Source organism: Microtus oregoni, unplaced genomic scaffold (genome assembly GCF_018167655.1).
Source record: "Microtus oregoni isolate MIOR12 unplaced genomic scaffold, Mior012 000003F_ref0000135, whole genome shotgun sequence".
Taxonomy (NCBI): Eukaryota; Metazoa; Chordata; class Mammalia; order Rodentia; family Cricetidae; genus Microtus; species Microtus oregoni.
Genome location: NW_024543062.1, coordinates 57,783,852 through 57,855,940, shown reverse-complemented (window position 1 = coordinate 57,855,940; position 72,089 = coordinate 57,783,852). Strand labels below are relative to the sequence as shown.

At 42.7% G+C, this 72,089-nt stretch overlaps 2 protein-coding genes across 4 annotated transcripts in view; both read right to left on the bottom strand.

The window, feature by feature from the left end:
* The window catches only part of Ccnt2 (cyclin T2), a 31,972-nt gene extending 11,400 nt beyond the window's left edge, over positions 1 to 20,572 (bottom strand). For 2 of the 3 annotated variants that reach the window (XM_041648195.1, XM_041648196.1), the window contains exons 1-5: positions 20,377 to 20,572; positions 19,583 to 19,664; positions 4,572 to 4,700; positions 2,546 to 2,606; positions 817 to 879 (exon numbers count right to left, since the gene is read on the bottom strand). In XM_041648195.1, coding sequence (XP_041504129.1) covers positions 817 to 879; positions 2,546 to 2,606; positions 4,572 to 4,700; positions 19,583 to 19,664; positions 20,377 to 20,534 — 493 coding nt within the window. In that variant the 5' untranslated portion in view covers positions 20,535 to 20,572. Of the gene's footprint in view, positions 1 to 816; positions 880 to 2,545; positions 2,607 to 4,571; positions 4,701 to 19,582; positions 19,665 to 19,923; positions 20,287 to 20,376 lie in introns of those variants that run through there. The other variant, XM_041648197.1, reaches the window with a different exon arrangement.
* Positions 20,573 to 30,984: 10,412 nt separating this feature from the next.
* Positions 30,985 to 66,860, bottom strand: Acmsd (aminocarboxymuconate semialdehyde decarboxylase). Its single transcript, XM_041648201.1, has 10 exons — positions 66,567 to 66,860; positions 59,260 to 59,304; positions 57,918 to 58,014; positions 55,385 to 55,434; positions 53,527 to 53,763; positions 49,069 to 49,162; positions 45,857 to 45,952; positions 44,315 to 44,487; positions 32,875 to 32,973; positions 30,985 to 32,490 (listed from the first exon to the last, which is right to left on the bottom strand). Exons 1-10 carry the CDS (start codon positions 66,621 to 66,623, stop codon positions 32,350 to 32,352), a joined length of 1,089 nt encoding a protein of 362 aa, XP_041504135.1. The 5' UTR covers positions 66,624 to 66,860; the 3' UTR covers positions 30,985 to 32,349.
* Positions 66,861 to 72,089: the final 5,229 nt, after the last annotated feature.

Below are 72,089 nucleotides of genomic sequence, written 5' to 3'. Positions count from 1 at the left end.
ATCTTAGAACTCTACTTTGTTAGCAAGGGTGTTGGTTATGGAGACCCTAGGCTTATTTTCCAGTGTTGCTGGTAGCAAAACAAAGTGCTATCTAGATATAAAATGAATTCAATTTTATGAATTGAAATTCAATTTATGAATTAAAATGAATGAGAATATTACAATGTACACACACACACACACACACACACACACACACTCTCTCTCCAAAACAACAACAAAAATCCCAAGGTGTTCAAAAGTCTTAGCCATTTTGTTTAAAAATCCTGCAAGATACCAAAAACACAGGATCTTATCTTCAAAAGGAGGAAAAAACACAGGACTGCTCCCCAGAGGCTGTGATGTACCCACAAACAATCCAGAACCAGACAAGCAACATAGGCAACCTGTGGGAAGTTCTAGGGCCCAACAAACACAAAGGGCTCCTGTTTACCTAAGGCTTAATAGAAACATATGATGTGCTTTGTTAGTTTTCCCTATTATCACACAAAAGCAACTAAATGCACTTGGAGAAACACAAACAGAAGCTGATGAATACTATTTCAAAATTACACCCCCCACAATTGTTGAGACACCGTTTCTCTACGTAGCCCTGGCTACCCTGGAACTCACTTTGTGGACCAGGCAGGCCTTGAACTGACAGAGATCTGCCTACCTCTGCCTCCCAGGTGCTGGAATTAAAGGTGTGTGTCACCACTCCCCAGCTTACATTTTCCCTTCTTAATAAAATCCAACGAAAGGCTAGAAGAGCACATAGCGTCCATAGCAACCCTGGAGGACAGAACACTCATCCCGGATGGCCGAGGGACCACTCACCTCTTACTAACTGGGTGCATTTCACTACATCTGTGTGTGGGTGTTCAATGGTGATCTCAAAACCTGAAATGAAAAGCACTTTTTTTCCCAACTACTTACCACTACAATACTTGCCTGAGCAATGCAGCTCCCCATAAGATGTCTAGTATACTCTTCAGTATTAAAGAGAAATCCAAAGCCAACATTAAAGCTTCTCATTGCTGACATGTCCATTACCCTCCAGAATAAATGATAACTAGTGTCTCATGTCTCAATAGGAAAACAGACAATTATTTAAAAAATATCATGGCCATCTTGATTTAAAATTCAGAGTTTTAATTCACCTGAGTTCAAATCATCAAATAATTATTATTATAGCAGCAGATTACACATTTTCTCCTTTTAACATTAAGAATCTTTGTTTCAGAAGGATGTGGGAAAAAATTTCTCATAAACACATCCGCTGCCAACAGCAGCATCAAAGAACTTTACATACAGCAGCTCTATTCATTTTACTGTTAAACCAAAGGAGCACAGCTATATCTCCTAATAAGAATCATGCGGACAGTGAGCTACACAGGCAGGCCGTTTCTAAAAACAGCTTCAGAAACTCAAGGAAAAGGGTTGGAAAGTTTTCAATGAATATCCAATCAGCTCTTCCATGTGGCAAGATATTTGCTTTTACTACTTAGTATCTTTAGAATGCTTAGTCTAAAATCTAACAAATGAGTAATCAATGTTTAAAGGTATATTTTATTTACATCTTTCTTGTAATTAACTAGCAAAATAACATTTCAAAGAGATGTTTTTAATGCACACTTAAATAGCATGCATCCATTCTGAGTTTACGAATGCGTCCTAAGGCATGAACATCGTGCAGTGACTACTTTTGTTAGTGGTGCTGGGGATGGAACACAGCCCATGAACACGGAAGTTGAGAGTTCTTCTACCTGACTCCTACTTTCAGCTCCTATGTAATGCTTTCATACCATAAAAATACATCTATGTTTTATAATGTCATATTAATATCAAATGTTTGTAATACATAATTTTGTAATTAAGACGTTATGTCAAATAACTGGATTCTAACTTCCACTTTTGTATCTTTTGATAAAACTTAATTCATGTGCTTTAAATAAGTTACTTTTATAATAAAAATCTGTCAGCACATGTAGCTATGCTTCTATTTGTATTTTTCAGACAGGGTTACTATGTAGTACTAGAAGCCCTCAAACTCACAGAGAGTCGCTTGCCCTGCCTCCTGAGGGCTGAGATATGTACTGAGGTATGTACTTACATTTCTATTTAACATTTGAAAATGGAATAGCAGTGAAATAAAAACAAAAAATTTGCTATAATAGAGCAAATCTTATTCCATATATGAGAATGGGAATGTAAAAGGTAAGAAAACTGCCAAGGTTACAATGGTTGTCAGAAACTTAGATTTAAATTCGGATCTCCCCAGAGCTTGTATTTATCTGACCTCAGCCTGTTATCTAACATTCCTTTTCCCTTCTTTTCTTTTTTCTTTGGTTTTTCTTCATAGCCCTGGCTGTCCTGGAACTAGCTCTGCAGACCAGTCTGGTCTTGAAATCACAGAGCCTGCCTACAAGTGATGGGATTAAAGGTGTACACCACCACCACGTGGCCCAAAACTAGTTTTAAACAACTTTCTTCAATAAGAAGCTATTCTAAAAATTTTTTGGTTAAAATATTACATTAGTGAACACAAAATGATATGAGCACATACCCAGTGTTTGTAGCATTATGGTTTCAAGTAAAACCAGTTCTTGAGTCTGTTGAAGATAAGCCTGTCAGACAAAAATGGTATGAGAGGTTTAGAATAAATACAACACCACTAGAGTCCTAGACTGTTAGACCTCATGAGGATTATAGTTCAGTAGTTGCTTACAAATACAAGGCAGTAGATGGAGCATGTTTGCTCTTGGGACAAGTCTAATACAGATAGTAAACAAAGCCAAAGGAACAATAAAACAGAGTGCCACGAAGCAGGGTAGGTTAACTGAATAAAGACCCACAATCTGCAGCCTAAGTTCACAGGTACTGTTGCCTCTAGACACCAAGGACAGGAGCATCAAGCCAAGGAAGAGCATTTAACTCAAACCTGACTGAAGAGAAAACTTACCAACCACATCTGTGAGTTAGTTTTAGAATTAACTTCCCTAGAAAACGCAAATCTTTTTTTTTTTTTTTTGGTTTTTCGAGGCAGGGTTTCTCTGTGACTTTGGAGCCTGTCCTGGAACTAGCTCTTGTAGACCAGGCTGGTCTCGAACTCACAGAGATCCGCCTGCCTCTGCCTCCCGAGTGCTGGGATTAAAGGCGTGCGCCACCACCGCCCGGCTGAAAACGCAAATCTTAAGTCCTGGATCAATGTCATCCATTCACCATAGAGACACAAATTATCACAGAATTTTTCCTTAAAGTCCAAGAACCAATCTCCCTTTCTCAAAGCTCTTGGAAGAAAGAATATAGAAATTTTCCTGCTACCCCAGTCTTAGGACCCTAACAATTGACCCAGATGAGAAGGAAGTCAATAGATCATATTTGAGATGGGCATGGTGGCTACTCTCTTGGGGGCTGAGGCAGAATAACTCAGTTTGAGGCTAGCCTAGACTAACTATATACAGAGCTAGACCCAGGTAGATCTCTTCTAAATGCATGCACACACACATGAATGCTCATTTTTCTGAGACCACACTAACCCCAGACAGTGAAATCACCTTTAATGTCACTAAGCTGATTTTTAAAACATTAGCATGTACATACTTGAATGAGTTTATTCTAACAGCAACTATGAGAACTACTGTCAAACAATTACAATTGCTTATTATCCAATGTATGCAGTGGTTATTTTGTTCATTTAAAGGTCAGCATTAACTTATCAATCTTCTATCAGAGTCTAAACTTAGGACTTTAAACTTGTCCTAAATCAAATGGAACAAAACTTGGTAGCCACTAAGTGGGTGAAGAATCCGATTGAATGACTTACCTACCCATAATGCTAGAAAAATTGCAAAGGCCCACACTTGCAGGTCTCATTTTAGGATGTCACAGAACTAGAGAAGGGTAACCAAACTAGAATAAACCAGAGTCTTACTTCCTGTTTCACTGGAGAGTTACTCAATTTCTGGTCTTGGACACACCTACCAAGAGGCCACAAAGGACCTATCCTTTCCACTGCAGGTATGCTGAGAGGATAAGTCACTGTGGAGGTTTGATTAGGAATGGCCCCCAAAGACTAATGTGTTTGAGTGCTTGGTCCACATGGAGAGGCACTATTAGGAGGTGTGGTCTTGGAGGTGCAAGTGTGTCACTGTGGGGGTGGGCTTTGAGGTCTCATATATGCTCAAGCTATCCCCAAGTGCACCACAGTTTTTATTTCTGCTGCTGTGGATCAAGATGCAGGACTCTTGGCTTCTCCTCTAGCACCGTGTCTGCCTGCATGTCGCTGTGCCCTGCCATGATGATAACGGACTAAACCTTTGAAACTGTAAGCCAGTCCCAATTAAATATTTTCCTTTATAAGAGTTGCCATGGTCATGGTGTTTCCTCATAGCAATAGAGACTCCAAGACAGTCTCTCTGAATTCGCAAACACTTCAAAATAACTGTGAATCAAGTAGCATGATTCAAAGCAATATAATTCAGGATGACATACAAATTCATGAAGCATAAAAAAAGCATTTGTCAGATAGTTCCTAGATTCAAAGTTATAAAGAAAATGAAAACAACAGAACAACCCCCATTTTTACATACATCACATTTTGTATCCAGCAGTGGTTCTAGGGGGTGAAGACAAGCGTGTGCTACTTTGATAACATGTTCAAGCTTTCGAGCCTGTTCTTCCACTTTTGCAGCCAAAAACAATGCAGTAGGTGATATTATCTGCAGAAGAGATTTTTATAATTGATCATTTAGGGAATAGTCTCTACTTCCTGGGGCTGAGCAGGCAAAGAAAGGAATATATTATTATAGCATGAAGTATACATTGGCATCGATTTATAAGTAAGACTGAAGTAAAGCTTTCCCATTCTTTGGTGCTGGGGACGAAACCAGAGATCTGCACGTTTAAACACATGCTTTACCATCGAATTGTGTGTCTCCAGCACTGATCTAGTTAGTTCTCATTCTTCTCTCCTCTCCCCAGACCAGTGCAGCAATAGGACACACTGTGCATCAATGTGTGTGGCACTGGGATTCTCATGATTTAGCGACACAGGACCATTAGTACAAGTTTTAAGTCATTAGTCACTACATTTTTTTGCAAATAAGATTTTGACCTTGGTTAAGTAAAAAAACAAGCAAACAAACATTAATATTAGTATGTATACAGTGGAAGTAAAGGAAAAAATAATACAAAGTGATACCACAGCTTTAGAAGAGTTGAGACAAAAGGCCAAGCACACTGTACTGCCTCTTCTTTCGGCTCACTACTTCTGAGTGCTTCCTAAGTCCAGTACCAGCTTCCTGTGTGGCTAGGAGTCATGCTATCTTATTTATGGGGCACAACACAAAGAATTCTAAAAATGAACAGGCTACATAGAATCTTCATTACTTCACTACACTAATAAAAGCAGCTAAAAAACTGAACCAAAACCAAAACCAAACAAAACAAGAGAAACATAATAAAGACAGAGATCAGAACCTTTGCCAAGAGGAGATCTGGAAAGTTCCTACCCCATAAAGTATAGTAAGGCAAGTTCTTGGGGTATAAGTACAGATAGCACTAATTACACTGGCATTGATGATAGAGACACACAAATTTCAACAACTACCTACTCCTTAAATTATTATAAACCAAACAATTACTGACTTAGAAACCAAACAAACTAAAAATTCTTTTTTTTTTTTTTTAAAGATTCTACACAAAGGAGCTGGAGACATCTCAGCAGTTTAGAGCACTTGACTCAGGTTCGATTCCCAGCACCCATACCATGCTCACAACCATCTGTAACTACAGTTCTAGGGGTTCCAATGCCGCCTTCTACACTCCAACGGCATGGTACACAGGCATACACGCAGGCAAAGCACACACATACACAAAGCTTAAAAAATTATACACAAAAATTCCCCAGAGTAAGGTAACTTTTAGATGCTAAGACGCAGGTACCTATTGTTCAAAAGGCAAACAAACATCTGTCTAGTATAAAGGGATCATTCACAACACAACAATGATGGGAGGTGGGGAAAGATGAAAAACTTATCACTAACTGATCTGTGCCTTCAGTGTAGGGGAAGGAACACCCTTTTCTGAAAACGTTTGTGACTGATAAGAAATCCATATTGGACTGTGGATCTGAAGGGGACTTTTCCAGCTTAACTGTATTAGCACTAGAGTAAATAGAGTAGAAATGATTTTGAGAAACTCTTTTTCTGTAGAACTTGAGACAGTCTCACAATGTAATCTTGGCTGGTCTCTCAAGGGATCCTCTGCCTCTGACTTCTGAGCAAAGGGATTAAAGGGGTATGCTACCACATTGAACTTTGGTTTCTACTACAATTTGTGTGTTCAATAACTCTCAAAGCTCCTCAATAAAACAAAGGTAAGTGCTTCCCCACAGTCTTGCATTCTTAATCTTGCATATAATCTAGAAGGGGAACAGCTAGGTAATGTAGCCTTCAAATGCTAATAATAACAAGAAGAGGAAAGCAATAGAGATCCAAATAAAAAAAAAAAACCAAGGCAGATTTAAATCTCCTTCCCAACTACAGAAGTTCTCCTATTTGCTTAAACACAATTCCCAATCGTTGTATCTCCCCATTCTCTTCACACTAGCAAGAAAAACAACACACACACACACACACACACACACACACACACAAATAAAAAAAAAAAGAAAACAAAGATAGCTGGATGGTGGTAGCTCACACCTTGAATCCCAGTACTAGGGAGGCCAGCCTCGTCTACAGATTGAATGCCAGGACAACTCAGACTACACTCAGAAAATCTGTTTCGGGGAAAAAAAAAATAAATATAGAACCCACATCACTCTCAAACTCTGCAACTTTTCTCCTTAGAAGATAAGACAGCCTCAAATGCATTCCAAAGCGCTACACTGCTTTTTAAAACATGAAGCATACAAGGAGTCAGGCAGGAATCTTTGGTTTGGACACCAATACTTTCTCATGGAAGTCTTTTTGGCCCCCATAAACACCGTAAGTCTTGTCTTCTTCTGCAGTACAATACTAAACCCAACACTCCTCCCAGTTCCTGGAAAACCCACTAACTCCATCCTACACCTCTACAGCTCACAGACATCTTACCCCACCAGGGCTGCACAACAAAATCAAACACCTTTTTAGACAGATAACTGGTAACAGGACCTGAGGCTTTAATTTTAAGGTTGACTAAGGGAGGTGATCATACCAGGTACTACTGCTTTCCATATGGAAGACTGACTTCTGGGCAGCTTAGAAGAATTTCTGAGGTTGTGGGCAACAGAAGCATTAATAGCAGCCCCTGTAGTGTTCAAGGCTGAGCAAACTTTTGAAAGCTGCCAACATTCTCTGGCAATGTTAACATGGTTTAAAGCCAAAGAATTAATAACATTATTAAGAAGTACAGATAGTTTGGTTTCGGTGACCAAACAGGAACTGATTCAGTTCACTGGAGAGAGGCACTTACACTTTAGTGTTCTAATATCCAGTTCAAGAAACTCTCAAATTACTCCAGCTAAAGAAAAGTGCAAGGAAGTTGATTATTTATACATTGTTTGTTCATTTGAGACAGGGTCTCACTACGTAGCTGTCCTGGAACTCACTGTGTAGACCAGGCTGGCCTCAAACTCATAGATCTGCCTGCCTCTGCCTCCTGAAGGGTGGAACTAGAGTGCACTGTACCATCATGTCCAGCCCCCCTCCCCCTTTCAAACCAGGACAAATTTTCACAGAAAATGTATCATATAAATACTGGAGATGAGAGGAGAGGTGATTAAGTCAGCTGTAGCCAAGTAGCCAGACTGTCTCACTGCAATCCTCACTGTTATCTGAGTAGCACAGGAAAATTATTCTGTGGCTCAGGAACTAGAACCAGTTTATATTGCTGTGGTGAGAATACAACTAATATATGCAAGGCACTTTGGGTAGTAAGTACTCCATAGGAACATGACTGAGATTTTACTATGTGAGATCAAAAAACTGTGCACTGTTAGTGCTGATTTTAAATTGAAAAGAAGCTTATGTTTAAAATGCCCTTCTTTCTTGCTTCAAGTTAAACTCAATTTTTCAAAGGGTTTGCTGAAGACCTAAGTCTATTTAAGCACTGAGATACTGACACTTCAATGATTCATATTCACACTCCTCGCTCCCTTTGGCCTGTTCCTTTATGTGTTTTTATTCCTACATCTTCGTCTGAGTCTTCCTCCATCTGCTCTTCTCCTGCTCTTTCCCCTCTCTGCCATTAACACCCTCTCACTGTTGACAAGATTCTTCACTCCAATGCTAGCTTCAAGTTTGATGGTTGGAGGCAAAGTCAATTGAATTAACAGAAGGTTGGGTTAATTACTAAGTTGTAGGAAGTTTCAAAGGACTCCATTTGGTCCTCGCTGATTTATAAGTCTTGATGAGTATGAATGCCACAACTAAATGGACGGATTGAGAAAAGTCCCATAGAGCCTAGGTTGCCAAATTTGCAAATAAACTAGCAGCAGGCTCACCCTAATCGGTTGTGCTATATTCTAAAGCTCCCAGAGTAAGGAGGACACTCCTCCCTTGTTCTTTTAATTCACTCCCCTGTATATTATCTGATCTCTGCCACCCTTACTGAAATTAGAAAAGCTGTTTTTTTAGTGCCTTTAAAGAAGGTTGCATTAATAAATACTCACTTGGCTCTAATCACAGCTAAAAACTGGAAAAGCACTTGGCAGAGACTATAAATACTTCAGGAAAAGGAGTAAACACATACAGAAAGGCCTCAGATTAAGGGTAGAAGTAGAACTTCAATACTAGGAAAGGCAAGGGAAAACTCACAAACAGAAATATTGGAACTAGCCAAAATGCCCATTTTTTACCATAGGAAAGATTTCTAAGTCTGAACCAATTGAACCAATACTGTTTGCAGTATGTTAGAAAGTGCTCACGACCTTATTTCTCCTGTAAGAGGCCCTGGCAACAGAATCAGAAAGCATCGTGACTTGGTCTAGCTTCTGTTGTTTCCTCATTCATATAATTATACACAAGATACTGTCACAAAAAAATTCACATTGATTTAAAATAAGCTTCAGTTTGGAACAAATCATTACATTTAAAAGGTAGTTGGTTTAATAGGCTAAAAATTACTATTCAATATTGTTGAAAAGCAGCACAGAAAATAAGGACTGATGTTTATAGACTGAGTACTATAAACAATATATTTAATATGCTTCACAATCTGTCATCTGAAAAGTTGTGTAGTGGGGAGTATTTCAACACTATAAATCTATTTCTAAGAAAAATGAAAAACATTAGCTTATACTTTGAAGGCTAGGTGGAATTTCATAGCTGTCTCCTGTAACAGATACAGATCCCACCAGCCTACAGTTGATGAGCAAAACCACATAGGACTGGAGATGGCTCAGCAGTGTAAGAACACTGACCACAGGTTTGATTCCCAGCACCCATATAGTATCTCACAGTCTGTCACTTTAGTTGCAGGAGACCTGATGCCCTCTTCTGGCCTCCAAGTACACAGGTAGTACATGTAATATATGAAGATAAAACACCCATATACATAAAAAAAACCAAATCTTAGACAACAATAAAGAGCTTTCCAAACCTAAATGACAAACTGATCTTAAAATTCATATGGAAATAAAGTATCAGGAGAAACAATCTTAGAAACAAAACCAAGCCAAACAAATACAAACCCAACTTGGGAGACTCACACTCTAAGTGTATGGCTGGGGTGGGAGCAGAGATTCTGATAAAGTCTCACTAGTGCTACCAAAAGTGGACACTTCACCTGGCTTGTGTAGAATATCTAAAAGTCTATGAGATAATAAAGGCAAACATAACACATTGAACTGGGATAACTGTATAGTAACACGTAAAAAAAAAAAAGAAAAACATTTACTTTACATCATATACAATAATGAACTGAAAAAGTGTCAAAAGCCTAAGAGCTCAATCTGTAACAGAAATAAAAGCCAGATATGCAGTCCATGTCTATACTCCAATCACTTGGGAGGCAAAAGCAGGAAGATCAAAGGTTCAAGGTTATTCTCAGCTACATAATAAATTCAAAGCGATTCTGGGACACATGAGACCCTACAGCAAATAAATATTCTGTTTAATTGAGCAAAATAAAATTTATTTTCATATTATTTATTTATTCAGTTATTTTCCATACTGAAATTAAATCTAGCCCCCCACTTTTTACTTTTTTTGTTTGCCTTTTGAGGCAGGGTCTCATTGTAGCCAGAGCTGGCCTCCAACTTTTAGATCAAGAATTTGAACTGCATATGTGCCTGCTTCCACCTCCCAAGTGCTGAAATTCCAGGCCTGTATCCACATATTTTTTTAAGGAATGTCCTTATCAACTGTTACAACGTAGATAAAACACTGGACTAATATAAGTAAGATGGGCCTGAGCAAGAGCGAGCATTGCAAACTCCCACTTACACACACTCTGCAGACAGGGCAAGAGCAAGGAAAGTGGGCAACAAATGGCTACCAAGGAGAGGACACAAAATAAATTCTTAAAAATTAAAAACAAAACCAAAGATCAAAACCACAAATATTAGTGATCCTAAAGGGGTTTTCCCATATGACACCAATATTACATGAACACAAGCACAGAAAAAACTAAAAATAAATGAACTGGATGCTTATGTTACAAATAATATTGTCAAGAAAGTGAAAAATCACAATAAATATAGAATATTTATATAAATAATACATATACACATAAAGCCCCAGGCCCCTGAAATGTGGAGCTACTAGAACTCTCAAACAAAATTTGAGAAGGTAAAATGGTGTGACTACTTTAGACAACAGTTTGGAAGGTTCCTTGAAATGTGCTTCAAGAAGCTATCGAAGACACTGAAGTCCAGAATTAACACACTGCTCTTCATAAAGCTGACAAGTGAAACAAAGCAAATGTCCACTACCTGACAGGAGTGCCAGAGCAGGCACATGACAGATCAAACAGTCAGCAGTGAGAGGAAACAAGTTCCAATGATGCCACACCACAGGCAGCTCTTCGAAAATAAAATTAATTTTAGCACTAACTAGATCTGCATAGAGGGAAGGGGCTGGTGAATACTTGCTATGGGGCAGTTTCTTTTGAATAGGAAGAAAATACTGTAAATTGGTATTGTGTCCTCCAAGTTGTTTTTTCATGCACAACTCATTTATCAGTTTTCACTATCTTCAGATTTAAGCAGAAAATAATAATCTTTCCCATTTAGAAAACTTCCATTTTAAAATTAGTTTTAGTGCACAGATGTTCCTACACTACAGCTGAGCTCCAACAGTTTGGGTTGATACACCAGTATCTACAGGCTAAAACAGACTTATTAAACAGAAAAACTCACCCACAAATAACAAGACACTTGGAAACCACTTAAAAATAAAATTAATTCAGATAAGATGATCTTAGCTCAATATCCTAAGATCAATATAAAACTTGTTAAATCTGATAGTTTATATTTCTGTCCTATTTTAGGCCTCTAAAATGAGGCATTTTACAGTGATACAGTATCTCAATTCAGATGTTACTATTTCAACAAGATAAAATATAGGCCTATTAAAACAAAAGTAGGAATTATTTCATACTGCTTGAGTTCTGTAATTAATCCATTACAAACCAGTTTCCTAGTGCAATCACCACATTTTATGTGTCACATAGCCACCTTCGGTTAGTGCCTATCTGACCTCCCAGTTTCAATCCAGAAAGATAAAGCAAACATTCACCAGTATTAACCAGTTCAAATTACTTGTTCCTAGTCACTTCACATCAGACTTCTAACCTTTAGGTAATTTTCTTCTCTCCTACTGGGATACTTCCTTAAGGGACACCACTATTTACACCGTCTATATTTACAAGAAAAATGGCAAAACCCATTTTTGCTTGTCACATTGTTATGATCTCAATCTGTAGAACATTGGTCCTGCTGTTTTGTAAATGAATGCCCAAGCAACCAGCTTTACATCTTTATTATTAGCATACTTTGTACAGTAACCTCATAGTTAAAACATTAACAATGCCTTTGACAGTGCTTTCAGTGGGAAATTTCAGGGTTACAAAGATGCCTCCAAAAGCAGATACCTAAGATATGGAGTTCACATCTGAGTTAGTCTTGTTTTTGTCACTGTAGCAGAGTGACTTCCAGACAAGAAATTTAACCTTCATGATTCCTATCTTCCTTATTTGCATGAAAAAAAGAAAGAGGACACCAACAACAAATAAGTGTTTAGGGGACACACACACACACACACACACACACACACACACACAATCTAAGGATTAAGAGAAGTCCCTCTTCAGAATAGTATGGGAAAAACCTTCTATATAAGGCCAGTCTGGTTTGGGTTCCAGGACAACCAAGGCTACACAGAGAAACCCTGTCTCAACAAAGAAAAAAAAAACCCCTTTCATGAAATCATTAAATAAACCAGAAGATAATGAGAGCAAAATTAAATTGATATTTGACTAACAAATTTACAATAAACAAAATTAAAAGACAAGTACAAATACCTTTCTAACAAGAAATGTGGAGCATGCTCAAATAAGCTTTGTAACACAGTAGTTCATGAAGGCAGTGTCTATTGTTAGACTAACTTTAAAGTTAAAATTTTAGAAATACCAAACTGTCCCTAGAGTCCTTAATTTAAAAAACAGAAATCATGTACATATTATGGTCCTTGGAGAATAGCACATGTAATGATTTATTATAAGAAATGACATGAACCTGCAATTAATTTAGTGGAGTTAACAGAGCTTTCATTGACATTCACTTTGCCCCTTTCCACTCAATTTTTTAAGTTAATCCGGAATTGTTCAATTTCAGGACTAGTGAAATCGCCCCTGCCCCTCCCCCCAGAGGAGGTGGCTCAGCTGCAGCCCTTTGTGTTTATAAACTGTTGAAGAGCATTCCCAGCTTCTGTGCACTAGACACCAGTAATAACCCCACACCCACTCACCCCAGCAACAACAAACATCTCCTGGAGGACAAAACTGATACACAATGCCTCCTGATGCCATCTTACAAAATAATACCTCCTACCTTGGGAGGCAGCTCAGTTAGATTAACACATGTCTAGTATGTTTGAGGCCCTGAGTTGAATTCTTACTGTGGGGGCCAGCCATGATAATCTAAATCTGGGCAAGTCACTCAAAGCAAGTTCTTTACTTCCAACTATTATCACCTGGGACTCTGGCCTTCAATAACTTTAAATAAAGGCCTGAGTCTCAGTAGTTTACCCTGAAGCAATACCTGGTAGCAGGAAAACACCACAAACTGAGATTACCCGACCCCCACCCAAGAGCAGACCATTCAAAGGAAATGCCTGACATTCCAACCGCTGTAGATGGGAGCACCTGCCAGGGCACTTCACCAGGACACCCCTACACAAATGTCAGCCAATCAGGGGTCCTGAACCTCAGACCTCACTCCCACCTTTACTACTAAAGAAACCCAATTCTAATTGAGTTCGGGGCTCTCTGGATATTCCAATACGTTGGACGTGCAGAGAGACCGAGTTTGCAAACTTGATTAAAATAAAAGCTCATTGCTTTTACATATGGGACTCGGTCTCCTTTGTTGGCTTTTGTGGGGACCCACGGATTTGGGTATAACATTACAACTGCAAAAGGTAACAACTATACAGCACATCTTCTAGGAATTAAAATCCAAGTCTGTGTGTTCCATCTTAACGCTGTGTGCTAGAGCTAAGAACTACGGGGAAAAGAGAAACTTCTGTGATGCCACACACACACACAGTCATATATGCAAAAATATTTCAGAAAGGAGGCCCCCAAATGGTTAGAAGCTAATACTATAAGGCAGAGGAAGATTTATTATGTCCCTGTTCTACTGTTTCATTTACTACACATCTATAACTTTTAATAACGAAATACTTAAAACCAGCAGCTCTCAACCTGTGGGCAAAAACCCCTTTGGGGGGTTGTTGAATGACCCTTTTTCACAGGGGTCACTTAAGACCATCAGAAAACACAGATATTTACATTTCAATTCATAAAAGTTGCAAAGTTACAGTTATGAGGTAGCAATAAAAGTAATTAATTTTAAGGTTGGGGGCCACCACAACATGATGAATTGTATTCAACGGTTGCAGCATTAGGAAGGTTGAGAAGCACTGCTTTAAATGCATCTATGTGGGGAGTGTATTTATATAAAGAAAATGAAGGTGACACATTTACTAGACCTGTGAACCAAGACCAAGTCTCTCTGACAGTCTAATTCAGAGAACCTCTTCTGAGGGCTCCTCTAGGCACCAGTGATGTAACAGTGAGTAAAGTCCCCAAACAAAACACCCCACCCTTACAGCCAACAGGCATGTTCTACAGAGAAATACAAGAAAGGAGCAGTGCTCCTTGATAAAGAACAGCCTCCTCTAAGGGGTACCCACATCCATTGCTGGTGGGAATGCAAACTTGTGCAACCACTTTGGAAAGCAGTGTGGCGGTTTCTCAGGAAATTCGGGATCAACCTATCCCAGAACCCAGCAATACCACTCTTGGGAATATACCCAAGAGATGCCCTATCACATAACAAAAGCATTTGTTCAACTATGTTCATAGCAGCATTATTTGTAATAGCCAGAACCTGGAAACAACCTAGATGTCCTTCAATGGAAGAATGGATGAAGAAAGTATGGAATATATACATATTAAGAGTACTCAGCGGTAAAAAACAATGACTTCTTGAATTTTGCATGTAAATGGATAAAAATAGAAAACACTATCCTGAGTGAGGTAACCGAGACCCAAAGAGATGAACATGGGATGTACTCACTCATAATTGGTTTCTAGCCATAAATAAAGGTCATTGAGTCTATAATTTGTGATCCTAAAGAAGCTAAATAAGAAGGAAAACCCAAAGAAAAACATATAGTTATCCTCCTGGATATGGGAAGTAGACAAGATTGCCGGGCAAAAAATTGGGATCTTGGGGGTGGGGTGGGATGGGGGTAAGGGGAGATGGGGAGAGAAAAGTGAGAAGGGGAGGATGGGGGGAACTTGGGGAAATGGGATGGTTGGGATAAAGGAAGGGTGGATATGGGAGCAGGGAAGCACATATCTTAATTAAGGGAGCCATCTTAGGGTTGGCAAGAGACTTGAACCTAGAGGGACTCCCAGGGCAATGTCCCCAGTTAGTTCCTTGGGCAGCTGAGGATAGGGAACCTGAAATGACCCTTTCCTATAGCCATACTGATATCTTGCATATCACCATAGAACCTTCATCTGGCGATGGATGGAGATAGAGACAGAGACCCACACTGGAGCACCGGACTAAGCTCCCAAGGTCCCAATGAGGAGCAGAAGGAGGGAGAACATAAGCAAGGAAGTCAGGACCGTGAGGGGTGCACCCACCCACTGAGACAGTGGGGCTGATCTATTGGGAACTCACCAAGGCCAGCTGGACTGGGACTGAAAAAGCATGGGATAAAACCAGACTCTCTGAACATGGCGGACAATGAGGGCTGATGAGAAGCCAAGGACAATGGCACTGGGTTTTGATCCTACTTCATGTTCTGGCTTTGTGGAAGCCTAGCCAGTTTGGATGCTCACCTTCCTAGACCTGGATGGGGGGGGGGGGGACCTTGGACTTTCCACAGGGCAGGGAACCCTGACTGCTCTTTGGACTGGAGAGGGAGGGGGAGAGAAGTGGAGGGAGGGGGAGAAGAGTGGGAGGAAAATGGGAGGCTCGGAGGAGGGGGAAATTTTTTTAAAAAAAATTTCATTGGTAGGAAAAAAAAAAGAACAGCCTCCTCCAAATCAACCAGGAGGTAAAGGAATTCAGTAAGACTGCCTTTGTGATTCCAGTGACACTCACTAATTTAAAATGAAGCCACTTAGAAGCATAACTATTATTGTAAACAAGAAAGCAAAAATAAAATTTTAGCATAACAGGAGGCTGAGGTAGAAGGTCTGTGACTTGGGGACCATCCCAGGCAACATAGTCACTCCAAGACCAGTGTGAGTATAGGGTCACCCGGCCCCATTTAGCACAAGCAGATTTAGCATAAGCAGATGCAGACTTGTCTTGTGCAGCTGGAGATCAAGTGAACATGTATAAATAAAACTAAACTATGAACCTGATGTATTCTCGTAAGTCAATACAATCATTCCAGAAGATTACTAGCCACCTAACTCACCCTTGGGTCCTTCAACAGGACTCAATGCCTTGAAGTCTGCATATTATAGGTGGTTCTAACTGCAAGAGCTCTAGAAAGGTAAAGAAACATACTATGGGCTGGAGAGATGACTCAGAAGCTAATAGCACTAGTTGCTCTTCCAGAGAAACCAGGTTCAATTCCCAACATCCACAGGGCGGCTCACAATTGTCTATAGCTCCATTTCTAAGTAATCAGACACTCTCACAGAGAATACACATAAAAAATAAAAATAAATCATTAAAAAAAGAAGCATACCAATTGCAAAGGTGCTAGACAACAAATGGAGATACTTCAAAAAGGCATAATCTTTATAACCTGATGCTAAGGGAACTCATGGACTTGGCCAGAAACAAAGGCATCTTTAATTTGCTCAACTAACCAGGTGTGGTGGCCACTTCAGAAGCCCAGCACTTGAGAGGCTGGTGCAAGAGAAACCCTGTAATGAGCAAAACTAACTAAAGAATAGACTGTTTCTAAGAGAAGTTGGTCAGTCTTTAAGATGGATAAAGCAAGGCTGTGACCTCAGGTTATACTTCAGAGAAACATCTGGGCTAGGTGCTGTTACACTTTACTAAACTGATCTTTAAAAAAAAAAAAATGAGGCTGGAGGGATGGCTTAGTGGTTATGATCACTTGCTCTTCTCTAGAGGACCCAGGTTCAATCCACAGTATCCACACGGTGGCTCACAACCACTCACAATCCAGTTCCAGAGAATCCAATGCCCTCTTCTGGACTCCACAAATAAAAGGCATGCATGTGGTACAGACACATATACAGCCAAAACACCCATACATATAAAATAAAAAGTTCTTTAAAATATTCTTTTATATATTTATTCTATTTGTGTGTGTGGAGGGAGTAAGAGCTTTCTAGTATGTGGGTCCCATAGATCAAATTCGGTCATCAGGCTCATCAGCAAGTGCCTTTCCTGCCGAGCCACCTCACCAGACCACTACATTTCTCTTGAGCTCGATCCAAGGAGGATTATTCTTTATTTACCAGTCCTAAAGGTAGGTTTATTCTTAAGCTGTATTCAGTCACTTATTCTTCTCCTCTTTTTTTTTTGTTTGCTTTTTCAAAACAGGGTTTCTCTGTAGCTTTGGAGCCTGTCCTGGAACTCACTCTGCAAACCAGGATGGCCTCAAATTCACAGATATCCGCCTGCCTCTGCCTCCCAATTCTTAAATAATTAATTTAATTATTAACAAATGCTTCTTCACTTTCAGACCTGTCAATTTCAGACACTAAAATGAAGCACTGAACATCGAAAGATATCTTAGTATCACCGACACATGACAGTTTAAGACCAGCTTGCCCAAGCACCTGAGTTTCTTATCCCACTGGGTTAAAAATGATACTTTGTGTTTTTCCTTAATATGACACTTGATTATAACCTTCTAAGAAAAAGGTTCTCAAGAATGTAGGAGAATAGTAATTTAAACAAGGCTGACCTTCAATCTGAGCTCATCACTAAAGGACCAGGTGCGGGGAGGACTACTGAGGCTATGATGCAAGGGCACAATAACAATAAATATTAAAACCACCTTTGATGCTGCAAAAACAGAAGCAAGAAAGAAGTCTAACAAAGAGAGACAATGCTGATTCTCCAAACAGATGGCATTTCAATTATCCTGCTAAGGAAGACTCAGTATAAAGTGCTCAAGTATGCCTTAATATGCGTAAGAGAATAAGAACAGTAATAAAAATATTGAATGGCTTTGTCAGTAAAAATGCTTGTGAAAGCAAGAATGCAGATGACCTGGACTTAATTAAAACAATCTGAGGACACAGATTCTACCTTTGGGAAAGATGTTTGTTTAAAGCACTCCAACCATGCCACTGAAACAGAGGGAGGGCTCATAAAGCAGAGCCTTGTGGTAAAATCTTTTACTGAAAATAGAAAAGTAAAGTCACTCACCAAAAAGAATTTCCACAATTTGACTCGTAGTTTCTACCATCATTATCTAGGACTACTTTTAAAAAGCCAAATTCACTGCTACTTTTCGAGAGATTGAAATAAAAACTTGATTGTCTTAGTCTAAGCATCATTACTAATAGATTCTCCTCTACAACACCATTGTTCAACTAAGAATGATACAAAATAATCTCAGGAAAGAGCAAGACTCAAGCATATTAAAAGGGCAAGGATGAGACTACGAGAGACCCAAATGTACTAAAAATATGCACCATCTAAAAAAACTATTTGCAAATTTGATAAACCGAGTTAGATTTCAGATAACTTAAAGGAGGAATTATCTAAATCTTGAAATTTCTGCCACTTCAAAGTTAACAATGCAATAAAGTTTAGCAACTGAGACCCTAATGACTATCCCGCAACCAACAGAAGCCCTTATGCGGCTCATTTTCTTATATGTACCTTTCAGAAAAACACTATCAGAACTTCAATAAACGGAGAAATTAAAGTGTGTGTGTGGGGTTATACATTCCTAACACCCACGGAAATGGGGACTAAAAAAACCGCATAGCATGTTACTTTGAAAAGAGCAAACATCAGTTCATAACTTTGATAGCAAGTCAGGCCTGTAATTCCAGCATTCAGGGGAGCTGAGGCAGGAGGATTCTGAGTTTGAGGCCAGTTTGCATTACACAGTGATATGCTCCCAAAGTAAACAAACATCAATTAATTAAAATAGCCACCTGGTTATAAGCATATATGCACATTATATTCAAGACCAGTACAAGAGCTATATCCCACAGGTCTACTGCACTCAAAACTGAAGGACTCCTCTCAACAGTCTGCCCTTTCAAAGTAGCACTTCAAAGCAACGTTTACACAAGCCTCAATTCACAACGCTGGAAACAACAACTCCTGTGCAATTAAGAAGCAGCCTCCCCAAGGACAAGAAAGGCCCAGACTATTCTGTACGTGTTTACTGAAATTATTCTAATAGAAATCACTCACTCTGCAAAGTTTGACAGAATAACACACTGCTGCATTTTTGAGTAAGAAATGTTTGTTATCCACTCCCCACTCCCAGCAGCTTGGTACTACACAGGCAGAAGCAGGGTCTACTTGTGTTCAAGGCCAGCCAGGTCTACATAATGAATTTCAGGACATTGAGAGCTACCCAGTAAGACCCTAGAAAACCAAAAGCCAAACAACAACAACAAAAAACCAAAAACAAACGAGCAAAGCCAAGTTATTGTTTGTTGTTAGGGGTTTTTTTTTTCCTGTCTCAGAAGGTCTGGTAGAGGTTAACACCGAGCCTTACAGTTTAATCAATAAAATTCACAAACACACACACACACACACACCTTGGCATTTGAGACAAAATGTCTATTACATAACTCACATTTACAGTAAATTCAAAACACTAAATCCACAGTAAGACCAATGATCAATTTTTTTTCTACATTATTTATTCACTTTAACATTCGGCGATTAAGACAATAAAACAGTACTTACATTTCTGTTGAATTTGGTGAAAGAATGATGCATATAAAACCTGTGCATATAAACAATCGCAGTGTTTATTGTAAGCTGAGATCTGGGATGCAACATTTAGGACATAATCTGAGAAAAATATTTCTAAAACCTTAATCAATTTGGATGGAAAATCCCCTTGTAATTCCTTTCGAAACAGTTACTCAAAATCCAACCCCCAACCTGTAAGTACATAAAAAGTCTGATGAAGAGAGACCAGGTTTGATGCCAAATTACTACGCAAAGAGCGCCCGGGAATTACTTGCAATGGCTACAGCTTTGTATAGTAGAAATAAAATAGTCGAAAGGCGCGCGCCACACACCCAAAGAATATGAAAGATCTCCATGCGTTCTCACAGCGCAGGAGAGCAACCCGGGAGCCGGCAAGGAAGCCTTGGAAAAAGCTTTCTGTGAAACATCTGGGGCCGTCCTACGTCTCAAAGCCTTTTCCGACTTTCAAAGAGGTGGAAGGGGCCGCCCCTTGGCTTCGCTCATCGCGGATGCCCCTCGCCGGGCGGCAGTGCCTATCCCCACCGCATCACGCGCTTCCCGGCACAGGTTACACAACGCGGACTCCGGACCTGCCTTCCCCGACTCATCCCCCCTTTCTCGGGCTCGCTACCGCAGCCCTGGGCCACGTTTTCTGTGCCTCTCTCTTTCCCGAGGCCAGAAGCAGGCAGAGGCGGCGGCGCCATGTTCGCGGGACACTAGGCCCGGTCACCGGCGAGCGCGACCGGGGCGTGAGGGACGCAGGGCCGCAACCAGGAAAAGGATACACATTGAGACGTTGTCCCATGTCTTGGATGAGGTTGGCCGCCTGCTGGCGGTGCGACAGCTCTTCATCCGCTTCCACTCCGCAGCGGCGGCTCGGCGTGTTCTCCAGCTGTTCTCGAGTAAAGAACCAGCGAGAAGAAGCTCCACGGCCCGACGCCATGACACTTCCTCCTCCGCCCGCACCCTTAGCCCGCCCCCTCCCCGCCCGCCTCGGGGACTCCGCGCCAAGGCCTCGAGGCCTCGAGGCCCCGCCCCAATGCGCTTGCCGTAGACTGTGCCACGCCCCTTCCGGCCCTGCCGCTGCCCGTGCGCATGCGCCGGGTCCTCCCTGCCGGCTCGCACTGGTCTTTTGCTTTTTCTTTCCGGTGTCCCGCCTCTCTCCGGCCCGCGGGACCATAATGCTCCGCGCCTCCTGTCATTGGGAAGGCGCCGAAAGCAGGGGGTCACTCGCAAAGAAAAGGTCGACGCGGTGCATGCTGGGCCTGGGAAGGGAGTAAGGCGAAGGGGCGGGGCGAACGGGGAGAGGTCACGAGGCTGCGCAGTAGGGTTTGGGCGTTTACGGTCTGAGTTTGCGGGTTCATTGGAGCTGGTGAGGGTTCACGCCGCAGCCTCCATTGTCCCTATAAGTTTCTGGGTGTTATTTTCTTGGGTGTGTTGACTCCTGTGTCCACGAGGACCGTTCTGGAGAGTAGTTAACTAGAAAAGACTGGGGAAAAAAGAACGCTTTTTTTTTCAACAATGGTCGGCCCCTAGGTGTCTTTTGTTTTGTTTTTTTAATCGCTGATAGATGTTGGAGATATACGGCTTCAAACGTTACTTTAAATAAATCTAAAATAAACCCAAGGAACGGATTTATTTCATTTACTATTTTAAAACAGCCAGTGCGCCTGCTTGGCCTTGAATTCGCGGGTAGCCAAGGATGACCTTGAACTTCCAATCCCCCCCCCCCCTTGCTGCACCCTCAGAAGTGCTGAGATTGCTGACCGAGGGCACGTGTGCATTTAATAATTGGAGGACGTGACTGTCTGGCCTTCCATCCAGATTGGGTGTATTGTTTTAAACCTCTGTGTGGTTTCTGCGACTTGGGGTTTGGGGAAGATTGGGGGAGAACAGAATGTCATAACCCGAGTTGTCCAGGAACTGACAGAGGTTAGAGGATGACTTTGAACTCCAGATCCCCCTACTCTCACCTCTGGACGGCAGGGATTATAGGCCGGTGCCTGAAGGAAAACATTCTTTGGAATTATATAATGTAAGATCTCTTATAACTGAGGAGTTAATCCGTCTTTTTGCAAGAAAATGCCACTCACTTGGTTATGTGTTATCCGCCTTTGAGTTAGTGCCTATTGTGTACGATCAGGTTACACTGAAGTTTTCTATTTGCAGAAGACTGCAGTGGAGTAGTGCAAACTGGCTTCTAAAGAAGCAAGTGAGGACGAAGCAGTATTGACGGTTGGCAGAGGCAGGTGGATCTCGGTGAGTTTGCCAACCTGATCTGCAGAGGGCACTTGCTGCCAAGCCTGACGACCTTTGTTCGGTCACCAGTGTCCGCAGGGAAGAAGGAAAGAACCAAGTCCGGCAGGTTGTCCTCTGACCTTCCCATGTGTTCAGTCAATGGCACACGCTCATGCGCAATAGATAAATGTAAAGAAAATGATCCTATCTAAACAATCCCCCCAAAATAAAGTAAATAAAAGGGCTAGTGTGTTTGTAATTAAGACTTGAGGCTTTTGTCTGACAGTATTTTGGAGTTTCGGCCCTAAGCTTACTGCCCAACCCATCATATTATGCTAATGTGTTGATTATTGTAGGTGGTTATTGTCAACAGCTACCTAAATACCCTATAGTACAGATATAATACTGCTTAGAAGTGATAAGTGCTTCACTGTGATCTACTGACCCAGCTAAATTTTTGGCTTCATTGGCTTCTGCTCTTGCTTGTGCACACTCTCCAGCCACAGTCTCTTTCTGGCCCCAGCACCTTTGTACTATTGCCAGGCAGGAAGACTTTTCATGGCTAACCAATCTGTCATTTAAGTCTAAATGTACTTTTTTGAGGGCTTTCTTTTCTCCACAACTGAATATTTTACTTTCCGTCTGTCTCCCAGTCACCGTCACATTTTCCTCAATGTCTTTAAGGCATTGTGCAATAAAGAGAATTTTCCTCTGTCCTCCTGGTCCTCCTCTTTCTTATCCTCTTTTCTCTCCCCCCCTTAATGCTTCTCACTTTTCAAATTGTAGAAAAGAAATTTCATCCTTTTTGTTTACGTCTATACACCTGCACCCCAATCCAGTACCTAGAATATTCTTGCATCCCTGGCACATAGAAAAATGTTCTTGTGAAGATGAATATGAGCATCTACAATGTTACTGGAAGTTTGGGGGTGCTACATGTTACCTGGGAAATTGCGGTCTCAGATTTCTTAGTATGCTAGTAAAAAATTTAAAAGATTCAGAGGAAAGTTTAAGGACAACTTTATTAGGTTTAAAAAGAAAAAAAAATCCAAGGACCATCAAGCTATAAATCTTGGCATCTACCTGGAGGAGGAGGATGAGGAGAAAAAAAAAGCCTTGCTGTTTGTAAGCTATATGGCTGAAAGGAGAAAAATGAGTGATGGAGGAGGGTCTTCTGTCTATGTGTTAATTTCGTTGGTTAATAAAGAAACTGCCTTGGCCTTTGATAGGACAGCAACTTAGATGGGCAGAGTAGACAGAACAGAGTGCTGGGAAGAAGGGAAGTAAGGCAGATGCCCTGATTCTTCGACCTAAGACGGATGTAGGGTAGAATCTTTTCCGGTAAGCCACCACTTCGTGGTGCTACTCACATTATTAGAAATGGGTTAATCAGGATGTGAGAATTAGCTGATAAGAGGCTAGAGCTAATGGGCCAAGCAGTGTTTAAAAGAATACAATTTGTGTGCTGTTATTTCGGGTAAAGTGAGCCAGGAGCCAGGCCACAGCCCACTGCTCTATCTCTACAAATGAGAAAGAATGAGAAATTCTAGTATGTGTATGTTTGCAAGCATGTATATGCTTTGCCAAATATCAGAAGCAAAAGGAAGAAAAGGGAAAAGTAAATGCTTTTTTTTGAGTAAGAACTTAGAAAAGCTGATAGACTTAATAAGGCTGCATGGCTGTGGTCCTTAAGGGCAGAGATTCTGGGTAGAAAAAGTACACAATCTCATTAAAGGTCTAATTATCTCTCCCATCCCTTCAGCATACCCTAAGGCAGCGCTTCTCAACCTGTGGGTTACAACCCATTTGAAAGTCTAATGACTCTCAGGGATCATCTATGACCATCTGAAAACACAGATATTTACACTAAAATTTATAACTAGCAAAATTACAGTTATGAAGTGGCAGTAAACAACTCAAGGAACTGTATTAGGGGGTCACAGCCTTAGAAAGGTTGAGAACCATTGCCTTAAGATGAGTCCACCTTTCAGAGGGGTAGTTCCTTAGCCAGGCAATTGACCAGCCTAGTTGGAATCTTAGGTCTCTAGGCCAGGAATTCCATGCCATTTCCCTTGCTGTGCCTTTAACATTACTGAATAACATTATTGAATAAAGTAATCAGGTCACTTGTGATAATGAAACAGTCATATCCTGTGGGTGGTTAGTTGGTCTTGACTGTCAGTTCGGATGGATTAAAAAGTGACTAGCAGATTAGTACGGCACACATTTGGGTGTGTCTGTGAGGGTCTTTCCAGAGAGAAATTACCTGGAGAAATCTGTCTATCTTTTGCTTTCATTGGTTAATTAATAAAGAGACTGCTTGGCCTGATAGGTTAAAACATAGGTAGGCGAGGAAGACAGAACAGAATTCTAGGAGAAACAAGCAGATTCAGGCAGACGCCATAGCACTCCTCTCTGAGATGGACACAGGTTAAGAGCTTTCCCGGTAAGCCACCACCTCGTGGTGCTACAGGGGAAAGACCCCTCCTGAGTGCAAGCGGGACTACTACCTCATACAATAAAGGGCAAGAAAGAAACCCCCCTTCTCACAGGCATCCTTTCTGCTTTCTGGTCACCAAATCATGGACTACTGTATTCCACCCCATTGTACTGAAAGATCCCCAGTGTGGGGAGACTCTCACTCAAGTCTCGGGATAACACGACCCCCCCCCCCCCAGTAACTCATGAGAGACCATCCTTGCTGCAATCACACGAGGTTTAATTGATGAGATGGGAACCAGTGCACTGGGGCCGAGACTCATAACTCATGCAGAGGAAGAGTTCGGCCCTGAGTGACTGAGAGAAGGGGTTTTTATAGGAAGAAACCACAGCCCAGTAATCCGAAAGGGGCAGGGAGGGTGTCACAGAAAATTCAAAAATACCAGTGATGATCACAAGGGGGCAACTCCCTGCCTCTCAAGATCACTCTCAAGGTCATTATCAGCTAGTTCCTGAAACACATTATTCCAAAAATACCAATGACGATCACAAGGGGGAAACTCCCTGTTTCTCAAGATTATTCTCAAGATTACAATATAACTTTATCTTCAGCTAGTTCCTGAAACAAAGTCACTGAACCGGCTAATCCTAGATTTCTGATTCTTCCTGCTTAGATTTTTGGCTATTTTCTTCCTTTTGGGGGGGGCACTGGATTTATCCAGGGTCTGGATTTATCTAGGTCTTTCAGTACCTGTGATGCTGGGCTGAAATCTCTGGTACTGAGCTGGAAGAAACCTTTTTGGTTACACGGGTGGAAGAGTAACTAGTAGAGAAAGTTGGTACCAGGAAGAGGAGTTGCTGCTGACACTTTACTGTGGTTAAGAAGAACTGATTTGCAGGAAGATGTAGAGAAGCCAGCTCTAGAACCCTTGGGATTACACATGCAGAACTTCTGGCAGACACCCAGTGAGAATGTGGGTCAGCCTATAGCTAGGAACAAGGGTGCTATTAAGAATCAGAGGCTAGAAGCCATTTGTGTTATGCTGCCTATACTCTGTCTATGCTCTAAATCGATGGGAGGCTGGGTTTATTGGTATTAGACTAGTTAATCTGGAGCAGGAAATTACCAGGCAGTCCATTGTTCCATCTTTGGAATAGATACTCCTGGCTGCTTTGAATTAGTTTTATAGTGAGAACAGGGAGCAAAAGCGCATACTTTGAAAAATAATTTTACAAAATAATTGCTGTTGTCCACATGATGCTGGTTTTGCAGGCAAACAAAATGAAAGAGTTAGAGTCATAGATGTCAGCCCACACTATGGCCACTGAGGCTAAGTCTCTGAGGATTAAAGGGTATTCCAAAGTTATGATGTGTGGGATTAACCAGGGGACCCTAGGTGCTGAGCTCAAGAGTACTGCAAACAAAGCACTTCTTATTTTTATTAAAGCAAGCAAAACATGAGGTATTGTTTACTGCTGTGGGATAATGCTCTTGTACACTGTAAAGTGTGAGGGCCAGCCATGATAATCTAAGTCTGGGCAGGTCACCCAAAGGAAGTTCTTTACTTCTTCCAACCATTATTGCCTGGGACTCTGGCCATCAATGAATTTCAGTGGAGGCTGGGGTCTCAATTGTTTACCCTGAGACGGTGCAGGGCTGTAGGAGGAACCACAAGCTGGGATCACCCAACCCTCACCCAAGATCAGACCATTCAAAGGAAATTCCTGGCATTCCAACCGCTATAGATAGGATCACCTGCCAGGGCACTTCACCAGGACACCCCTAGACAAATGTCAGCCAATCAGAGGCCCTAAACCTCAGAAACCCCAAACCTCAGAAACCCCTCACCCCCACCTCTACTACTATAAAAACCCTATTCTAATTGAGCTTGAGGCTCTCTGGATATTCCAATATGTTGGACATGTGGAGAGACAGAATTTGCAAACCTGATTAAAATAAAGGCTCTTTGCTTTTACAAATGGGACTCCATCTCCTTTGTTGGCTTTTGTGGGGACCCTGCGAATTTGGGCATAACATAAAGATTTATCACTCGTATTGATTTAATAAAACACTGGTTGGCCAGTAGCCAGACAGAAAGTATAGGGGTGACCAGTCTAGGAGAATTCTGGGAAGTGTAACATGAGGGCTGGCTGTGGGGATTTCTGTCCTGCCCAATTCCCACAGCCAGCAAGTCCCAAAGAAAATCACACATAGGTCTCCATAAATTATAAGCTAATTGGCCCATTAGCTCTAGCCTCTCATTGGCTAACTCTCACATCTTGATTAACCCATTTTTCTCATCTATGTTAGCCATGTGGCTCAGTACCTTTTTCAGTGGGGCAGATCACATCTTGCTGCTTCGGTGGTCTGGGCAGGAGTGAGAGGAATCAACTTCCTCCTTCCCAGAATTCTCCTGTTCTCACTGCATCATTTCTACTTCCTGTTTGGTTTTCCTGCCTATACTTCCTGCCTGGCCAATCAGTGTTTATTTAAAACATGATTGATAGAATACAGACAATTCACCCGCAGGGAAGAGGAAAGGCCAGAGAGTCAGTCACCAGATGGTCACAGAGGAAACAAGATGAGAATGCCTTACTGAGAAATCAAGCCACGTAGCTAAACAAACAAAAATTATGTGTGAATTTTAAGTTGGAAGAGCTACTTAATGTTACGCCTGAATTCCAGAACCCGAAACACCACCACAAGACCAACTCTGATGCAAAAACAGAGTCTTTTTTTTTTTTCGAGACAGGGTTTCTCTGTGGTTTTGGAGCCTGTCCTGGAACTAGCTCTTGTAGACCAGGCTGGTCTCGAACTCACAGAGATCCGCCTGCCTCTGCCTCCCGAATGCTGGGATTAAAGGCGTGCGCCACCACCGCCCGGCAAAAAAACAGAGTCTTTATTCACCAGTTAATTCAGGTCCCACCATCTGTCTGAAGTGGCAGTGGCAGCAGTGACAGCAGCAACAAGAAAGACCCAGAGCAGTGAAAAATGGGGGTTCATATGGGGGTAGAGGCTAAGGGAATTTCAAGCCTCAGGACTTGGGATTGGCTGCACCCTAGTGGCATGAGGGGGAGTTCCAGGCTTCCAGGCTTGGGATTGGCTGCCCTCCAATGGTGTAAGGAAGCTTTCTAGGCCTGAGGGGACTCCTCAACTGCCAGTAACTGTCCAGGCTCTGGTTGATCTGTTTAACCAGCTCAGAGATTGGCTGGTTTTGAGTCAGGGGCAGAAATAGCTCTATTTCTGAAGCCAAAGTGCTTCTTTTTCTGGTTCTTTCTATCTTTTTAACCCTAATCTTGGGACCAAGGCAAATATCTTTGGTATATCCTGAATCTAGGGACTTAGTGTGTTCTTTTGGTCCTAGTTTCAGGGTTCCAGGGCTTTTCTCTGGCTCTAGGTTTGGGGACAAAATGTCTCTTCCTCTGGCTCTGGCCACGTTTTTAGGTTGTATTTCTTTTTCTTGGTCAGGGCTTGGAGCCTAGCTGTTTGGGGTCTGTGTGGGAACTGTAGATCAGTTCTGGGGCCTGAGTCATTCAGTTAATAAAAAGACTGAGCTAATAGGTCAAACAATTTATAATTAATATAACCCTCTGTGTGTTTATTTGAGACCGAAGGGCTATGGGACTGGGCGGGACAGAAACCTCTCTCTAAAGATGGCACTCAACATTTGGCATCTACAACCACATAAAACCTGAGAGAACTTGGGAAGGGATTCTAGACACGAACAGAGTCAAACGTGGCTTCTTGGTAGCAACATTTTTTTCAGGCCAGCTCTGTTTGGCTGGTTTTGAGTCAGGGGCAGAGAGGCACAGCTCCTTTAAGAGAGGCTTCCTGACTCAGCATTTGCAGCAAAAACCTTGCAGCTCTTTTAAGAGGCCCTGCAACTAAACACTTAAATGGTGTTGATGAACAGTCAGCAACATGCTTCTTGGTAGTGGCATGGACCTAGAAACTCGACAGATTTGTAGCAATAAATTTGGCTCCCACCTGTACCTCTGCCATGAAGCTAAACTCTCAGAGAGCTAAGGAATGGGGCAGAGCCAGCTGTCAAAGCTGCAGCTTTAATCTTATTATGCTGCTTAGCAGATTAAAGACTCATGTCCTTAGAAAAAGATTATATATATATATATATATATATATCCTCTAAACGGTTTACAGCATGTTTAAAAATATACATAGGTTTAGAAGAGAAAAGAAAATGAATAGAGAAAGTCCTTAAAAAAAAAAAGAGAGTAGCTGGGCATGGTGGTGCATGCCTTTAATCCCAGCACTTGGGAAGTAGAGGAAGGAGGATCTCCGTGAGTTCAAGGCCAACCTGGTCTACAGAGTGAGATCTAGGATAACCAAAGATACACAAAGAAACCCTGAATCAAAAAAAAAAAAACCAAAAGTTAAAAATAAAAGATATAGAATGAAAAAAGACAAAGTCATGTAAAGATGGAAAATACACAGAGAGTCTGGGTACTGTATGCTATTGTCTTGTCTTTGAGTTGTTTGACTTCTGAGGAAGGAACAACAGCTGCTAAAAGACATTTGATTGTAAATGCTCCTGGATTAATCTAACCTATATATTTAGAAAATGCCTCGCCTTCAAAATTTAAGTCAAAAGATATTTTACTTTGGAGAAGAGGTTTTGCTTTTGTTTCTACAGGAAATGAGAGGCTGTGGATTTATTCTTGGTTTAAAAAAAATAAGGTTTGACTGAGGCAGACCCTCTGAAAAATCTTCAATGGGAATGGCCCAGATGAGCCAATGTTTCAGAGCACCTCTGTTGCATTTTCTTCTGAGTTCTGCATCTAGAACAGCTTCAAGGCTTCTGACTGAGATGGTCAAGCCTCACAGATCACTCTAGTCAGGACTTGACCATAATCCTAAATATTTTTGGCTCTCATAGGAAGGATCATCAGTGCCCCCAGTCAACAGGAAGTAGCTTGGAAAACTACTCCTACATTCCTAAAAAATGGATTATTGATATCTGTCTTTGTTTAACATGTTGGTTGCAAGTTGTTATGGATAATGATCAGGAAAAAAGCTAAACAAAGGAGATTAGATTCAAGGTTCTTGTTTTGAAAAGAAAAGAAGGGGAAATGCTATGGAATAATGCTCTTGTACACTGTAAAGATTTGTCATTCTTATTGGTTTAATGAAACACTGATTGACCAATAGCCAGGCAGGGTGACCAGACTAGGAGAATTCTGGGAAGAAGAAAGGCAGAGAGTCAGTCACCAGACAGACGCAGAGGAAGCAAGATAAGAATGCCTTACTGAGAAAAGGTACCAAGCCATGTTGGCTATACATAGACAAGAATTATGGGTGAATTTTAAGTTGTAAGAGCTAGTTAATAATAAACCTGAGCTAATAGACCAAATAGTTTATAATTAACATAAGCCTCTGTTTGTTTATTTGGGACTGAAGGGCTGTGGAACTGGGAGGGATAGAAACTTTTATCTACAGTTTATAGTTAACTTAAGCAAGTATGTCAAGGGAATATACCTGGCATTATGTCTTATTGGTCACGTGAAAAGAGCCAAGAGTATTCCTCCTAGGCCTTTGCCTTTCCTACAGAGATAATGTGGACATGCCAGCATATCCCCTTCATGTCCTTACTTCCAAGTGTATTAATTTACCATAATTTATACAATTCTTTCTAGAAGGCCACCTTGTGGTAAGAATGTTCTACACTCTACCCCATCCACAGTTCTCAGTAAGTTCACAGCTTTCTTGCTCAGGCTCTCACAATAGAAGCCTCCACATAGATTTTGATGGAAAGTCTCAGAGGCTAGGCAACACATAACAATGTTGGAGTCCCTGAAGGCAGCTCCTTAGAGGGCAGTGCATGAAGCTGTGAGGGTAAAATCTACGATGGATGTAGTGAAGACCCCAGGATGTTGGTGATACCAGGAAGGTGGGATGTATCCTGAGGAAAGTATCGGGCAGTGTGGAGCCACCCTGGGAGAGGCTAGGTGGCCTGCAAATGGTAAGACCATAGGGTTGACTTTCCCAAGCCTGTTGGGTAGAGCACTGTGAGCTCTGGGTACCGACATGGAGCTACCGGATTTAATATTTGCACTGCCAGGTTTCAGTCTTGCTTTCAGCATCTCCTTCCTGGATTCTTTACTTTGGGAATAGAAATGTTTTTGACATGTACTTGGGACGATATAACTTGATACTAGCAGAGCACACAGCTAAATGTTTGCCCCTGTCTCAGGGAAACTGGACTAGAGCTTTGGAGCATTGGGAGATGGGGGAGGGATTGAATCTTATGGTATGAGAAGATGTGTTGGAGTGTCAGATTGACAAGGGATGGATTTGGGATGGTTAATCTTGAGGTTACTAAAGTACACTTCTAGGTGTGTCTGTGAAGACCCTTCCAGAGAGGACTAGGAGACAGTGGCCTTCCTTGAGTGTGGGTGACACCATCATGTGGGCGGGTTCCCAGACTGAAAAAAGGGAAAAGGAGCAAGCCCTGCTGCTTTCCCACAGTGGTGTGAGCTGTTCTTCTCTGCCAGCTTCCCCACCATAATGGACTGAAACTTCCCTTGAGATTTTGTGTGTGTGTGTGTGTGTGTGTGTGTGCTCTTTTTGGTCATAGTGAGGCAAAAGTAACTAATAAAAATATTATGTGTGTAGTACTCAGATATGAAATATTTGAAAAGGAGTAGAAATTTCTTCTAAAGATTTTGGGAAGGAGAAAAGGAGTAACGTATGCTTTCAATTGTTTTTTGTTCAATTTTACTTTTTTTCTTTCAAGACAGATTGGAGTAGTAAGTAGAATGATAGTTGGGGAAAACTCTAGAAAACAAGAGGAACAGGAAGGTGAGGGGCATTGAAACACAGATGGTGGAAATAACAGAACAGGAGTCAGCAAGTATTAACTAGATCTCTTTCTCTGTTGAAGAGTCACCACAAGGTACACATTAGTAGTGATCCTGGTTTTGTGTGGGAAGAAAAGGAAGTAGGAGTCCCAAGTTAAGAATATGGCATGGAGAAATTATTTGCTGTGAAGGAGAGATGCCGTCTGCTACCCTGTCCCAGGTTCAAGTTCCTTTGCAGTGACTCGGATGGAACGGAGGGCCTGGAACAAGGTGTCATGGTGCTACCCACTTAGTCCCCAGAGCTCTCTCTACCTCCTGCTCTGTAAAAATAAACTTACAGATGAAATTCCCTTAAGAATGAGTTTCATTCACTCTGAAACCACACCTCTGTCCCCATAGCTTTTTCTTCTATCTTCCCTCTTCTGTTTGCTTATTTATTACTTATTTATTTTTGAGACAGAGTCTCACTATGTATCCTTGGCCAACTAGCCTGGAGCTTGCTATGAAGACCAGGTTAGCCTCAAGCAGAAATCCATTGTCTGCCTCTGCCTCCTGAGTGCTGACATTAGAGGCATATACTACCATGTTCAGCCCAGCATCTTTTTGTTTTAATAGAGATGTCCGTCCATCCTCCTGTACTCAGCCCAACTTCTAATATCTGCCAGATTCTGGGAGACTACAACACATTTTACTGAAGTATTTTTGAGCTTTGTGTTGGATCACTCAGCAATTATTCCATGAGCATTTGCCTTGCTTTCTTAACTGGCTTTTGGAACGTTTGAATTTGTGCATAGCCTGTGTGTAGTTTATGCAGACAAAAACATTCCCAGTGAATGACTAGACTATCGGAGAGGGTTACAACAGGAAAAACAGATCATTTGGGCACAATTCCCATTTCTTTGGTCAAAGTAAAGAACCCACCTGAGCCTTCTATAATAAGGCTGGTGTTGGATCTTTTTCTATGTACATCATCAATTATACATTAATTCTTAATCTCCAAATTAAATAGTTTAGTTTTGACTTGCATATGTAGCAATGTACTGCTTTTCAGTACATTACATTTCGGAATAGAAACCTTATGAAACATCTTGTTTTTAATAAGTTAGAGTATTTGGGAATAATATCTCCCTTCCACCACCACCACCCCCCTTTATAAAAGACAGTCTCAAGTAGCGCAGACTAGCCTGGAACTTGGATTCCTGATCCTTCTGCATTGTCCTGAGGAGGATATTCCATTTTGGGGTAACATAATTCAAAATAGAATTCTAGCGGTGTGTGTGCGACTCATGTTCAGAGACAGAAGTGATGTAGCTTCTTGGAAGGTTTTTTTCGTGGCTAATTTTGACATCAAATAGTTTTCTCTCAAGACCTAAAAAAGCCAAGGCATTGCCAGCTGTGAGTTTATCCTGAATAAAAAAGAAAGGGAGAGATGTTTTATTATTAAAGCACGATTGGCTTGATAAAAGCACTTATTAGATAGAGCCATTGATTACTTTTTAAAAACCATGTGTGTGTGTGTGTGTGTGTGTGTGTGTGTGCGTGCTCGCGTGTGCACGTACACACACATGCATGCATGCACAGAAGATTTATGCATTTAGTTTACTGGACTTATTTTAAGATATTAAGACCTTTGCACTTGCGTCAGCAGCACATACGCTAAAATTGGAAAGCTGTTAAGACTTGTTTTTGATAGAGTAGCTGTTTCAGAAGACAGTCAAAACTGTCGGCAAATGAAGTATAGTGGTCTCTCTGTTCAGCTCAGAAAGGAGATGGAGGTCCAAGGCACATACCTTTGTTTCTTTGTCGAATTCTCCCATGGACTCTATCAATTTCCCAGGCTCCTGCTCACCTAGTGGAAATGGGTAATCAGTTCCAAGAATGACTTTGTCCTAAAAGGAGAAAACACAAGTTTATTTGTAAATGTGAGAACACTACAGAGCCCTCTGTTCTCTCAGTCTGCTCATCATGTACACCAGTCTGGTAAGACAGCAAACTCCTTCTTAGTTTAATAGAAACAGAACTGCTCTAAATTTTAAAGATTTAAAGGCTCAGTTTTCATTTTGCTATTTTTTTCCAGCAGGTGTCACTATTAGGTCTTCTAAGGATTGATTGCAAATCTACTTCCAGTCTTGCTTCTGAGTCTGCACGCACAGCGTGGAGGCCAGAATATAATTTTTGTTGTCTCATTCTTCCTGTGCCGTCCTCCTTGGTTTCCGAAACAGGGTCTCTCACTGGCCTGAAATCCATTAAATATGCTCATCTGGCTAGCCTGTGATCCCTAGGGCCACTGTCTCCACCTTCCGAGCGCTTGGAATACAGGTATGTAACACCACACTGGCATCTTTTCAGTATGGACGCTCAGAATCAGACCCGAGTCAGAACGCTTGTATGATAAGCACTTAATTGAAAGAGCCATTCAGCCAGTTTATCTTCTTACAAATTGAAATGCAGAATACTGGAATATAAGAAATGAGCATTTGCTTGATAAGACATATGCATATATTCAGATAGAATGAAATTTCCTCCTTTCTTATAGTGATACATCACAGGTGACCCCGCAAGAAAATAGAGTTGGAAAGAAAAGCTTGGGGCTAAATGGTGGTCTAACTCTTCATAGCTTTGTAAATAATTCCTGTGTTAATTTCTCTTGAGTTTTCCCAAATGAAGTGTGGCATCCTTTCTACTAGAGCTCTCTAAATGAGCCCCAGCCCCGCAGCCACAGCAAGCTGTTTAGAGTTCACTGACTTTAATGGGTGGTTGATTCCCTGATTGCAATGCCCTGTTCATCTGGAACTCTGATTTGTGTGAGTGTGTGTGTGGGGAGTGCTCCATGTGTGAAGGTGCTGGTGGAGAGACCAGAAGATGGTGTCTCAACCACTGAGATAACTCGCCAGCCCCACTGAACTCCACTTTATACTAATTCATTGATCTGGTGTTTAATTTTTAATTTGATAGAGTTTGAAAGCTATGGAAGAGTTGCCAAGAAATGAAAGTATCTGCCATATAACCATCACCCAAGTCCAGCTATTTATATTTTGACACCTTGCTTTATTAGATTCAATTATATTTATGTATGTCTGCATATACATACCTACGTACACACACACAACACAAACACATATATGAGTGAAACCTTGGTGATTTTGGAGACATCATGGCCCTTTATTACTAAATAAATTAGCATTTATTTTTTAAAAATAGGACTTTTTCTTTTTTTCTTCTTCTTTTATAACATTTATTTATTTGTGGTGTGTGTGTGTGTGTGTGTGTGTGTATGTGTGTGTGTGTATGTAGGGGGTGACATGTGGAGATCAGAGTACAGATTGTGGAAGTTAGTCCTTTCCTTCTACCCTGTGGGTTCTGATCAAATCCAGGTTGTCAGGCTTGGCAAACAAGTTCCTTTACCTATGGGACCATCTTAACTTCCTTCTTCCTCCTTCTCCTCCTCCTCTTTTTTGAAAGGGTTTCTTCAGGTAGCCTTTTTAGCAAATAACTTGCTTTGTAGACCAGGGCTAGCCTAGAAAATGACATAGGTCATACTGCCTTTGCCTTCAGAGGGCTGTGATTAAAGACATGTGCCAGCATCTGGCTAAGAAGATGCTTCTTCTATAACTACAATGTACTTTCCAAAACCAGGAATGCACTATGGAGCGAGGGCATCTTCCTGTATCTGTCTTCTACAGCCCCAGCTTTTTGCATTTGTACTTAGGATTTGAACTCAGGTCTTCATAAGTGCACAGAAAGTGCTCTTGCTGCTGAACCATCTCCCCAATTATCCAGGTTAATACTCTAAACGAAAGTTCCCTCAATAAGGTGAAGGCCATATGTGACAAACCCACAGCTCAAACTGTATTGAATGAGAAAAAAAATTGAAGTTTTTTTATTTAAGATATGGCAGGCAGTGCACACCTTTAATTCTAGCTCAAGAGGCAGAGACAGGAGGATCTCTGTGAGTTTGAGACCAGCCTGGTCTACAGAGCAAGTTTCAGGACAACCAGAGCTACACAGAGAAACCCTGTCTTTAAAAACAAAACAAAACAAGAAAGATATGGAACAGGACAAAGATTGTGCACTTTCATCTATAGGTAGAACCTAGAAGTTCTAACCCATAGCACCTAGGCAGGAAGAAGGAGGAAGGGGCAGTTCAGTCTGGACAAGAGGAAGTAAAACTGTTTCTCTTTGCAGATATGATCATATGTATAGGAAGCCCTACAAGTTCCACAGCTCTTTAGAATTAGTTAAAGAATTCAGTTAAGTTTCAGGGTACACGATCAATTTGAAGAAATCAGTGTATGTCTACGTAACAGCAGCAAAACTGTCTGAGCCCACGTATACTAGTTAGAACAAAATACTAATATACCTGGGAATACGTTTAAACAAGGAGGTGAAAGACCTCTGTAATGAAAACTGTATTGATGAAAGAAATTGAAGCCACAATAAATGGAAAGATGCCCTTTGATATGGGCTAGAAGAATTCATATTGCTAAAGTAGCCACACTACCCAAATCAATTCACATTTAGTCCAACCCCTCTCAAAAGACCAATGACATTTTGTTTGTTTTTGAGACAGGGTTTTTTTCCTATGTAACAGTCCTGGATGTCCTAGAACTCTCTTTGTAGGCCAGGTTGGCCTTGAACTCACAGAGATCCACCTGTCTCTGCCTCCCGAGTGCTGAGATTAAAGGTGTGACCACCATGTTGGATAGCAATGGCAGTTTTTTTTTATGGGAATAGAAAAACAATCTTATAATTTTTATGGAACCACAAATGATCCTTAATAGTCTTGAACCAAAAAGACAAAACAGGAGTAACCACATTGATTTTAAAGTGTACTACAAAGCCATAGTCACCCAAACAACACTGTTTTCATACAAACAAGAACCCAGGCAAACAACAGACTAGGAAGACTAGAAGTAAACTGCAGTCCTTGAACTTGAACAAAATCAGGCAGTGTTTCCACGCTGAAGAAAGGACATCCTTAATAAAGTGTGTGTGTGTGTGTGTGTGTGTTTGTGTGTGTGTACATATTTTCATTTCAAAGAAGAATGGAATGTTTTGTTTTCTCAGTGTCATGGAACCAGGAGTCATCATGTTAGGTGAAATAGGCTCATCACAGACATGTAAATGCCAGCAGACTCATATGTTGTCTATAAAATAGTTGTGCTCATAGAAGTCGAGAGTAGAGTGTTAGTCACCAGAGACTGTAAGAACAGGAACGAGAGAAGTGGGGAAGCTGATTAGTGGAATAGGGACAAGAAGTTCTGATGTGTGCCAGCTGGGGTGGTGCATGCCTGTAATCTCTGCTTTAAGAGGCAGGCAGACCGGGGTTCGAAGTCAGCCTGGGTCCTATTAGTAAGCTCCAGTTAACCTACAAAGTAGGATCCTACCTCCAGATGCAACAACCAACACACCAACTAAAGAACCCTAGGAGATCTGGCATGCTCCACAGGGGAATGATCATCCATAATAATAATAATAATAATGTACTGTATATCTCAAAAAGCCAGGAGAAATGACCTATGGTGTCACCATAGAGATATGCTTGAGTAGACATGTTTAACCTCACTGAAACATTACACCATTTACACATATATCAAAATCACATGATACCATATATATGTGTCCAAAATAACTTCAAACTTAAAAAATACTTCAGTTGGTAGTATACACTGGAGGAAATGGTCATTTAAAAACTAGAAATTTGACCTGGGCATTGGTGGAACATGTCTTTAATCCTAGCACTGGAGAGGTAGTGGCAGGTGGATCTCTGTGAGTTAGAGGCCAGTCTAGTCTGCAGAGTGAGACCTTGTGTTGTGTATATGTATGTGTATGTATGTATAATTGGTGTCTAGGGAGATAATTCAGAGAGTGCTTGTTGCTTAATCACGAGGAACTGAGTTCAAATCTCAGCACCTCAACTGAATATGTCTGTGCATTTATTTGCCCATAATCCTGGTGCTGTGGGAGGCAAAGACAGGGGTAGTGTTGGCCTAGCTCCAGATTCAGTGAGAATTCTTAAGAGAATAAAGCAGAGTGATAGAATAGAACATATGATGTCCAACACACACACACACACACACACACACACACACACACACCACAGTTTCAAAGTCCACAATAGACTACCAAGTCTATTTATAGATTTCTGTATTCATTTGTATATGAAGCCAAGTAAATACACCTGCTGTAGAGGCCCTAAAGACACAAAGTTATGTCTCCTCACATCTGTGCCAGCAGCTGATCTTGTTCTAACTCTCTGCTTGGTATTCACCAGAGGTTCATCTCCTCTTCTTGCTAAAGCTGTTTACATTTCCAAAATACAACATGATTTTAGAGTCCCACTCTTTATACTACACTCGTCAGCTACATTAACATGAGATGAAACCTAGGCATTAATTTTCTAATTAAGAATTCTTCCCTTCCCAGCATGATGGCATTCTCAGATATAAATATGCTTTAGAAAACAGTCTGTCCTGTTTTAATATGGAGAAGGCAAACGAGTCTAACACAGTGAAAAGCAGTCTTCAAGTCTTCTGCCATTCAACCCTTCTGACTTCAATATTTCCTTGGTTTCCTTCTTAAGTGTGTGTGTGTGTGTGTGTGTGTGTGTGTTCATTCAGAAGATAGTGTCAGGCGTCAATCCTTGCCTTTCATCTTGTTTCAGGCAGGGTCTTTCTGTTGTTTTTCTGCTGCATATACCAGGCTGGCTGGCCCTTGAGCTTCTCAGGGCATTGGGAGTAAACCGGCTCATGCTGTATATCCAGCTTTTATATGGGTTCTGGGGATCAAATTTAGGTACCCAAGCATGCACTGCTAGTACTTTACCGATTGAGTCATCTCGTCTCCCCAGTCCCTTGAATTTATTTATTTTTGAATGCTACCACAGACTAACAAACTCATGGTTTGGAAATTTTAAATTATTATTTAGGCTTGTTCTCGACTTCTTTCTATAGAAGGTTATATATCCACTTGTAACTACTATCTGAGTTTTAAACTTTTCTTACCTATTATCTATATGCATGCCTTCTATTGGTAACTGTCTCAGCCACTGCTCTATTGCTGTGAAGAGACACACCATAACCAACCCTTGTAAAAGAAAGCATTTAATTGAGAGCTTGCTTACAGTTTCAGAGGCTTAGTCCATTATCATCATGGTGCGAATCAACAGGCATGGCACTGGAGCAGTAACTGAGAGGTACATACTGATTCATAGGGAGAGAGAGGGGGGTGCTGGCGTGACTTTTGAAACCTCAAGTCCACCATTGTGACACACTTCCTCCAACAGAGCCACACCTCCTAAGCCTTCTAATCCTTTCAAACATTTCTGCTCCCTGGTGAGTAAGTATTCAAATATATGAACCATTGGAGACCATTCTTATTCATCCAACACAGTAACTTTTGATCATCTTCAGTTTGATAGTAATTTTATAATTTTATTGGTTTTGAAACTGGTCTATCATCCTTAATTCCTTAGATTTTTTTAATTTTTAAATCCATCATTCTTAGATTCTTCCATTTTGAAATAAATCCAGTTAATAATAATTATTTAGCCATTATTTTTCCTATGAGCTGACTCTGCCAATAATAATTCTTTGAATTGGACTTTTGAGATAGTTGGGATATAACATTGACACAATGCTTATAATCAACTTGAAAATTACTTTAGTAAATGTGTGAGTGAGTTGAAGGAACAATGTCTTGAATGGGTGTCACGCAGATTCCACGCTCATGTAAGACGTGGCACAAGCTTCAAGGAAGAGTGCCTTTAGAGAAGGTGTGTGTGTGTGTGTGTGTGTGTGTGTGTGTGTGTGCTGTGCTTCCTGCATTGGAGCTCTTGCACTTTTGGCATTACCTGCTCATGTTCTAAGGAACACAGTCTGGTTTCTTCTGGAAGGGAAGATAGTATGTTTAAGTTTCCAGAGTCTACTGATGAGCCATTGCCATATATAGAGTATATGATGCTAATGGAGGAAGATGAGTTAACATTCAAGGGAAAAAGGTTTCCAAGTTTAATCTGGTGCTTATCAAATAAAGAACAAAAGGCAAACTTAATTAAGCAATTAAAACATATTCAGCAAAAATGGTATAAGGATAGAAGAAAGAGATTGATGTGGGATTCCCCTCTGCATGCTGTGAATACCATTGGTTAATAAAGGACTGCTTTGAGCCAATAGCAGAGCAGGGCACTAAGAGCTGGGCGGGGAGGACTAGGCTGAATGCTGGGAGAAAGGAGGTTGAGTCAGAGAGAAGCCATGGAGCCACTGTCGAAGATAGACATACTGAAATTTTGCTGGTAGGCCACGACCTCCTGGTGATTCACAGATTACTGGGAATGGGTTAAATTAAAATGTAAGAGCTAGCTGATAAGAAGTTAGAGCTAATAGGCCAAGCAGTTTTTTTTTAAATAATGTAGTTTCTGTGTGTTTATTTTGGGGCTGAGTGACTGGGAACCAACAGGCGGCCTCCTTACTATAAGAGATAAATGCCTATAACTTCTTGAGATTGGTTTTGGGAAAGGTTTAAAAAGGAGTTAGAAATATGAAGAAGAAAAAGGAAAAAAGAAGTTCTTCTGCATAAATTACAGAAATATAAAAGAACCATAGACTGTGTGGCTGTTAACCACAACCACTTGCCCTTAGCTCAAAATGCCATAAACTCATAGCCTAGATAAAGATTTATATTGAAACTAATGCCAAGCCATGTCTAGTATGACCAACCGCAGACTCACACCAGGGACATCTGTCTGATGAAAATCTATTCTCATGTATCTTGTATAATGATTCTAAGAAAAATTTGTATCACAAGAAAAAACAATACATGCTGTTAAACAATCTTTTCTGTATAAAGGGTGAGCCTCATGCCTAGCAAAGACGCATTCAGATGCAATTCCTTAGAGTCTTGTGTCTGTTTGTCACTTGTCAACTCCTTACCCACCTATTCCTGAGACCCTATTCCATCTGTCCCAGGGCCCTAGCTGAGCTGGTCCGTAGTTCAGTTCCCAGCACCCATTTCAGGCTGCTCCCAATGGCCTGTAACTCCAGCTCACTGGGATCTGACTTCTTCTAGCCACTGTAGACAGTGCACTCATCTGCACATAGCCATATCCCCACACATATGTATGCATGTACAGCAAAAAACGCAACGTCTTTTTAACAATGTTTGAATATACAAAAGAAGGAACCCTGATGTAATTAGTCCTGAAATATTGGGTATAGGAAAGAACTAGAAATGAAAGCCTTGTTAATTTGGAGTTCTTGTTTTGAGGGAAAGGGGATGGCAGCAGGGAGGAAAGTAAAAGAATGAGGATCCTCGAGATGTGTGTGGGTTTTCAGGAAGGAGACCACGCACCCCATCACTTGGTAACGTCTCTACTTGATAGATGCTTAATAAATATTGGAGTAAAAATACTTTGAAGAGTTATTTAAAAATAATTTAAAAATTATTAACTTCTTGTCATGATATAAGTTAATATTGCTCATCAGTTTGACAGCATCTAGAATCACCTAGAGATGACAAACCTCTAGGCCTGTCTGTGAGGGAGTTTCTAGGTCAGATTAATTGATGTGAGAAGACCCACTCTGACTGTGGACAGCACTATTCCACGAGCTCTGTTGTCTGCTGGCCCGAGCTCCCTGGGATATACAAAACTGCTAATAGTATCAGGTTCTCATCCCATCTGCTCCCAGCCTCCCAAAAATTGAACTTTGAAGCGTCTATTTCCTGGGGATCTACTACGATTCTGAAGCAGTTTCTAAAGGTACGTGTCTGGATGTGCTAACGTGCGGTTTCACATCTTCTGTGTTTTAGAGAGACCCCTTGAAGGATCCGGTGAGAGCCAGCTGTGCTAGCCAAGATGTGTAGCTGAGGCACTTGGCAGTGAGCTTGAGACAGAAAGTGTGAGGTAGGGGTACCGATCTGTTTAGAGTGGAGGAATTAAGCTGAGCACGAGCAAGCAAGCTCGTGAGTTTGTACACATCATTTCTCCGCGCTCTCCACTGTGGATGGGACGCGATCAGCCGCTTCCAGCTCCTGCCTTGACTTATCCACAATGATGGATTGTAACCGGGAATTGTAAGCTGAAAGAAACCCCGTTGTCTCCTATGCTGCTCTCTGCCAGGGTATTTTATCACAGCAACAGAAATAAAACTAGAATAGTCACCTAGCCAACGTGTGCTGGAACAAGGACTTCCTCTCCTTGTCCACAACTTGAGGGAACGTTAGAAGCCCTCAGGAGGCTCACAGGCATCAAAACAGGGTTTCCCTTTTTTGTACTGCAGTGCACTGGGAGACGTTATTTAAAGTTATTTGGAGAGGGAAGTGTTAAGATAGATGGAAATGTCAAGTTAGGTGAGAATCTGGCAGGAAACCCTTTTGTCTCAAGTCATTTTAGAAGTATTTCTATAAGCATGCCATACCCTACTGTCTGTCATAGCCTTGGGAATAATATCTTCCTTTGATGAGGAAGAACCTTTTCAGCGATGTCAGATCACTGAGTTTGGATTTCCAGAATCTTTGTAAAGGCAAATTTGGCAGCACATCTACAGGGAGAGAAGGTAAGTGGAGACAGGAGAATCCTGGGAAGACGGTGGGCCTGGTGGATGCAGCGGTGATGAGACTGTTCAAACAGGTGGATGGCCAGGACTGACACCAGAAGTTGTTTCTAAGCACTTACATGTGCGTGTGTGTGCACACGTACACACACACACACACACACACACACACACACACTTGGATGGAGACTTGCAGGTTTAAGTACACTTGCAGAAATTCTCAGAATCAGAGAAGTAAGAAAAATGTTGGGAATTTTTTTTTTGTATTACTGTTTTTTGAGAGAGAGGGGAAGAAGAAAGAGAGAGAACATAAAATTGGGTGGGTAGAGAGGTAGGGAGAATCTAAGAGGTGCTAGGAAAAGAGAAAATGACCAAAATATATGTAAATGAACAAAAGTATGAAGATACTTTTTAAAATAAAATAAAAAATAGAATGTTTTATACATACCCAACAAAACAGATTATCTAAAACTATTTAAGGCCAGAAAATAATGATTATTTACAAGAAATTAGAAATAAAAATGTAAAAGCCAACTATTTATAAAGTAGTTGAGGAATGCCCTAAGAAAATAAACAAAAGTTCTAAGGGTCATTCTGATTTGGGGGTTGTTTTAAAAAGAGAATGCTAGTCGGACACTGGTGGCACATGCCTTTAATCCCAGCACTCAAGAGGCAGAAGTGGGCGAATCTCCATGAGTTTGAGGCCAGCCTGGTCTACAAGAGCTAGTTCCAGAACAGGCCCCAATGCTACAGAGAAGCCCTTTCCCAAAAAACCAAAAATAAAAATAAATAGATAAATAAAAATAAAAAAGAGACTTTGCTGATGTGATTATAACTAGGATTGGGGAACATGACAATTTTAAAGAGAGTAATGAATACAGCTTCTGGGTCCTGCCTGGGTCTACCGGCCTTTGAGGGCATACACAACTTTAGGTTTTCATGCCCAAATTATAGTCATTCAAGCTGTCACACCAGGAGGACAAGACATTAGAACCATTACCTTCCTTAGGAGCCCTACTCAGGATGTACACACACGTGCCCACTACCTGCCGTTCCCACGGGATATCATGGTAAACTTCCCGTGCTTTTCTTCTTTGGCCAAAGCGTGCTGCCTCGGGTGTCAAGGTGGGAATAGCATCCCCATGGCTGGTGGTATCGCTCTGAGGATGGGCTTTGAACTTGACAGTGGTATTTTCCTCATGGTGCTTCCATTCCCCAAAACACTAGAGAACACTCTGTTCAGAGTGGCCCTTTGCCCAGCTCCCTATCTCTTCCCTCTTCTGTTGCTATGAGTTCAGGACTCACAGTTGCCTTGGGCTTCTCTCCGTTGTGTTTTCCTGCTGGCACACTTGCTCCCATTTTCACCATTTCCAGAATAGAAGATTCTATGGGGCTGAAGAGATGGCTCCGACTGCTTTTCCAGGGGACCACTCCCAGCACCCACATGGCAGCTCACAACTGTCTGCAACCTCCAACACCCTCATGCAGACACACATGCAGGCAAAATCACCAAGAAAATAGAAATGGAGAAATTAAAAAAATAAAGCTCTACCCCCTCCGGATGAAGTTGGAACCTACAGATCCCTATGTGTATTGAGATGGAACTGAAATGGGATTGCTCTTCTACGTTCTTAGTCTTCTTCTGTGCTCTCCAGGGCTTACATCCAACCAACTGTGCATAGGAAATGCTTGAAACAACCTCTCACCCATGCTCTTGCTGCTGTAGGTAACCCCTCACCCCTAATCACCCTAACGAAGCTCATTGGGCCATTCTCCCAAAGCCGGGAGAAGAGTGGGAGTTGGGGGTAGGCTTGTTAGTTTTTGTCAACCTGACGCCAGCCTAGACATACCTGGGACATCTCAATTGATGTGATGCCCGCCTCAGATGGGCCTGTAGGCATCTTGTGTGGTGTTTTTCTGATGGTGAGTTGATGTGAGAGGGCCCAGCCACTGTGGGTGCTGCCGTACCTGGGCAGGTGGGTTTGTATTGTATGAGAAAGGTACTGAGCTAGCTGGGGCAGCGGGACACAAACCTGTAAGCGGCATTTCTCCTTGGTTTCTGCTTCAGTTCCTGCCTCCAGGTCCCTGCACTGAGATTCCCTTCTAGTTTATAATGGACTATAATCTGTAAGCCAAGTAAACCTTCTCCTCACCAAGTTGCCTTTGGTTATGGTGTCACTCACAGCAATGGAAAACAAACTAAAAACTAAACAGTAGAGAGAGGGGATAATGGGAGTAAACATGACCAAAGTATATTATATGCATCTATGAATATATCATGATGACTCAATATGAAGAACATACTTTGGAAAATAGCTTTTGTTTTTAACATGTGGAAGATGTTTCCCTTTAATTATCTCCCAAGCAATATAATAAACACCAAGTAGATACCACCTACCTTGTATTATGATTATAAATGATGCATTTAGGAAGGTGTGTAAAAATTATATACAAAACCTATGCCACTTCATATAAAACAATTGGGCATCTGAGGGACTTCTATCTTTTGGAGTCCTGGAATCAATTCCCTTTGGATACCAAGAAACAACAGTACACATTTCAGATATTTTACTAATTCAAACTTTCCTTTTTCCTCAAAAGTGTCTAACTTGTTAAGTAGAAGGCAGCTGGTTCAGACTTCTGATCTCCACAAACCATCCAAAAGGGACCCCCAACTTACCTTTCCTATGACATCTGTCAACAGCTTGAGAGAGCGAGGATCGTGAACCAGGGAGTCTGTGTAAAAGGAGCCAAGGTATTTCCTGGGGTCAGATGAATTGTCCTGGGCACAGAGATCTGGGCGCATGTTGAATCCATGGGCGATTCTTCCCACTGTGAAGGGGAAAGCACCACCTGCAAGGAAGCAGAGGCAGGGGGATGGGATTGCAAGCCCAAAGACTAATAATTGCTTGGGCTACAGAGTGAGTTTAAGGCCAACCTGGGAAACTTTAGTGAGAAATTGTCTCAAAATAAATGTAAGTAGCTGGAGAAACATCTCAGGAGGTTCTTGTTGTTCTTACAGAAGACCTATGATACCCAGCACCCATGAAAGGTGGCTCACAACTACCTGGAACTAGTGCCAGTGGCTCTGACACCCTCTTCTGGTCTCAGAAGGCAGCTGCACACACATGGCACACACCACACACACACACACATCAACAACAATAACAACATAACAATAACAATAAAGCTTGGATGTAGCTTGACATACAGCATGCCTAGCATGTGTGAGGCTCTAGAGTCAATGCTCAGTACCACTACAAATAAATAATAAAAAACAAATAAAAAATGGATAGGGAAACAGTTCACTTGGTAAAGTGAACCACCACGCAGTGACAGTGTGAAGACCTGACTTTGAATGCCAAATGTACATTAAAAAAAAGTCAGCCGGGCGGTGGTGGCACACGCCTTTAATCCCAGCACTCGGGAGGCAGAGGCAGGCGGATCTCAAAAAAACAACAAAAAAAACACAGAGAAACCCTGTCTTGAAAAAAAAAAAAACAAACAAAACTCAGATACCCACCTCTAATCCCTGTTCTGGGGAGGTGGAGATAGAAGGATCCCTAGGCTTTTTAGCCAACCAGTTTAGCCAGATTGGTGTGCTCCAGGTTTAGTGAGAGACCCTGTCTTTAAACAAACAAAAAAGGAATAAAAAGGTGGGTGGCACCAGAGGACCAATACCCAATATTGGCCTCCTTGGCCTTGTCCTCCACATGCATCCACACACACATGCATCCACACACATATGCATCCACACACATATGCATCCACACACACGTGCACCCACATACACATGTGTCCACACACACATGCATCCACACACACATGCATCCACATACACATGCACCCCACACACATGCATCCACATACACATGCATCCATATACACATGCATCCACACGCATGCATCCACACACACATGCACCCACAAATAAACATGCTAAATAACCACACAAAAGAAGAGACCAGAACCATCTCTTTTCTTCAAGTACTGTCCTTTGTCCTCTCCTCACCCATGAATGCGCAGAGGAAGGGGCGCATGAGAATACAGGGAGAAGGAGGCCATCTGTGTGCTAGGAGGAAAGCCCTCATCAGAAACCAACCCTGTCAGCACTATAGTCTCAGATGTTTAGCCTCCAGAACCGTGAGAAAATGTTGCTCTAAGTCACCCTGTCGGTGGCATTTTCTTAGGCCAGTCTGAGCTGATATGAATAGGGTCTCACCTCCATGTGCAAAGCACACTTTGAGTTTGGGGAACTTCTCAAACACCCCACCCATGATCATGGAACAAATGGCCACAGTGGTCTCTGACGGCATTCCTAGAAGAGGAAACGGGTTACGTGATTCAGGGCTGGTTAACTTCAGCGAGAAGCTTAGTGACAGTGGCTGCAGAGCAACAGCTAGACTGGGGGATTGTCAGTGAGGTGAAACATGGGGTCCCTGTGCTCAGAAATGATCCGAATGTAGACAGGGCGTTACTTAGTCAAGAAGAACCATTGACGGCCCCCATTTGCTGTTTCAAGGAGAGTAGTCTAAGAGATGGAACTGACAACGGGCCTGGCTTTGGTCCTGATGGGGCAGGCAAGCATTGGAGGTAGTTTAGCTTGAAATTCCTGTTTAGTTTGGGGTTGTACACGCCTCCCCTTGTAATAACACCCTTGGCAGCCCAATCCCTTTGCTTGCACACACTGTGCAAACATACGTGCACACCTCTTCAAACAGTGAACCGAGCGACCTCAGAACTCCTAGGCTGCCGACCTGCACCAGATTACATGCATTCTCATCTCTGCGTGATGTCAGGTTTCCCCAGCTGAGGTAACCATCAAATTTCGTTCATTTCTGCTCAAGTGTATTCCCAATATATCCAGCTAGGAAGACGAAAAGGACCTATCTGCCCTGAATGGGTTTGGGGTACATATACAGTAAGGCAAAACCATTTCTTCCCGTAGCCTATTAGGGAGAGTCCTCTATTATCACCTTACGCCTATGCATAACTGGGCAGGTATATAATTAAAATGAAATGCATTATGGGAAGTGGCACTCATGGTAAGTGTTAGGTCCCAAACCCCAAAAGGCAGCCACTGGCTAAGTTTCAAGATGAGTCTGGACTCAGTTCTGGCTGGACACAGGATTACTGGCAGATAGATATAAGCTCACAAGCAACACTGCTCAGAAACCGAGTTTCTCTTCGCCAAGAGGAGCCACTTCCCTTCTCTCTTTCTACCTCATGAAACAGGCATTTAGTTACATGCCAAAGCCTACACCAACCTTCAGACTCCTTCATTCCCAACTAACATGTAGCTATGGCGAGTTTCAAAACCATCGGGTTCTTCTGGATCTAAACCCTCAGGCCACTCCAGTTTACAAGTTCTTCTTCCCCCAACCCTGCAGCCACCTGCGCCCTTTCAAGCCCACCACTCTCCCACCCTACTCCTGGCCTTTCTCTCTGCTCCTCTCTGCCTTCTGAGAGGGAGCCATGGTAGCTCCGGACTCCCCAAATGCCTCTGGCTATTCTCTCTACCACACTAGAGAGTTCCATGGCAGCTTTATATTTACACTAAACCTTTTCTTTCCACGCACCCTGGATCAGTCCAGTCCACCTTCACTTACAGAAAAAACAACAAAACACACATGACCCAATCTAACAAACAGAACAGAGACCCAGACTGTCAGTATTGACAATGTATCCTCTACCATCTGTACTATCTGTTCACCCCGAATAAAGTTGTCCTGAAAATCCGTGTGAGTCTTTATTTTCAGCTTTTTTAGGTAAGGGGTGAGAAGCTGGAAATCCCTGGCCTGGCCCTGACTACCAGTAACACCGATTGCCCTTCAGGTTTCTTCTCAGGGCTGAGGAGCAAACCCACATCCTTGAGCTTGATAGATAAGTGCTCTATCACTGAGCTGAGTTCCCAGCCCCTCTCCTTTCAGTTTTAGATGCATGGTGTTAGTCTTCCGGGCAGAATGATAGCTTTTGTAGTGTTCTGCCTCTTGGCCTGGGAGCAGTTATTTGATGTTCTAGCTGTGTTTCTTCATGGAAGATGTTCTTCCTCTTGTCTTGTAGGGTTTTTGTGGAGTTTTGTAAATAATAACGTCAATAAAGTTTTTGGTTATGACTTCACATTGGAGGTGTTTAGCAAACACTGGTCAGTTCTCTTGTCTGTTTCCTCATTCTGCCAGTTAGACAAAACCAGCTTTCCTCGGGAACTTGTGAAGCTGGTTCCCTTCTACCAAAGGAGCCATTTCATTATCAGAAGGGACAGATGACTGCCCGTGGTGCCAATTAGCATACCAAAGTGCATGCCAGCCTTCAGCCTCCCTCGGTAACACAAGTACCTATTACACATTTCAGAGTCCATGATGGTGTCCTGGTTTTTCTCACTCCCTCTTAGCCAGCACCTCCTCCAGGAGAAACTTTCCTCCCCTAGTTTCTCTTCTCTTCTCTTCTCTTCTCTTCTCTTCTCTTCTCTTCTCTTCTCTTTCTTCTCTCCTCTCCTCTCCTCTCCTCTCCTCCCCTCTCCTCTCCTCTCTCCCTCCCTCCCTCTGTCCCTTTCTTCTTTTGGTTTTTCTAGACAGGATTTCTCTGTGTAACGGCCCTGGCTGTCCTGGAACTCATTCTGTAGATCAGGCTGGCCTTGAACTCACAAAGATCTGCCTGCCTCTGCCTCCTGAGTGCTGGGATTCTTTTCATTCTTCTTACTGGCTCCACTATTCTGCTATGCACACTCTTGCCCTCTCTTGGCTCTCTCTTTTTCTGCATCTCTTGCCCCTCTCTTTGTTAATCTTTCTCATCTCCTCTCTCCACTAATGGCTAAATCCAGTCTGCTTGTCATGTTCAGTCTGCTACTTTCTCTGTTATGGACTCTTCTAGAAGCCTCTATTGGTTCTCTCCCTCATATCTACAATAAAAACCTTCCCCTCAAACATACCTTGGAGCCAACATGACTTCAGTTTATACAGCAGTGATGGTTGGTTCCTGGCAATGGCTTATTTTTAGGGTTCTGCGATAGTATCTGGTACTTAGTTAACAACTCACTAAATGTTAATGGTTACTGCTAATCCTGCCAAGTCTCTGCTGCCTCTTGGAGCTAAGGCTGGCAAAGTTTTTGGGTTGATGTGAATTTCTCCAAGAGCTCCCCACTGCTAGAAGCGGCATTTGGCTCATGTCTGATGCTTTAGCTCCCAAGGAACTGACAGAGTTGGAGAAACTGAGTCTTGAAGTGATTGTTGCTAGCTACGATACACAGTTAACAGGAGACAATGTAGTCAGGTAGATCTGTTAAGTTGTATTTATCTGAGTAAAAACCCAACCATGGGTAGTTGCTATTACTCTCAACCTAATCCCACTTTCTTCCTCTGGCAGAACAGAGTTCTAAAGATAACTGGAAAAACCCAAGAGTTGGTGCTGTATTCCCAACCCCAGTCCAGCACAAACCTACGAGCCAAGGCAGCCAGTATTTGGCCATTCGTCCATCCATCTGCATATCCCAGGGATGCACGAACAGAGAACAGTTCAGCCTTTCGGCCGCCTTCAACAGAGCAGTAAGACACAGGTTATTTGGGGACATCACTTTTTTTTATATCTGATTCTATATTGATCTGAGTAAATAAGCTCAAATACTTTTGAAGTTCCTTCTTGATCTAGATAAAAGATTTCCTTGACCAATTATTACTACTTGGAAAAATAAAAAGAACTCTCAGAATTAACCATAGGTTGATGAATTTATCGTATTGCTTGGTAAAAGAAATTACAGAAAACATCCACCACTCAATGGTGTGTTTTTGTATGAGACAGGGTCTCTCACTAGCCTAAAATTCACTGATTTGTCTAAGTTGAGTGGCCGGTGAGCACCAGGCATCCAGCTGTCTCTGTTTCCCCAGTTATGGGTTTTATGAGCTCATACCAACATGCCCAGCTTTTTCACACAGATTCTGGAGACTGAATTCAAGGTACTCCTAAGGTAAGCACTTTATTGACTGAAAATCTCTCCAGCCCCCACTCAAATATTTTGATAAAGAGCAATGCTTAAGGTCTAATTCCATATTTCAAATGCAGGGGATTTTTCCCCCCACTGGTGCCTGCACAGTTCACCCTTTCAGCATGACTGGGATGGTATCCTTGGAATCAGGGCAGGAGGGCTCCCTCCTTCTCTTCCCTTAGAAAGTTGGAGCTACAGAAAGTGAGGAAACGTGAGCCAAGCATGGTTGTGTACACCTATCAGTGCCTGTTCAAAGCCGGCCTGAGCTACATAGTTCCGGAGTACACAGAAAGATCCCCATATCAGATAGATAGATAGATAGATAGATAGATAGATAGATAGATAGATAAAATAAAGCAATTCAGGAAAATGCGTTAGGATCCACAGCTAGAATGAAGCATGGTAGAGAACACAAAACCTCATTCTCTCAAGATGGCAACTAATATCCCAGAGAGCTTAATACCAACGCTACTATAAGATGTTACAACTATTAGTCTGAAGTCACGGCTCAGGTAGTAAGGTGCTGGCTGTGCAAGCATGAGGACCAGAGTTCAGATCCCCAGAACCCAGGTCAAAGCTGGGCATAGCAGCATGTATTTGTGACTCCAGTGTTGGGGTCTAGAGACAGGAGCATCTCTGGTGCCCATCGGCCAACCAGTTTAGTGGAGTCAGCAAGCTCTAAGTTCAGTGAGATGTTCTGTCTTCAAAAATAAGGTGAAAGGGCTGGTGAGACGGCTCAGCCACTGGGGCTTCTCTTCCAGAGGACCAGCATTTGGTTTCCAGCACCCATGTGATGACTCACAGTGGTCTGTAACTCCAGTCCCAGGAGATCTGAAGCCCTTGCCTGGCCTTTGAGGATACTGCACACATGTGGTACACAGATATACATGCAGGCAAAATACCCAAATACATAAAATAAAATTTAGAAATACAGCGAAGAGCAACTGAGGAAGACATTGAATGTCAACATCTGTCCTTCACACACACATACACACACACACACACACACACACAAATTTTACAACTACTAACTCATTTAAACATTTATGAGACATGCACTCTTTGTGCTATACATGTTCAGAGATGTACTCATGCCTGCCTCGTTTTACGGAAAAGGGAGAACGCATGTAACTTAGTCAGGTCATGGTGTCCAATGAGTGGTAGAATCAGGCAGTCAGGTGCTAATATTCTGCCTGCCTCATACCAGCAATGAAATCATTTTGTACCTGAGTGTGTGTTGCTAGGTTTATTCACGTAGAAGAGTGGTCTCTGGGAAGGGAGGTAGGGGTCTGGGATGCTACTGAGTGCAGGGACTACCTTGAAATGACAGCACATGACAGCACTAACTTGGCTGTCAGTTCTTCCCTCTTGTTTGAGCATGTTACTGATGCAAGCTAGAGAGGAGCTAAGCAGGCCAGCCTCGCTAACCAAACAGATTGTCAGACCAGGGACACTGCAGGTCAACTGGAGTCAGGTCAGACTCCTAAATCCCGCAGAAACTGGCATGCTCCCAAACAAGCTCATTGGGGTGATGGATGGGTTGAGCTCGCCACTCAATTGGAAATGTCTGTGTGCACCCCGGTGGCTGCTATTGCTTTCTAAGGCCCCAGGACTTTATAAATCCAGTTCCGATGAGTGCTGAAAATGACTTGCAGCTGAAGACTCTCTCACACTGTGCTGAGGCAACTTGGATGCATAAGTGAATAAATCCTTGTTCAAAGCTCATTGAAATTTTCAGAAAACATTCTCTGCATCAGCTGGGCCTCTGCTGCTAATTAGTTCAGAGAGTTCAGGACTGAGAAGAATATTAAATCTTTAAAGGCAGTTTCATAGGCAGTTCCCCACTTGGTGGACAGTCGCTCCAGCACAAACATGGAAATTTTTTTGCACATAATTAGAGCTCCATAAATATTAAATGGATAAATGACAGAGAGTAGAATGCCTGGTGAGCGTGCAAACACCGACTCAGACCAGGATTAAGGATTTTTGCGTTACGATGGAAGGTAGAAAACTACCCATACCTTTATAGTTATGAGAGGAAATGAGACTCGTAAAAAATGCAATTGAGTGATGAATCATGGACCTTAAGTCCTGGTCCCAGGGTGGCTGGTTCAGTTACAGGATGAGGGTGAGAAAGAGTGGCGGGCAGAATGGTGGGATGTGAAGCTGGGTACTTCAGAACTAGATAGGAGTATTTTGAAAACACATTTTAATGTTCTAATATTTTAAATATAGAGATTATAAACAACACAATGAACACTCATCTACCCACCATTTGCGTTTATCAAATGCTAACATTTTCATGGCACTCATATATATATATATATATATATATATATATATATATATATCCTCCATCTACCTATATATGTATCTATCACCTATCTATCACCTATGTATAACTTACCTGTGTATCATCCACCCATTTATTGATATATCTATCTATGTTTTCCTCTTATCCCCCCTTTATGTTCTTCTTTTTCACCTATCTATACTTATTTTGAGGATTTTGAGACAGGATCTTGCTCTGTATCCCAGGCTTGCCTGAAGCTCACTATGTAGTCCAGGCTAGCCTCAAATTCCTGATCTTCCTGCCTGAGACTCCTGAATGATGGGATTATAGGCTGTGCCTCCATGCTCAGTTTCAGTATTATTATTATTTTTTTTATGTATTGCCAAAATACACTTTTGGTTTCTTAAGTTTCTTTGTTTGGTTTTGGTTTTTGGTTCTTGCTTTTTCAAGTCAGAGTTTGTCTGTGTAGTCCTGGCTGTCCTGGAACTTGCTTTGAAAACCAGGCTGGCCTCAAACTCACAGTACTGCTTGCCTTTGTCTGAGAGCTGGTATTAAAGACATGCACCATCATGCCCTGCTTCTTTCTAAGATTCTTAATTGAGGATTGATGAATTGAATACAAACACTGGAATATTCTGCAGTTTTAAAAAAGCCATTCATTAAAATAATCCTCACTGGGCTGGGGGGGATAGTACAATGGGTAAAATGTTGTCATGCAGGTGTGAGTCTATATTCTCAGAACCCACAGAAAAGCCAGGTGGCTCCCCTGCAATCCTAGCACTAGGGGGGTGGGGACAAGGGATACTTGGGGTAAGCTGGCTAGACTAGTTGAAGCAGGCAAGTGGCAAGAGATCCTGCTTCAGTAAGGTGGAGAGCTGTCTCGGAAGATGTCCGATGTTATGCACCACATGTATGTCCACACACATGCAAACATGAATATAAACATGCATGTCATATACACACATGTGTGTGTGAGCTAGCACATACACATGCACACAGATAATGTTTATTTAGTTTGTAAAATTTCAAGTAGGATATGAGATCCCTTGTGTAACAGAATTACAATTTTGTTAAAATATAGATATGCAAAGTTTTAAATGAAATGAGATAACAGTGGCTACTGTCTGAGTGAAATGATTGGTGTGTTTGTCTTCCTTTTTATACTTTTTTGTATTTCCACAGACTGTTCAAAATTACTTTAAATATTAATTTTAATATTATACTATTAATAATTCAAAAATTGTTTTTAAAACATTATTTTTTCGATAGCAAAATAAAGTGTGTGTGTCTGTGTTTGAGCATGTAAAGCACTAGCAATGAGGGTGACATTTGGGCTTCCATGGACAATGGAAAGGAGTGCCAGTGTGATACAGGAAGAGAGACTTCATTTACGCTACATCAGGGCAGACATGGGAAGTGTCCCATCTTCTCCTTCTGTAGAATGACTCGCTCTTTTGGTAGGATTTCTGGTAGGTTTCTACATCTTCTACCTACATCTAAAGTCTCTGGCCTCCTGTGTCCTGTCCCTTTCCCCTGGCAGGAGGGTCCTCCACCAGCATGGTGTCGGCTGGTCGACGGCTGTGCCACTGTGTGTTGGCTGAGCAAAAGCGGCAGTACTCACCGTGTAGACAGGGAAGAGTTCCGGGTCGTTCAAGTCCCACATGTTGATGTGGGAGCCAATCTGAACTCCGGGAAATCCTAGCTCCCTCACACAGCGCTCCATCTCCTCGACGGCCAGCTCCGGGGCTTGCATAGGCAACGTGCCCAAACCCACAAACCTTCGAGGGTATCTGGCAACGGTGGCAGCTAGGTCATTGTTTAAAAACTGACACAGCTCCAAAGTATCCTTAGGTTTGGCCTGGTGAAAACAGGAAAGGTTCCATGCCGGTCTAAACCGACTTGATTAGACGTTCATTTTGAATTGAACAACATTGGCTCTTAGCTGAAAACGGCCACCCGTCTTAATGATTTTATGCTTTAGGAAGAAGAGGCACGGACTGAGAAAGGTAGTGGCCTCAGGAGACCCAATCTCCGTTGAAGCAAAGAGAACGTTCAGGATGCTGCTGGTTAATCAGAAGAATGGAGGCCAGAAGCTGCGGCCGGGCCTGATGGGCAACTGCTGAGCTCTCCAGCTTAGATGTGGAACCATGATGGGCCACTACCGGCAGCAGAGACCGCGAAGGCCTTTCCAGCATCTGAAGCTGCCATCAGGGCATCTGTCTTGTCTCCTTGAAGGATACCAGGCCTGCTTCCACACAGATTCTGTCCTCATCTGTCCTCCTCCCCACCCTTCCTGTGGGCTCTGACACTGAGACAATAGACTTGATTTCCCCTCCCCCAGCTCGCTCCCTCTCACTAGGCTCAGTGATTCCCCCATTTCCAGCTTCTACAGTACCAGGGCTACAGGATCAAATGAGGTCAAGCCTAGCTTTTTAGAGGGGGTTCTGGGATCAGAACTCAGGTTCTCATGCTTGAGCAGCCACCATCCTACACACTGAGCCGTTTCTCCAGCTCCCACCCACTTCTTTACGTGGGTTCTGGGGATTGAACTCAGGTATTGGTTCCTGCAAAACAAACACTTTATCTCTCCAAACCCACATTGAGGTTTCAAGACATCGTATTTTACACTGTGATCCAATCAGAATTGTGGAGATCCGAGTCATGCCTGCTGGATTTGTGAAGACAGGTGGGAAAGAATGGAGAACCGGTGATGTTTGAATTGCTCCTAAATCACATGTCAACCACAACAACTACCAGGTTAGTGAGTTCTCAGCTCTGTACCAAAAGTCCTTTCGTGGTCTCAAAAGCTATTCTGAAACTCTCAGTGCTTGAGAACTGTTGACGTGTGGGAAGGGATCTAGGACTCCCTTTTTGTAGAGTTTATCAGGAGGTATAACATAGTTGGTCATTATTATCCTATCTCAAAATTCTTACTTCAGAGTGCACCGGCTTATCAGCAATCCAGCAAGGCACAGCAGGGGCTAATCTAGACAGGCACACTCTGGTGGGGACTCAGTCTACCACTGAACTGTGTGGAGAATCTAGATTGGGTCTGAGAGCCACATACTGGCTACTGTCCTGAAGCAAGAATAAGAAGGCAGTCTGGGGAGAACATGCTACTGACCTATAAAGGGACCAATGGAATGGGAATGTGGCTTAGAGTGCCTGCCTAGCATGTAAGAAGCCTGGGTTCTAGTCCCAGCACTGTATAAACTGGGCATGGTGAAACCTACCTGGATCCTAGCACTCAGGAGACTGGGATAGGAGGATCAGAAGTTCAAGGTTATCCTCGGCTACAAAGCAAGGCTGAAGCCGTCCTAGGCTATAGGAGAGTTTATCTCAAAAACAAACAACGAAACAAATAAATAAATAAACAGGAGACTTGATGGGACCAATTTCTAGGTTTAAGCTGTCTGTCACCTTCTGAGCTGGACGTGGGCCTTCATCCCCAGGAGGATGGTTTGAGGTTTCACACTCACCCAGTAGCTAAACATGACAGGGACCGTGGAAAGAGCTTGCACCGTCACTCCTAGAACACAGAGACAAACCTGTGAGGAGAAGAGCTTTTCCCAGGGCAAAGAGGCTGGCAGCTCCCATCCTACCTGCTGGCTCTCTCTCACTGCTCGTCCCTCGGGCACACTCTTTCTCCCCCACCCTCAGCCTACAGGGAGGTGAAGGTTGGACATTGGATCATTAAGAAAAATGACCTGACCCTACTTGTCCAGGATTTCTTTTACCCTCCTTGTGACAAAACTTCCTTTAGGTAAGGTATTTCTCCACCATTTAAAGAAAAATAGCATGTGTTAATCATGCGTGTAATGGATTTCATCATGACACTTTTAACATGTATGTAACGTATGCTGGTCATAGTCACTCTGTTATCCCTCTCCCTGGTCCCTTTCCACTCCTGTTCATCTCTTTCCTTTCATCTTCCTAGCTAGCTTTCTTGTCATTTTTTCCCCCATCTTTTTTTATGGTCTCCATTTCTTTTTCTAGAGCTTTCCACTGTAAGTCATGCATGACAAGTGCCCTTATTTCAGCTCCTAAATTAGCCTGGATAAAGTTTCGTGCAGTCCCCAGAGCTTGGTTCCAGAGTCTACGATCCAGGAATCTGAAAATCTGTGATCCAAAGAGAGCCCACCTCCAGGGGTCATTGTAGGAACTAAATGAGTTAATTTGTGTCAGGTGCTTAGAATGGTGTGGGGGGGGCAAAGACAATGCTCGTTGAAAGTGAGTTGGGACTGTTGCCTCAAGGAGAGCAACTGAGATAAACATACAAAATAATAAGAACAAAAGCCAAAGGAGACGACACGTGCACTTCTGTTGCAATCATAAACGGCAATTTCTGACTCCTGGGAACCAAGTCTGAGTGTCGCTGTTTTCCTCTCGAGACGGTGGGCCCTCGCTCTCTCTTCACATTTCAGGGAAAGGTTGTTCTTTGCCAGAGGTGCGGGAAACACGTCTTCTCGAAGCCACACCCCTACACAATCCTGTGTGTGCTGAGACTCAGGGCTGTGCAGATGTCCTGCAGAGCCGCCTACAGAGTTGCTGCCAGCTTTCTGCACAGCTGGATTTCAATGTTAGTTGGATATGCATTTCAACAGTGATTATCAGACAGCCCTGGACAGAAGTGCATGCCACCTGATTCCAAACTTCCAGACAGCCCTATTCATTTGGTGCTACCAGGGTGACTCCTTTTTTTGTGGACTGTGAAATAAAACACAATTCTATTTGGGCCTGGGGGTGCAAGTCTGCTATTCTAGTGCTTCCAGAAGAGGACACAGGAGGAAGAAGACTTCAAGGCCACCTTGAACAAGAGTTCAAGGCCAGCCTGGGCTCTACATGAGACCCTGTCTCAAAAATCTGAAGAAAGCAATGGGCCTGCATCAGACTGGTTCTATCAACAGTCAGTGACAGATCGACTCCTTGCAGCAGGGCAAACTGGCTTGTGCCCACCTTGTTGAACTACTGGATGTACTGATGGATTCTGGGGGATGGGTAGTTACTATCTTCAGTTGAGTAGCTAGTAGTGAGCCCACCAGACTCCAGGTTAGCCTGTTGTCACACAGAGGATTCTGGTTAAAATTCAGTGGATCACACTGGGTGGTGGTGGTGCACACCTTTAATTCCAGCACTTGGGAGGCAGAAGCAGGAGAGTCTCTGTGAGTTCAAGGCCAGCCTGGTCTACAGAGTGAGTGTGAGGACAGGCTCCAAAGGTACACAGAGAAACCCTGTCTCAAAAAACCAAAAATACATAAATAAATGAATAAAATAAAAAAATCAGTGGATCACAAACAAAGCAAAGGGCATAAAAGAGACTTGTAGAGAGGAAGGGAGTTGACAGAAGACAAAGAAAGCATGTGCGAGCATGCGTTGTGTGTGTGCATGTGTATGCGTGTGTGCATGAATGAACCATTTGTGCCACAGCATGCATGTGGAGATCACAGGATAACCTTCTGTATCAGTTCTCACCTTTCCCTTTGTTCATGGCCCCTGGCTATCCATGAGATTCTGGAGATTCTTTCTCAGTTACCATCTTACCCAGGAGCACAGGGGTTGTAGTATAGCAGGCTAACTGGCCTGTGAGCTGCTGGGGTTCTCCTCTCCCTGCCTCCCATCTCACTACAGGAACGCTGAGATCCTAGCCACCTCCATGACTACATCTGGCTTTACGTGGCTTCTGAAGATCTGAACTCAGACCCGCACAGTTGTGTGGCAAACGCTTTCCCCACTGAACCACTTTCTGGACCTATTTTATGTAATAAAATGCAGTTATCATTTTGATAGTGTACCATCTTGTTTTTAAGCTAATAAAACTTTCAAACCCATGCCCTAGAAGCATGGGCTTGCAACGACCCCTTTCCCTCTAATGAAGCTGTAACAGCATGGCTGGCAGGGAAACAGGAAACAGAAGTCACCATCCTGTAAATCACATCACGTGATCATCAACTTTAAGGAAGGAGCTCCTTTACAACAGGAGGAAACATTGAGAGCATTTCACATCGTACGTGCCTTTCTGGTCCATTTCTCTGATACGAACTTCCGGGTCCCAGCAGTTCTGTTGGACCACTCTGAAGACCTTCCCGTCTTTCATCATCTTTGCTTCTCCCTGAGCCAGAAAAACCACATCAGCAAAGGCAACCGACTTGGATAAATCCTGTGTTCTTAAGTGTGACCAACCATTCAGGCGGCAAACGTCCATATGACTATGTGTAGAGGTCAGATTCAGGCATCCTTTCTCTGGGGGCTGTCCACCTTCCCTTCCCTTCCCTTCCCTTCCCTTCCCTTCCCTTCCCTTCCCTTCCCTCCCTTCCTTCTTCCTTTCTCTTTTTTTGAAACTCACTGGCCTGGAACTCACAAAGTAGGCTAGACTGGCCAATCAGAGAGCCCCAGGGACCCACCTGTCTCTATCTTCATAGTGCTGGGATTACAAACGCATATTACCATGTCTGTTTTTTTTTTTTTAAAACATGGGTACTGGGGAATTGAACTAATGCTTGCAGAGCAAGGCCTTTATCAGTGAAGCCATCTTCCCAACCTGGATTAATCTTTTCGTGAATGGTTTGGAACATGTTTCATCTCCATATAGTTTGAGGGATTTTTCCCTTCATCAGCACGAAGATAAAAATTCAATTACTTAATGGGGCTCAGCCTTTCTCTCTCCTGCCTTTCATGTTTGGTGTCGAAGGGTTGTGTTGTGTAGGTGTCAGCTGCTGAACACAGACTGGCCCTTTCTACCTATGTGACAGAGGATGGCTGATCCATAATTTGGTGATCTGAGCTATTGACTGTGAGACCCAGGAGGGCGATCTGTGTCTAGAAGATGTCATACCTGTGACACAATAGGCCTGGAAAAGACCTTTGAGATAGACCATAGCATGTCTCTCTAGGGAAGCAATATCCGGGCAGTGAAGGTAAGGGAGTTTTTGTAACAGTGCAGGGCCAGCTGATTCAACATCTTTGTCATCTGATTTCTCCTAACCAATCCACGAATTTTTTTCAGTTCTAATATAGGAAGAACCCATAGAGGGGTCAAGCCACTTTCTTGGGGCTGCTCAAGAAATGCTAAAATTGGTTCCAAGGCAAATTTAACAAAATTAAAAAAGATTAAGAAGAGATTTTTGTAGAGGTGTTTCAATTTTAGTTTTTATTTTGTAGGTGTTGCTGCTTGAAGTCACTCCTATTTTTCCAACTATTTCTGTGAAACGTAGGGGCTACTTCCTTGCCTACTACAAGATTAATGCAAGGGGAAAGAGTTGAGTTTCATGGATGCTCAGCCTACAACATGTTAAGCCAGGCATGCCATCGCTGTATGTGCTGTATGTGCGGTAGGTATGTGCGGGGAGAAACTCACCTTGCCTTGCTGCTGGAGCTGCACCCAGCCTCCATAGCCGAACCTCTGCAGCGAGGAGAAGCATGGTTAGACTTAGTCAGTAAAGAAGATGGGCCCGCAGCCAAGGTGTACCCTCCAGGCACAGGTTTCCAAACTCTGTCCCATCAAACACCATCTTTCTGTCTGTTCCCTCCTCCATACCTGCTCAATATTTTCATTAAATAAATTTACCTTTAAACTGACATATTTATAGAGAAAGAAAATCTCCTGTGTCTAGGCTGAAGATGCAGCCCCGTTGGTAGGATGTTTGCCTAGCGTGCACAAAGCCCTGGGTTCCGCCCTCAGCACCAAATAAATTGGGCATGGTGGCTCATATCTCTAATCACTCAGGAGGTGGAGGTTGGACAATTTAGAGGCCAAGGTCATTCCTGCCTATATAGGGAGTTTGAGACCAGATTGGGCTGCATAAGTCACTGTCTCAAAAAAATTGGAAGAGAGATAGAGAAGAGGCTAATTTTATTGTTGTTTGAGAGTTTTTCCTTGAACTTCTGGCTGAATCCGTCATCCTGTCTCAGTCTCTTGAGTACTTGGGATTAAGTATGTGCTACTTTGCTTGACTTTTAAGTGATATTTTAACTTCTTGGGGACTTCACACCTTCATCACATGCCCAACAGAACTCCTGAAGAAGGGCTACTCAGAGAAAGCCTGTCTCAGAAAGAAAGAAAAGAGAGAGAGAGAGAGAGAGAGAGAGAGAGAGAGAGAGAGAGAGAAAGGAAGAAAGGAAGGAAGGAAGAAAGAAAGAAAAAACAAAAAGAAAAGAAATGCTGACCCTGACCCTACCTCTGTTTGAAATCACCATGGCAAGTAAAAGCAAAAAATCGGTCAAAACTAGTTCTTTATAACCTCTAGTTAATCATCACCCCAGATGTGTTGACTCTGCTCTTTTCGTCATTGCACAAGGTAGTGGAGGCTGTGGGGGTATGCCTATTAATATTTAAGAAGAAAAGGCAGGTTTGAAAAGAGAGTATTTCTTCCAAAGATAATTAAGATCCCCAAACAAAATATCACTGACTTATTCTTTTCATGAGTCTGTTGGAAAGTTTGGAGAAACTGTGAGAAAAGATCAGAAACAGGCATTTTAAAATATGATCCCTACTAAGAAACAGTTGAAGTCAAAGGGCATTCAGCTAGTTAATCCCACTCTAACACCTATTCTAGACGGCTAAGGACGTGGGTCAGTAGGTCTAGAGCTTGCCTAGCATTCACAAAGACCTGGGTTCCATCCCCAGCACTGCATAACCCAGTTATAGTGGTATACATACACCCATGGTCCCAGAACTCTGGAGGTGGAGGCAGGAGATCCAAGAGTTCAAGGTTATCCTCAGCTACATAGCAAGTTCAAGACCAGCCTAGGATATATGAGATACTGCCTCAAAAGACAAAACAAAAAAAAAGTCCAACTTGTTCTACTATGATAATATAGGCAAGAAAAAACGGTATAAGAGAAATACTCTAGCCTTTAACTCATTCTCTCTCTTCAGGGAATTATGGCCACTGGACTCTCATTATCCCAACACTGGCTAACCATCACTCCACGGAAATGTCTACTGTATTAAAGATCTGGTTGCTTGACTTGTGGATTGTGGTCCCATGATGAAGCTCCCTCTGTGGGTTTATATGAATGGGAGAACTTGATGTCAAGGGGGACACTGAGAACAGAGAAAGTAGTGATATGTTAGGGGCCAGATCTCTCCATTGGATGGGGTTAGATTGTTCTGGGGGGCTCACAGAGCTCTGGATTCCTTCCTTCCTTCCTTCCTTCCTTCCTTCCTTCCTTCCTCCCTTCCTTCCTTCCTAGATTCATTTATATATCTTCATGTATATATGCCTGCAGGCCAGAAGAGGGCACCAGATTTCATTATGGATGGTTGTAAGACTCTGTGTGGTTGCTGGGAACCAAACTCAGGACCTCTGGGATAGCAGCCAGTGCTCTTAACCACTGAGCCATCTCTTCAGCCCCCTGGGTTCATTTCTGAAAATCAAGTGCTTCACTTGTCAAGCTGGGTTAATAATGTAAATATTATTGTGATGTTTTATATAAATCAAGCCACCTGTCTTTCTTGTGTATGAGTGTGTGCTCATGTGTGAGCTCACATGTGTGCAGGGGCATGTGCATATGGAGAATATTGCTCCTCCTCAGGTTCCATCCACTTGGTTTTTTGAGGCAGGGTCTCCCATTGGTCTATGGTTCAGCAATTAGGCTAAGCTGTCTGGTCAACAAACCCCAGGGGTCAGTCTGTCTCTACCTTCCTGGTGTGGGATGATCGGTGCATATCACTATCCCTGGCTTCCTGCAAAGGCTCTGGGGACTGAACTCAGGTCCTCTACTTAGCTACCTCCTCAGCATTCTTTTCCTTTACTCTCCAGAGATCTGAAGTATGATGACTATTACTCTTGCACTTCTTCTGAAAAATCCCCTATCTGGCTGCAGCATGTGAGGCTTCAAGGGACTAAATACACCTTCTCCTTCAGTGGAATTGGTGAGAGGACAGGGAGGTAGTACAAAAAGCCACTAAGACTTTTGCTCGGATGTGTACTTTTGTTTGGTGCTTAGAAAGTTTCCAGGACATACACCTATGAAACCCCAAATTCTTTATCTCTCAGTTTTTCAAGGAGTTTAAAGAATGCCTTTAGGGTCCAGAAGGTGGGGCACCTGGAAACTGTCGGCTATAGATGTCCAGTTCTCTGCTCCAGATGGAGCGGGGCTGGGGGCGAGGGGAGGCAGGAAAGGGAGGCAAGAGTGTGGAAAGCTTTCTCTCCTCCCTACAAAGAGCAGGTTCTGTTCTAGGCTCCTCTGGTTGTCCAAGATGGAGAGCGGGAAGGCTTTTATTTTTAGGACTTAGCTGCCAACAGCCTCCTGTGGTCGGATGGAGGGTTTTATTGAGACCTAGTGAGATGATGAACTTTCTTTCCAAGGATGCCTGAGAATGTGCTCCCAAGAAGCAGTGGGCATTGATTTAAACTGTTGGGAGGGAGTTGTGAAGACTGGCTTAAAGTTCAGACCCCACAGTAAGAAGGCAAGTAGAGGCCGGGTGGTCATGCAGGCCTGTAACACAGCACTCAGGGAGCTGAGCAGGAGAATCAGGTGTTGGATGCCAACCCAGGCTACACAATGAGACCCCGACTGGGGAGAGTGGGGGAGAGAGGAGGGGAGAGAGAGAAAGAAAAGAATGGACAAAACATGGGATTCTTTGTGTAGTCTACCTATATTGGGCTGGAACTGAAAATCCCTCTCTGACTTATTCTGTCTTAGTCCCTGTGGGGTACTCTGACACGGTACCATCACCAGAGGCTTCTAAATGCAGGCATTTATTTCTGGTAGTTTCAGAAAGCTGGGACATCTAAGTTCAAGTAATGCGCAGACTCACGCTCTGGTAAGAGGCTGTTCCGGTTCCTCCCGAGTCTCACACCAAGAACAACGTGTAGAGCTACCTCTGGACTGTTTTTATAAGAATCACCCAGTTCCTCGAGATTTAGCTGCTCCCTGAAGTCCCGCCTCTGTGTCCTCTCACTTGCAAGGGAGGGTTTCAATATCTGAATTTTGAGAGGACATACATTTAGACCACAGAACTTTCTTAGTTCCTTCAAGATTCCCATCTAGACAAGGAGGTAGCAATCTGGTGTGACATCCTCTAGGTGGATGGGTCATGATGGTCACTCTCTCAAGGAGAGTGCAGGCAGGGAGGGTCCTCTAGAGCCCACTTCTTAAACTATGGGTCCCAATCCTTTGTGGTGATCACTTAATGTGTATTGTGAAAAATTTGGCAACAGCAAAACATGCGATGATCAAAAATTAATTCAAAGTCAAACGTGTCATGAATCCAAGGTGGTTCTGGCAGTCTGTGCCCATGCTGCATTGTGCAACTCCCCTGAAGTTGGTTCTGAACATACGACCTGTGCACTTTGCACTGTGCAGGAGCACTGCCCGAAACACCTCCGCTGAGAGTCGAGACTATTGTATGCAATAAATTGCAGTGACTGTCGTACATATAGTTTCCGGCTCATAGAGAGACATAATGGATTCATTATGGAAAACAAAGACTTTCAATATTTTCCCACTGTCATCGCTCAGCTTGTAAGTATCCTGTGAGTATGTTTTTTGATTGTACTGTGTTAGAATGCGTGTTTTAAATATTGCTGTCCCCGGGCTGAGAATGTAGCTCAGTCTGTAGAGGGCTTGCTGCATGTACGAAGTCCTGGCTTTGTTCCCCAGCACCATAAAAACAGGCAGGATGGCTCAGGCCTCCAGTCCCAACAGTCAAGAGGCAACAGGCAGAAGGTCAAGAGTTCAAGGTCATCCATGGTTACACAGAGAGGCCCACCTGGGTCATATGAGACCCTGTCTCAAAATTTCTTTTTTTTTTTTTTTGCTGTTGGATTTGCTGGTTTGAAATTCATAAAATGGCCCAAAGAATTTTGGCTTGGGATTAGGACAGAATTCCCAATGATTTGTGGAATGGCCCAAAAAATACTTCTGCCATTCTATACTATATATTTATGCTATGTAACATTCTCAGCACTGAAAGTTATAGGAACAAAATATCCATAATTCTGAAAAGCACTGGAGATGATCTTTGTCCTGCAGTGTTAAATGTTCAGCCAAGATTTTTTTTGTTGTTGTTTTTTGAGACAGGGTTTCTCTGTAGCTTTGGAGCCTGTCTTGGAACTAGCTCTTGTAGCCCAGCTGGCCTTGAACTCACAGAGATCCTTTGGCCTCTGCCTTCTGGGATTAAAGGTGTGAGCCACCACCACCCAGCTAAGATTTAATTCTTTATATAAAAACAAACACATCTGGGCTGGAGAGATGGCTCAGTGGTTAAGAGCATTGCCTGTTCTTCCAAAGGTCCTGAGTTAAATTCCCAGCAACCACATGGTGGCTCACAACCATCTGTAAAGAGGTCTGGTGCCCTCTTCTGGCCTGCAGACATGCACACAGACAGAATATTGTATGCATAATAAATAAATTTTTAGAAAACAAACAAACAAACACATCTATATCATTGGTATGAAAATTTACCTTTTATCATTAACACATATTAAAGAATTGTTTTAAAGTAGGTTTCAGTACATGTTCAATTTGCATACCTATTTTATACACTAGTTTATGTTGGGTGGCATAAAATTTCTTGGTAGAAAGGAGTCCTGAGCGGGGGGACACTTGAGCAGCTTCAGAGCAGAAACCACCATGGAACCCTGGGCATTTCACATGGCTTTTTGTGTGTGCTTTATGAGGTCCAAGCAAAAAGAAAATCTTGCTCCCACTAGACCGAGAACTGACATGAATGTGTGTGTGTGTCTTTGTGTTTTCCTACAACTGTCAGGATAGGAAGTATAATATAATTTATATATAATATATTCAACACGGCACTTATCAGATGATTCCTCATAAGCCAGGGGTTGAAAACAGTACGGTAAGAGGAAAGACTGCAAGTTGCTTCCGTGGGGCAGTGGGTGGTACAGCCCTCTCAAGTCGCTTCCACAGGGCACCTGGGAAGTGGGTGGTACAGGCCTCCCAGAAAATCATTAACATCACGAAGGGTTGTTTACACTTAGAAGATGTGACCAGGACAAGACGTTCCCAAGCAAACAGGCTCCACTGCGGACTGTGAGGTCAATGGGGTTCTCTGTTTCCATTGGCCATGATGGGATAGGATTTCAGACAGCTCAGTACTAGTCCCATGTTTCAGTCTGTTCTTTCTACCTCCCGGCTCACCAATGGGCAAAGAAATGCTTGAGATCAAAAATTTTTTTTTTCCTTTGAGATAGGGTCTCATATAAGCCAAGATGGCCTTAAACTCTCTGTGTAATGGGGAATAACCTTGAACATCTGATTCTCCTGCCTCCACCTCCTGAATTCTGGGACAACAGGCATGGACCCAGTTTAATACAGTGCTGGAGACTGAACTTAGGGCCTTGTGAATACTCCATCTCCTGAGCTACACACTAAGCCTGAGGTTAGCATTTTTCTATGCGATAACAGCGAGAAGAATATTTGCTCGCACAATGACCCACTTTTTAATTATAGTTTGTGTTAACTCATTTTTTTTTCACCCTAAACAAAATAAAGACGAAACATTACCAGTAACGTGAAAATACTCCAGGACAGGAAAGACCAGTAAAATCAGATACTGGCCTAAACTAACTTCTAGGTAGTTACAAGATTCTTCTAGGTTCCCACCTTCTTTTTTCAGTACCCCTCCCTTGCTCCCTCTCTCTTTCCTTTCCTTCCTTCCTGGTCTGAAATACACCATGTATTTGTCTTCAGCCCACTGACACCAACTTTACAAGCTGTTAAGGAAGTGGGCTGAAGAGATAACTCAGAGGTTAAGAGTGTGTATGTGTAGCTCTTCCAGAGGACCCGAGTTCTAATCCCAGCACCCTGGCACCCTGTAACATTAGCTCAAGGAGAGCTAATGTCTTTGGCCACACACACACACACACACACACACACACACACACACTGCCACACACGATTAGAATTAAATCTTTAAGGAAAGTTTTCATTCTTAGGGAAACTCAGAGAATACACCCCTCACCTCCATCCCCCTTGGTGCTTCAGATGGAGTCCAGGGCTTCAGGCATGCTAGGCAAACACTCTACCATTGAGCCATGCCCACAGGTCCACCACCTTTTTTTTCTTTTTTTACAGAGAACGCTCTTTCAAGAAACCAATGTACAAAAATTTCATGTCATCGGCTCTGGGGATCTCTGAGATGCCTGCTTCCCAGGTCTCCCTAACAAGGTTCACAGTCTAACGATCACGCAGGAAAGATTTCAGACAGAGTTCTGAAATAGACTGGAAAGACATTTCACAGAGCTATCTCCTGGGGCGTCTAGAACTTATTTTAAACATTTTGGAAACCGACCACATCCTATTTTTTTCCCAATGGTCTTTTAGTTGCAACTGAGACTTTCGATCCTGTGGTAGGCAGGTGTCATTCCAGCAGCGGAACACACTATTTAACAGGCAGCAAAGCTGCTTGACTTAAATCGTCCAGGAATCTGAAAGGATGTGTCATGCAAGGGGAAAATAAAGCTTCAAGAAGCCCCTTATTTCTTTGATCCATTGCTCTGTTGAAATGAATGTAAAAGTCACCTTTAAATAGTAGGAAATTAGAGCCACCAAGCCATTTAAAGATCACTCCCCCGAGAGCGAAGAAGAATGGCATTCAGTTCCATCTCCAAAGAGGACAGAGATCTATAAATAGAGGCGTTGAGAGACACTGGGAAAGGTTCAGAAAGAATCCAGCACTTTAGTTAACATTACCTTTTCCAGATCAGGCCATTCCTTTGGTAGAATATGAGTGTGGATGTCAATTTTCATCTCCACAGGATCAGAGGAGACACGTGTATATACAAAAAGGGAATTCTGATGTCAAGAGATCGTCATGAAAATCAGAGTTCATTGACTTTCTCCGTTCCTTTATGTCTACCTTCGGGTACCAGTCAGAAGGCCTGGCCAGCCCAGGTTTGGTCCATGCCAACTGCCCTTTAAAGTTCAAGATCCTGTTTATCCAGTTGGCTTTGGTTCAATACTCTTTGGTAACTAGGACTCAGCAAAAAATTAGAAAAGAAAAAAAAAAGGCAAGAAGAAAATAGGAACGTGCTCAACTTCTGGGACCGAAAGTACAGCATGCCGCTTTGACTCAGCAGTAGCTCAGAACTTGACTGATTTGGAGCTGGGGAGGGATCTCAGTTGGCAGAAGCCTCGCCTAACGTGATGAAATCCTGGGTTCCAGTCACAGCACCACTTAAAGCAGGCATGATGGTGCACACTTATAATCATGGCCCTTGGGAAATAAAGGCAGGCAGAAATTCAAGGTCACCCTTGCCCTCTTACTAAGTTCAAGGCTGGTCTAGTAAATATGAGACCCCACCTTAGGGAAAAAATGACTAATTTTGTGTTTTAATATTTAAATTTCATCAAGATACATTCTGTTTAAAAATCAATTAGCATGTATTTAGGCATAAAATAATTCAGGGGGGTTTTAAGGGAAAATGATATATTCCCCAATTCATCTCCTCTTATATTTGGTTTTATTACCCATAAATAACTCATGCTAATGCTTTTGAGGTTTTGTTTTTGATTCAGTTGGATATTTACATGTCTTTAAATCATATTTTAAAACTGCTTGTTCTAGGACAATCAAAGCTACACAGAGAAACCCTGTCTCAAAAAACCCATTAAAAAAGAAAGGAAGGAAGGAAGGAAGAAAGAAAAAGAAAAGAGTGTCTTGCTCATGAAAACTTAACATGTGGAAAACATAGTAGGGGAAGTCTCTTTTTTAAAATTATTTAAGTGTCTAAGTGTTTTGCCTATATGTATGTCTATGCACCACATGCCTGTCTGATGCCCTTGGAGATCAGAAGGCGGCATATTGAAGCTGGAATTATGGATGGTTATTAAGGGCATTGGATCCCCTGGAACCAGAATTACAGATGGTTGTGGGCCACAGTATGCTAGAAACTGAACCCAGGTGCCCTGGAAGAGCAGCCAGTGCTCTTAATCACTGAGCCATCTCTCCAGGCCCAGGAAGTGTCATCTTGTGTCATCTGTTCAGGTCACATTTTGTTCTTTGCCTTTTTTTTATTCATCATTCATCTTCTCACTTATTCATGCGTGCATGTATTCAGCAAGCACTTATAAGAGATGTGTTGAAAAAATGGTAGGGGAGTTTCATTTTGCAGAAAGTGTCTACCATTCAGATTACATTTGGTCTTTTTTATGTTTTATACTTTCGTTTATTATTATTATTACTACTACAAATTTTCACCTCCCCCCCTCCTCCCATACATTTGGTCTTCATTGACTTTTCATTTCATTTATGCATCCGTCGCTCTGTTCATTCACTCATTTATGTGTGTGCTTAACAAACGTTTAGGGAGAGTGACTCTGTGCTGAAGATACAAGGTTGAATGAGATAGGAAAATGTACTTCCTATAATAATAGGTCATTGTATACAGCCTGGGCATAGGGATAGCGAACAATTAGCATTCCGATTGAGGGTGGAGAACCTGGAATAGACCAGTGCTTTACTAGCTTATTCTGTATTTTTTTCTCATCATCTTGGAAAAGAAAATGTTCAAGGGACCCTAGAGACTCTGACAAAACCCTTTAACTAACTGTTCTAAGGATTCTGCAAATCTTTTCAATACAGAAACTGAGTATTCAAAAAGCTGTGATTCACCTAGATCATGGGTAAATTATAGAAACATACTAGTGATGGAGGCTCAGTTTGGGTGGAAACAAGGAGAAATTTCAATCTCTTACCTTTCCTTGTTTCCTTAGACAAACTTTCATATTGCTTGGGCTGTCTTCAAAGTCTCTTTATAGGATTATCTCGGACTCTTGATTCTCCTGCCTTCACACTAGTGCTGATATTACAGGCATATATAACACTATGTCTAGTTTTCCTTCTCTCTCTCTCTCTCTCTCTCTCTCTCTCTCTCTCTCTCTCAAGGCAGGGTCTGGTGTATTTCAGGTCGACCTTGAACTCTTGGTTCTCCTGTTTCCTCTTTTGGGGGATTAGGATTAATAGCCTGCACTACCAGATCCAGTCTGGATGGTCTGGATGGAATTCAGGGCCTCTACACACTAAGTTACACCCCCAGCTTCTCTCTCCCCAGTTCTTGTTATTCAGACCCCCTTGCATCTCACCACCATGTTCCCCGTTTTCCACTCTCACATTCAGGACCCTGTCTCTCTGCAAGATCCTTTAATTGCTGCTACTGATCATTGGCTCCAGCGGTTGTTCCCTGTGGTTTGTTCCCAGCCGTCTGGACCAGCTTGATCTCTTTAAGACACAACACGATCACATGCTTTTTTGGCAGATTGCTATTCATGGTTTTTCACTGCTAGGTCCATGAGAAACCCAGAGTCCCTGGTATCTGAAAAGTTTCTGCACCCCAATAAGCCTCTCCGCCAACACAATAGTCCAAATCAGACCGAATTAGAAAAAGTCCAGGTTTAATGGATACAAATGCTCCTGGAAGGTTTTCCAGTCCCCCCCTCCCCCGAGAGGAGATGGGAAAGGAATCCCAGAAAACCACGTGTTTGGTCTGAGAGGGGCAATTTAAATACCCTGTGAGAGGGGTCATCATTTGGTGGGCTTTCTTGGGGGCGGAGTCTGGACTGAGGCAACTCCCAGGGGATGGGGACATTTCAGACTCTTTGGATACACAGATGCCAGGGACTGGCGTGTGGCTTCTATCCAAACATTCCAGACTGTATAGATGCCAAGGGCTGAGGTGAAGCTTCCATCCAAACATTATCAATTTTATTTTGTTCAGTCCATACTTTTGTTGAATGTTTACGCCAGTCTCTAATGAATTCCGAAGTTCAGATTTCTTTATGAAGCACCACTTCAGCTGTTGCTGCTGTAGCTGTCAATGCTTTGATTCCCAAAATAACTGCAACAGCTAGTTCATTCCACAGGCTCTTCTCAACGATCCCTCAGCGAGCTTCTGCTCCAGGTCATCACAGCAGAGTCTTGTCATGGCCTCGGCAACTCCACAGGGATCCAGATTGCTGGTCTTGCTTTAAGAATATATAAACTCTCAAAAGTAAAAACTTAAGAACACACCACCAGGAAGTCGGGCGGTGGTGGCGCATGCCTTTAATCCCAGCACTTGGGAGGCAGTGGCAGGCGGATCTCTGTGGGTTCGAGACCAGCCTGGTCTATAAGAGCTAGTTCCAGGACAGGCTCCAAAACCACAGAGAAACCCTGTCTCGAAAAACCAAAAAAAAAAACAAAAAAAAACCAAAAAAAAAAAACCAAAAAACAAAACAAAAAAACCCCACACCAGGAAAGGATAACTTTGATTTAGTATAAAAGACAAATTACATTTATCATCTTTAATGTTTAATTTTCTTTCCCATGCCTTATGAAGGTGGAAGGTATTTGGCAATTTCCACAAGTTAGTCTGAACTGAGTTGCCAAATTGCAGGAGACTTGCCATCCCAACTTCAGGCCATTGGATAAGTTCATTAACAGAAACACTAATTTCTAGAGCTACATTCAAATTATGCCGTTTCCATCTTAGCTCTGAGCGAGAATATTTTTCTTGAGCAGAGCCAAAAGGGCTCCAGAGCATGACATCTCCTTGGGAGATCTTAATTAACACTCGAGGCTTCTCACTCTGACACTGTTGCCAATGCACCCAATCAGATTCCTTGTTGGTAACCACAGCTCACAGAAGGGTAGACTTATGGAACTAGTAGCATTAATCTCCTGTCCTTTAAAACCAGATGCTTGAAGCATATAAAACTTGTTACAGTAATCTCGGGCAGTATATTAACTTTGGATAGCCATATTTGAGAGGTTATTTTTAGACATTGAGCTCCATTTCCCATGCAAATAGGAGTTCCCCATAGTCTCATAGTGTGATCACCAATCACTCTACCCTCCTCCATTGGCTGAGAAGGACCTCTGTTGTCATATGGACCAGGTAGCCATGAAGCGTCATTAACCACTACAGGAATATCCATATCTCCCCAGCTCACTGCTATGTAGGTTGGAGGATTGGGGACGAAGGTCAATATGTATAGCTTGTCCCTGTCACCTGTCTAATCACCACAAAGAAGTATAGCATTCAGGTTCCTGAGTCATTCGCCTCCCTTTGTCTTCTGTTACACAAACGCTTAAGCTGTTCCCAGGTGGTAGGATTCGCTGTCTGCACCAAAGGCCTTTTGTTTCTCAGAGGCATCTCAGCAGCTGAAGCAGGAGGGATTCCTCTTATTCATGTTGGGGTTTATCAGTTTTGATGGGATCCATAATCTTTTATCTCCTGTAGAAGCAGCGTCCATTGGAACCTATGAGAAACAGTACAGCTAGTAAGTCTTCGTCCCACTTGTCTCTGTGTGCTGCCTACTGCACCATATGCCCCAGCCACAGGCCACATTTCCTGCCTCAAATGTAATTCTGGCTCCTTTCAGTCTCTGTTTACAGCTTCCTTGGTGCCTGATGTCTACTACAAGACCTTTGTCCGGCCTAACTCTAACCAGGACTCACTTTAAACATCACCTCTTCTGATTCCTCCTTTCTCCTAGTGACAAGATAGACCATCCATACACCATCCCGCCTTCCACCCTTACACCACCCTGCCCTCCACCCTTACACCACCCTGCCCTCCACCCTTACACCACCCTGCCCTCCACCCTTACACCACCCTGCCCTCCACCCTTACACCACCCTGCCCTCCACCCACACACCACCCTGCCCTCCACCCACACACCACCCTGTCCTTCACCCTTACACCACCCTGCCCTCCACCCTTACACCACCCTGCCCTCCACCCACACACCACCCTGCCCTCCACCCACACACCACCCTGTCCTCCACCCACACACCACCCTGCCCTCCACCCTTACACCACCCTGTCCTTCACCCTTACACCACCCTGTCCTTCACCCACACACCACCCTGCCCTCCACCCTTACACCACCCTGTCCTTCACCCACACACCACCCTGCCCTCCACCCTTACACCACCCTGTCCTTCACCCATACACCACTCTGCCCTCCACCCTTACACCACCCTGTCCTTCACCCATACACCACCCTGCCCTCCACCCTTACACCACCCTGTCCTTCACCCATACACCACCCTGCCCTCCACCCTTACACCACCCTGCCCTTCACCCACACACCACCCTGTCCTTCACCCTTACACCACCCTGTCCTTCACCCATACACCACCCTGTCCTTCACCCTTACACCACCCTGTCCTCCACCCTTACACCACCCTGCCCTCCACCCACACACCACCCTGTCCTTCACCCTTACACCACC

Excerpts from the sequence above, each read along its gene's own strand:
- Acmsd (XM_041648201.1), bottom strand. The coding sequence starts at position 66,623 with ATGAAAATTGACATCCACACTCATATTCTACCAAAGGAATGGCCTGAT. Across the intron at positions 53,764-55,384 it reads CTGTCATGTTTAGCTACTGG|GCCAAACCTAAGGATACTTT; the intron begins GTGAGTGTGAAA and ends TGTTTTCACCAG. Across the intron at positions 45,953-49,068 it reads CTGGCTGCCTTGGCTCGTAG|GAATGCCGTCAGAGACCACT; the intron begins GTTTGTGCTGGA and ends TTCCTCTTCTAG.